The 54975-nt window shown below is 49.2% G+C and overlaps 1 protein-coding gene across 2 annotated transcripts; it reads left to right on the forward strand.

Moving 5' to 3' along the window:
• The first annotated feature begins 19493 nt into the window (after positions 1-19493).
• LOC149351295 (uncharacterized) lies at positions 19494-26795 on the forward strand. Of its 2 annotated transcripts, XM_089580605.1 has the most exons (3): positions 19494-19800; positions 23283-24134; positions 24904-26795. In XM_089580605.1, exons 1-3 carry the CDS (start codon positions 19798-19800, stop codon positions 24934-24936), a joined length of 888 nt encoding a protein of 295 aa, XP_089436731.1. In that variant the 5' UTR covers positions 19494-19797; the 3' UTR covers positions 24937-26795. The 2 variants fall into 2 exon arrangements, with proteins under 2 accessions (XP_089436731.1, XP_089436730.1); XM_089580604.1 differs by lacking the exon at positions 24904-26795 and having other exon boundaries at positions 23283-24428.
• The last annotated feature ends 28180 nt before the right edge of the window (positions 26796-54975 follow it).

The following is a 54975-nucleotide window of genomic DNA, read 5'->3' on the forward strand; positions in this document are numbered from 1 at the left end:
GCCGCGGTGGCTTAGTGGTCAAGGCGCTTGATTACTGAGCCGGGGAACCAGGGTTTGCTCCTAGCCTCGGCGGCCGCATTTCTATCTAGGCGGGCAGCATGACAGCCACGTACTTTGCAGTATCATTTCTCGTTGAAGAAACCCAGATGGTCGAAATGATCCGGAGCCCTCTGCTTCGGTGTATCTCACCGCCTGACTTCCCTTGGGCTCTTAAAGGCCCCTGCCCACCCCGTGGTCGCAAACACTCTCTACCTCACTTTGAGCGAGCCTCCTCTCCTTCCATTCCCTCCTCGAAATTTTTCTCTCCCGCTCCTCGTCGAGTAGGCTCGGCAAGGCAAAATCACCCCTTCCTTCTCCGATGTAAGCCGGAGGCGTGGTGTCTGTGGAGTGCGTCACAGGGGCTACGTCATGGCCCCGCCTTCAATAGAATTCTTTTCTTGGTTTTTGCTGCTGGGTCTGTTCGAGGGGAGGGGGGGGGGGGGGGGCGCTGCGGGCGCGCACACTGAACGATCGAGAGGCGCGATCGGCTCGACCACCTAGACTTGTTAGCGAGCGCATCTTTTCATACATCTGTTTGTCATTCCCAGTTAGCGAGCCACCTTTTCATTTTTTTTTAGGCCTCCCCACCGCTTCACGAGCGGAGGGGCGGTAGTCGGTTCTGTTTGAAACACACGCCGAAGTGCGGGCCCGGCAACCTCCCGTTTGCTTTTCTTCATGTGTGTTTGTGTCTTTTCTCCGCTCCGAAGCCCATGTCGTTCATTGGAGTCAAGGCGTACGCAAGATGCTCGAGATAAGCCGTGTGTGTGCGGAGCGGTCAAGTGGGCGAGCGAGGGAAAGGCTCTGCTGCACTACTAATTAAAACCTTGTTTTGGGGGGCTTGCATAGAAGAAAAAAAACTGAGAAGGGAGCGCGCACGCAGAGCGTCTCGTGACGTGATCACGGCGGGGGGAGGGGGGGGGGCGAACCAACTCACTCAGTTTTACTATTTTTTACTTTTTATGCAAAGCATACTACTTTAGCTACCACTTCAGCCCTTAACCGTGGTTATGCGCCTCCAAATCACGTGATACATGACGTCACACCACGTGACACGATGACGTCACGACAGTGGAGAAACGGGGGCCCACCTCGCGCCGTCGCTGTGGTTGTGCGCCTCCAAATTACGCGACACGATGATGCTTCGCATTCTCCAGGCTTAACCAAGTTAAGCCTCAGCCATTTTTTTTATGGCTAGGGTTCAAGGCTGTCGCCGTACGCTCCCTCCGCAGTTTTTTTTTTGTTGTTGTTCCTTCATACGCGTTTGTAGGCATGTGACAAAGCAGAAGGCGCTGCGGAAAGCGTTGTGCAGACGACGCGACGCCAAGGCTACGCCCAACCTACTCCCGTCAGTCAGAATGATGCACCAATGGAATGCCTTTAGCGAAAGTAATTCCCATGACGTCAAGGGGGTTCAGAGTAGTGGGGCGGGGACATTTTTGTTGAAGGAAAGAACGAGCGAGCTTTGATTTCAATTTTCGCAGCTTTTCGGGGCGCGCATGGCTCTAATATTTTGCAGAGGTTATCTTCGATGCCTCATCTATGCATCTTGAAAGCACGAGCTGATGGGCGAGTTGGTTGTACATGATATGATTTAAACAGCGCAAGGCCGAAGGCCAAAAAAGAGAGCAGAGGAAAGGAGGAAAAGGACAACACAGCGCTGAACTAGCAACTGACATTTATTTGGCACGCTGCGCGTATAAATACATTCAGGCACCAAAATAGAAAACCACGCATAGAGCAATTCATGCACCAGGATCCCTGCAAGCAAACACAAACTAAGAAGTGCGATTCAGGAAGCGAAGTTCTTTTTGTGATAAAGACACTGATGCAGCACTTACACATGTATCACCATACTTCTTGATATTCGAAGCCTCGATAATTTCCCGGCAAAGCTGGTCTTTGTTCCTAGCAACAACTCGGCACAAATTAAACTGTGGGGTGCAATCACATTCACGGCAATGCATGTTAAGGTTACGAGACTCTTTGTTATCTACATTGTTGCGGTGCTGCCTGAGCCTATCATTTAAGCACTGTCCAGTCTGGCCAATATAAAACCTATTACAAGTGAGAGGAATGGAATACACGACATTTTTTTGACACTTCACAAATTTGCATTCATGGTTTTTGGGGCAATCGGGGACGTAACTCATGAAGTTCCTGCTGAGGACACAATTAGATTTCTAGACTTGAGCCTGAAGTTTTCACCTTGCAGTGTGTGCTGGTCCTTCGAGCCTAGGGCCAATAAACCGTTGCTACCTTACAGTTCCGCGCACTCGAAGCTTATTAAAAGAGGAATTGTCATGTTAAGCTTCAGGAGTGCACTTACAAAATCCTGTCTACATCTAACCGAACGCAGCTTTAGTAACCAGGTAGAGAGGCTTACTGCTAGTGGCTATCCGCTTCACGTGCTTTCTTCTGTGGCCGAAGTTTTGTTGAAGAAACTGAAATGCTCCGCCAGTTCTGAACGTCAAACAAGTAAGCGAGTAGCAGCCATTCCCTATATCCACAAGATATCACATAATTTGAAAAGTGTTGGTAAAAGAGTCGGCGTGGATGTTGTTTTTTCGGCCCCCGTTAAGTTATCTAGCTTGTGTACGCGTGTCAACAACCCAGGGGAAATCTTCCCCCGATTGCCCCAAAAACCATGAATGCGAATTTGTGAAGTGTCAAAAAAATGTCGTGTATTCCATTCCTCTCACTTGTAATAGGTTTTATATTGGCCAGACTGGACAGTGCTTAAATGATAGGCTCAGGCAGCACCGCAACAATGTAGATAACAAAGAGTCTCGTAACCTTAGCATGCATTTCCGTGAATGTGATTGCACCCCACAGTTTAATTTGTGCCGAGTTGTTGCTAGGAACAAAGACCAGCTTTGCCGGGAAATTATCGAGGCTTCGAATATCAAGAAGTATGGTGATACATGTGTAAGTGCTGCATCAGTGTCTTTATCACAAAAAGAACTTCGCTTCCTGAATCGCACTTCTTAGTTTGTGTTTGCTTGCAGGGATCCTGGTGCATGAATTGCTCTATGCGTGGTTTTCTATTTTGGTGCCTGAATGTATTTATACGCGCAGCGTGCCAAATAAATGTCAGTTGCTAGTTCAGCGCTGTGTTGTCCTTTTCCTCCTTTCCTCTGCTCTCTTTTTTGGCCTTCGGCCTTGCGCTGTTTCAATCATATCATCTATGCAGTGGGCTTGTTTTTCAAAAATGTCCGGACCCTGGTCAGTGGCCCTTTAAGGCAGATATAATGTCGTGGGTACGTCTCCAGCTTTTCCACGAAAAAAGGTTGGTAAATGTAAGGGATCGGTAGTGTACGCGGGGTCATCGGGACCGGTAATTCTCCCTCACGACCCCGCCAGCTGCCGTCTTCAATGGACGCCACTGGCTGAGGGGGGCGGCCAGGGCGCTCAAAGCGAAGCGTCTCCTTTCTCGGAATGCGGACGCTCGCGAATGCGCCGGGAAGTACGGGTGTCCCTCGTCCCGCGTGTATTTTTGTGCGAAGGAAAGGATGTTACCTCGCACGTGCGGGCACGACTGGGTGTTTGCACTTGCTTTTCTTTTCTTTTTTTTTGCGAGGAAGAGAATGTTTTACCTCGCACGTGCTGGCACGTCTGCGCGTGTGTGTTGTTTTTACTTGTATTTTGTGGTGGAGAAGGTGATTTACCCTACGGAAGCTGGAGGGGTAGCCATACTCTCGATGAACCAATCATATGTTAGGAGTATAGGCAACGGGCGAACGTAACTCCGGCGCCGACGGACGCGCCTCTCGCGGCGAGCAGCGCACCGGAGACAGGATACGCTCGCCGTCGCACACAGTCAGCTCCGCATGCAATCTGATCGCTGCGGCTGGGCTGCGTACTCTTTTTGCGAAGAATGCCGGGGTCAAATACGAATGAATCTCCTGCTGTTGTCAATCTGAAATAACAATGAGAGATGCGAGCCAGAAAAATACAAGCGATGAACAGACGTAGCTTACCTCGATCTCCACGCTCTTCGGCGGCGCGTTGATTATACCTGTGCTACACGGGTACTTTCGAATGACATCTGAGTCGAATGGCAGTCGAGACTTGGAATGGCATTCGAACTCGACCGACTCCCGCGGTGCTACACGGCACTTTCCAAACGCATTCGAAATTCTCAGCTCGTTTTCAGTGTACAACGACGACTACGGTCACGCTAGTCCGACAACGGCACTATCACGGTGAACAGCAGCATATGATTATAGTGAACTATCTAGTTTATTATAATATTGTGACGAAGACGAAGCTGGCAGTGGCGCGGGACGGAGCGCCCGCGCTAGGCCAGCGGCCATTAAATCATCTCATAGCCATGGTTCACCACGTCTCATTCTTCGGCTGGCCGCCACGTAACATTTGGTGTGAGGTGCTGGGGTCCCTTCATTGCCATCCTGGTCGCGGAGCTTCGGCGTCCTGGGCCTGCCGTGGACGTCGGCCGTGAGTACCTGGTCACCGCCGCACAGCCGTGCCCCAGCCCGCCCGACCTGAACCGACCTCGCCGCTCACCCCAGCCCCGTCCTCCGCCCAGACCACACGAAACGACGACCCAAGACCCGACGGACCCAAGACCCCACCGACCCAAGACCCCACCGACCCAAGACCTCACCGACCCAAGACCCCACTGACCCAAGACACAAACATGAAGACACCGCCCCCCTGCCCCCGCCGTTCGGTGCGTCCAGAGACCTCGGCCGTCAGCTCCTGGCACCCTACGGCGCGGATGCTTCGTGGACCGGGACTCATTCTCTCATCTTTCTCATCGTGGCGGCCAGCACTGCACCATCTTCTACATATTGTTCGATCCTTCGCTCAAGACCATCGCCATTTCGCCGTCTGTTCGTCACCGATCGGGACGATCGCTCGGAGGCCCCGGGTAGTGTGACGAAGACGAAGCTGGCAGTGGCGCGGGACGGAGCGCCCGCGCTAGGCCAGCGGCCATTAAATCATCTCATAGCCATGGTTCACCACGTCTCATTCTTCGGCTGGCCGCCACGTAACAATATTATTGTAGTGGCACAAGTTTTTTGGTTAAACGACACCGACGAGTCCGATCAGCGGACGGTCAGCTTTCATGCCCTCGGGAGTTCGGCGGCTGAGCGAAAACGCGCTGATGAGGTGACGGTGCGAATACATGCGCGCTTATACATTATGCGGATTGGAAATAATCGAAACGAGCGCCTATATTTCACATGTGCACACATGGACACTCACTAGCGATAACCACTTGCCAAATTAATTTCAGTCGACGACGACTCCGTTCCCTTCATCGACGACTGGGCCTAGCGAGCCAGCAGGGTTGGATCGGTGATTGTGAAGAACGAATTCACAAGTTTTAGCGAATGCAAATGGTCAACGAGTGTAGTTTTGACAAGAGTGACATGAAATCAACTATTGCTTACATCGCAGGACGCGCATACGATGAACGGGAAGCGGTGGTGTGACTCGGGCTGCCGAGCAGTGCTTTACGGCCAGCAGCAGTCGTCGCCGTCGCTAGCTTGTGGGTATCAAGTTAAGGCATTTCAGTTAACGCGAACGGTCACCAAACATATTTCTGGATAAAGTAGTTTAAAATAAAGTACGGGGCATGTCGGAGGAATCCGGGAAAATTAGCGAGAAGCGCCGGTCCTACGCAATGTCAACAACCCGGCTGTCAAGTGTTTCTCAGGCGAGCGATCGTGTCGGCGCTTCCCACAGATTATCGCACTGCGTAAACAGGCACGGGTACAACCGGTACAGAAGAGAAGAGATTATTTAATAGAACTAAAGCGCATATTTCGTTTTATGCCTTGCAAACCAGTACCAGCTGTTCATACGCAGCGATGTAAACATGTAGCAGCATGAGTACAGTCGTCCTCATCGGCGCACTCCTGGGGAAATTTCATGCACACGCGGTAAATGTTCGTTGGTGTACTATTATCTGCAAGCACTCACTTAGACGGAACACGAACTATTTGCTAAACAAACAGCAGAAAAAAGCGAGTAGCGTGTATCGAAATGAACAGCCACAGAGCCGAAAGCAGTCGCGCGGCTGTGGACGGGGCGAAGCAACGGCGGCAGCGACGGCTACTGGTCGCTTCGGGCTGTGTTCGCGTTTCGAAGGCATTCCAAGATCTGGAATGTCTCCGCGGAGCTCCGTCGACTCGAATGTCATCTGAACCGAATGCCGTTGAAAAACTTCGTGCAGCAGCGTTAGTTCGGCAGTCGAGTCGAATGACATTCGAAACGCCCGTGTAGCAGGGGTCTGCGCCATGCATTTCCCCCTTATTTCGGAGCCGCTTGAAACCACGAGCTCTTTCACGCTGTGCACGTGACCGGCTTCAAGCAAAAGCTGGCCCTTTTTTAAGTTCGCTCCTCGGAAGAAGGAATTCAAATCGTCCAAATCGCGAAATGCCGCTGATATAACTATCGGCACGCTTTCCACCGCCATTCTACCAGCCTCGCGCAAGGCTGCCATGCCCACGGAGATAGCCATGCCGTCTGCTACTGCGGAGCAATCCTGCGATATGTTCCCCGCCTGCCCGCTAGATGGCGCTGGTTGTTCAGCGATCGTGGCGGCTCCTGACGACTGCCCGTTGCCTATAACATGATTGGGTGCTACTAAAGGAGGGCCGGGCCGCGTATTTGCCCATCCTAGTCGATACAACCATAGCCTCGCTCCAGGGTGGAGTGCGCTTATCACGACACATTCGTTTTGAGCTTTCTATCGCAAGCGTATGTTTTATTATAATAAAATAAGGCAAAACACATTTATTAATTGCGTGTATTAACTACAAGGCAAAGTCTTAAAATAAATGGTCACGTTTCCCATGACGACGCTCGCGCTTATGAACGCTAGAAAATGAAAATGGCGGCGTCCAGAGAGTGCCGTCTTGGCAGCTGCGATAAAGTGAGATTTAGCTGCGACGCATACTGTTTACGCCGCATCCTGTTTACGCCCTGTTCAGTTGTGCTAGTTACCCGCGTGCTACTGACTACAAGCACGAAAAGGTGAGCACTTGCAAGAATGACAGTACGAGAATTCGACTGTCTAGCTCGCGAGCCTGACGTTGCCGCAAGACTGCCTACATAACAGCCAGCGTACTGCTGTGCTAGTTTTTGATGCATGGAAGGCATGTAATGTCTGCATTTTCGCTAATCCAGTGCACGTATGTATGTTCGACAGTCCGTGTACTTTTCGCCTTGGTATCAATAAAGAGCGAGCATGTATTCTGTGTGCTGCTGTCGTTTCGAGAAGTGGCCTCGGGCTAACGAATGATAGGTAGTACCTTTTCAAGGACTGAGCCCCTTAATTCATCTGGATCGCCGTTTACTTTGTCTAGTAAACACCCCTCTCCTAAAGTATGACGTTTACAACACAGAGTTAATATACTGACGCTTACAAGAATGACAGTACGAAAGTTTGACTTATTGCGCCAAGGAAACTCCCGGTTTCGGGCCTGACGTTGACACATCCTGCATAACAGCAAGGACACTACTGTGCTCGGCTTTAATGCATAGAAAGCATTTAATGCTTTCATTTCGCTTGCGCAGTGCGCGTAATGTTAGTCAGTTGGGCGGACGGACTGTTCACCTGGAAAGAGCACAGAATATTACTGACGCGCACACCGGCCGAACGCCGTTCGACCACTGTGGCGAGTGTAAAGTCGCTGCCTACATGGTTATTGATATGATAAGGGTGGGGCTGGATGAAAAAAGGAAAGGCGTACTAAACAAAAAGCGAGCCCCTAAGAGAGCCAATAAAAGTGTTTACTGACAGTGTTTGGCGTGTTTGCATGTTGTGCGTGGCAACACAGCACAACACACTGGACTGTACTGCTTGTATATCCACCATCAGGGCGTCAAGTCCTTCAAGGCAGCGCAATGCTCCCAGCTTTTCCCCTAATGTAATTCATACAATGTACTTACGTGTTCTTTACACTCTTCCATTAATATTTTCGACCAAGTATAATACACATACCAGGGGTTCTGTGTGGAACTGCCCAATATGGTGCTTGCTACATATGTCACTCTGTTAGTCAACAGAGTCATTTAGTGTCATGTTTCCAACAAGAAGTATCCACACCATCTGTGAATATGACATTCGAAGTTGTGATGCCTTACTGCTGTACCTGCTAGGACACCTCTGCAGCTCAAGGATCATTTGCTTGTTAGATAGCCGTTGGGACAATTGTTGTCAATGCCAGTTCATTATGCTGGCTGAAAAGTGCTGTCAGAGCTCCCACATCACTGAATAGCCTTTTGTGATAGTGAGTGACTTCCTATCATTTCAGCTTCCAAGCACTCTATGCAAGCAGAGTGAAAAATTCAGTGGGCACGTCACTGCAGACTGAAAAAAAAATTATCACTGCAGCATTGTGCTATTTTAGATTACCTTTTGTAGGTTTATTGCTAGTGGAGGTACAACCATATCTACATGCAGAATTACTAAGGATGTAGAAATATTTAGCATGATCTAAAAGATACATTAGAATATGAAGCAATAAAGTACCACAAAACAAACACATCTATTTCACAGTCTACCGACAAACTAGGCAACAGTGCAAGAAAAGAATATTGCAAAAGATGGGCACAGTGCCAGCAAACATTTAGGTTCCTCAGCATTTGGTTGGGACCTAAGGTGCAACTTCATTATGATGGACTAGGAGTTTATTCTCCAGGTACATGTCCACATCACGGCTCAATACGCTCAAAGACTGCATCCTGGATAATTTCACACTGGTGCAAATTGCACAACCAATGGCTATGGCCTACAGCAATTTGACAAGATGCAAGCATTATACTGTGCTGCACGACTGCTGCAGCCGAGCAGCATACAATTACCCCCAAGTAATGGGTACTTACTCTTGCCGCAGCTGGTCTCATCTGCCTTCAGCGCACTGCCTAATTTGTGGGAAGGTGCAGATTTTTCATAATGCAGCTTAACTGTCAGCATGGCGACAACATGGCTATGTTCACTGCCACACCTGCAGCAGCACGGCTAATGCTGTCTGCTTTTCCCAGATCCTATGTAACCACAACTCAATAACGCTGCATAAAGAGATGAATCGTCCTCCTTCATGTCATGCGCTGAAGTGTCTATCTATGGTGTCTTGAGCACTTCAAGTGCCACTACAGAACTAGCAAGAAGGATCTAGTGCATGTTCAATTGTTGCCACTGCTGCTGCCTGTGAAGTTACGATTCTTGCAAAGCCATGGCAAAAGCCTGCATTTCAGAATGTTTGATTGTATATTCACTGTTTAGATGTATCGTTCTTGGCAAAAGTAACGAAGCAATGAGTTTTATTTCTGAGCCTATAGCGGAGCACTTATGGCACCCCCTAAGCTAATCCTCAACAAAGTAAGCAGAACCCCTTTGTTCAGCTCACCTTTCGAGCCTATTTCATCTTCAGCAGTGCCGCAAGGGCTCCATTATATGGCTGAGAAGCAAACCCTTCTGTCTACTTTTCACAGAGGCGGTGGTACACCTGTAGAGGAACTAGTGTTTAATAGCCTTGAAAGGGAACAGTAGTCTACGATAGGCAGCGAGGTGTTGGAAGCATAGGTCAGCAGACTCACATTCAGATCATGATCCGAGTCATCAGTCTGGGCTCAGGATCAGATCATGTTCCTATTTTTTTTTCCCTCCTCGTTTGCTAATTTATGTTTACTTGCTGCCACAGCCAAGGATGCTTGAAGGTGAGGAGGCTTGGTGACATCTGATGGCTACCGAAGAAGAGGATTTCACGGAAGCGAGGCAGACAGCGTTTTTACTAGTTTACGCGGCTGCAGGTGTGGTGATGAACCACGCGAGGATGTGTCGGAAGCTTCCATCAAGTTCCACACTGTCGCTGCATGGGAGTCTCTTGTCATGCGTCTTGGTCGGCTCAGGGGCATGCCACCTGTGATGAGTGAGACCAGGTTTGTCTTGAGTCGAAATCAGTGAATGAGCCCAAATGAGTCATGAGTCAATATGAGTGAGTTCAGATGAGTCATGGGACGAAATAAGTGTGTGATTTCGGATGAGTTGCGAGTCTAAACTGAGCACAAATATAGCGAGAGTCAGTGAGTCATGAGTTGCAATGAGTGGCTGTTCAGGCGAGTCAGAAGTTGAGGTGTAAATGAGTTTGAGTTCATGAGTTAGAGAGAGCCCAGGCCTATGCTTGTGTGAATCAGAGTAAGCCCATAGGTTGACCAAACTCTTGTGAGTGAGCCTGAGTGAGCAGTTGTGATTTTGCCGAGGTATGGTTGGAAGCGGCAAGGAAATACATCCACTTGGGGCAGGTAGTGACTGCATATCCAGATCATGAGAGTGAAATAACTACGAGAACAAGAATGATGTCATGTACATTTGGCAGGTACTCTCAAAATCATGAATGACAATTTACGAATATCCCTCGAGAGAAACATACATAACAGCCGCATCTGGAGGATAACAAAAAAAGGTCCAACTTAAATTGACGACAATGCAGTGAGCTGTGGAAAGGAAAATGATAGTTGCAATGTTAAGAGACAGGAAGAGAGCAAAGTGGATCAGGAAACAAAGCAAGTTCATGACATCCTAGTCAAAACCAAGAAAAACAAATGGATGTGGGCCGGGCATATAATGTGAAGGAACGATAATCAGTGGACATTAAGAGTAACAGGCTGGATTCCAAGAGAAGCTAAATGTAACAGGAAGTGGCAGAAAGGTAGGTGGGTAGATGAGATTAGGAAGTTTGTCTGGATGGGATGGCTGCAGCTAGCATAGAACAGAACTGGGATATTTGGAGAGGTATAAGAAAGGCCTTTGTCCTGCAATGGGCATAGTCAAGCTGATGACGACGCTGACAACATATCTCCACACAGTACTCATTAATGTTGCATTTCACTTACCTTTCGCCGTAGCACAGATGCAGTTTGAAGGTGCTCTCACTGCGCAGTTCCCAAAAGGTATCTTTTGTGACAACTCTCCAGCAGCAAGAGCAATGCACATACAAAGGACTGCTTTGAGTCAGCATCGGCTCTTTTCAAATTCAACTTTTATTAGAGAATTTTTTTCTCTATGCATTTCACACAAACTTCTGCATTGTCAGTCAGGCGAACAACTGTAACAGTATAGCATAAAGGCACGTGGAAAGTTCAGGTTGACAAAAAGAGGTGCCTGCATTCAGTAAGGCAGCAAGGTCAGTGAATGTTCCTAAATGTAAACCTGCCACTAGCACAACAGCATGGGAGGCAGCATAAGAAACCCCTGTGCAACTGACAGTTTCTTCAGCATGGTCAGCAATGTCACCAAAAATCAGCAAGAGATTACACAATGGAATTGCAGGGGGCTCTCTATAAAGTTGGGGAAATTAAACCAAAGTTATTATAAGGCCAGCTGCATTCCCGATGCAAGAACAGAATCGACTCGTACTATCGCGGGATATAATAGGTACCAGTGCCCTTCCATTCATGATAAACAAGCAAAAGCAGAGACAGAAATACCAGGAAAAGCTGCTGTATACACTAAGGCCAACATTCCCCGAACACTGCTTGACTTGAACAAGTGGTGCAATAATCAGCAAGAAGTAGTTGCGGTACTCATGCGGCCAAGCAAATCATCACTGATATTAAAGCCCCTTCAAACTCGACCCACAAACACTGTGACCAGTCTTGGATGGGTCAAAGGCATTGGTCATTCATGTCCTGGAGCACCAATACTACCAGGTGGAGACATTAATACTCTGTACACTGCTTGGGGATATAATTATGACTCAAAAAGAGATGATGAAATTTACACTGTTCTCACAAAGCTGTAGTTTACAATGCAGAATCACCCCACAAACACATGCACCAGATCTGATGTGGTCGAAGGGTCACGGTACAGTGCACTTGGAGGCAGAATTGGATGCATGGGGTAGTGACACCACTCATGCTAGAATAGGTTCTAATTTGGCACAAATGAGGACGATTTGAAGGAAAGTTTCTGTAGTGCATTGGGATGGTGTGCGGCAAGATATTCGAACCCACACCATATACTCTTGCGGCCACCTTACGAACGGTTCTCAAGAAACACACCCTTCATAACGACAGTGAACGGAGATCAGACAACTCATGATTTTCACTTGCTACAACTTTGGACACGTTGAAAACAGGCGGAGATACACACTGGTCGGCATCCTGAGGGCATGCAAAGAAAGACAGCCATCAACCAAGTGTTGGATCAGGCAATGGCATAGTGAAAACGCAACTGGCTTATAAGAGGTGCAGCAATGGTTTCTATCGTCTGGAACAGGAACGACCAACAGGACTTTCAAAGGCATGGAAAGGGGGCAGAAAATCAAAGAGGTCATGCTGCTGTGAGAATACTTGGCTCACCCTGCAGCTCACGTCAGAGGAGTTAACAGCTCATGCAGCAGTCCTTTTCTTCCCTAAGCTTGCACAGTCTCCAGAACTACCACCGACAAAGGACACGGTTGACAAGGTAGGGATAACATCAACATTTACGAAACCAGAGTTATTGGCTGCTACAGAAGGAGCAAGTGGGAGAACTACAGCAGGACATGTCTATTTTCCTTAATAAGTCCTTAAGAACTTAGGAGGAGACACTACTGATGGCCTTCTGGGTGTAATAAATGAGGTTTGTCAAAGAGACTAGACTGGAAACAATCAGCCGTGGTCCCAATACCAAAAGCTGCAAAATATCCCACAAGCACATAATAATTATGGCCTATCTTGCTGGCACAATATGTAAAATCCGTTTAAAGATGAATGCCATGTGCCTATCATGGTGGTTCCTATTAAGCCTAGGCATGGAAATTGGGTTGGCTATACTGGTTGAAGAGGTCATACTTGCATCGCCCTACAGCCAACTTGTACGCTCTGTGACAGCTACAAAAGTGGTGAAAACATATGACAACGTGTCACATGCTAAGATCCTGGAGACCATGAAAGATGTGGGTCTTCTCCTATCTTACAGGTCACCAAAGTAGTACATAACCTGCTTAAGGACAGGACATTCTCTATCAGGCTCAATGGAGAACAAATCGGTAATATACCTCAAATAGAGCTCAAAAAGCTTTTACTAAATAGAGGAGTGTCACAAGGTTCAGTTTTAAACCTCTTACTTTTGAATATCACGTTGAAAGGCTACAGGTGCAGTTCATGATTTGTGCAGACGATGTCACAGTTTGGTTCACTCATAACCATACACCATATACAATAGACCATATTCACGCTATCAATCAGGTGATATAAAAATGCGCAGAATATAACCAGCCCCTACATATAGCCTTTATTGATTACGAGAAACCGTTCGACTCAGTAGAAACCTCAGCAGTCATTGCGGAATCAGGGTGTAGAAGAGGGTTATGTGAAAATATTGGGAGATATAATTTATAACAATTGCACAGCTACCATAGTTCTCCATAAAGTCAGCAATAAAATTCCAATACGGAAAGGTGTCAGGCAGGGAGACACGATCTCGCCTATGCTATTCACTGCCTGTTTACAGCAGGTATTCTGGGGCCTAGAATGGGAACAGGTGGGGATAAGAGTTAATGCAGAATACCTGCGATTCGCTGATGACATTGCCTTGCTAAGTCAATCAGGACATGAACTGTGAAGCATGGTCAATGAATTAGACAGGCAGAGCAGAATAGTGGGGCTAAAAATTAACATGCAGAATACCAAAGTAATATTCAACAGTCTAGCAAGAGAACAGCAGTTCACAATTGGTGGCGAGGTGCTGAAAGTAGTAAGAGAATATGTCTATTTAGGGCAGGTACAGTATACAGCTGATCCGGATCATGAGAGGGAAATAACTCGAAGAATAAGAATGGGTTGGAGCACATATGGCAGGTTCTCTCAGATCATGAATGGCAGTTTACCAATATCCCTCAAGAGAAAAGTATACAACAGCTGTATCTTACCGGTACTCTGTTAAGGCGGAGGCTTGGGCAAGTTGGTACATCATATTGTCACGACCAGAGGAGCCGTGAAGGTAGACGTCGGGAAGAACCCAAGACCGGGAGCCTTCTTTTAATTATCGAGCCAGCTTCCACGACACAGAACAGAACAGCGCGCCACGAGAGCCCACCGCCGCTTCGTCGTCTTCGACTCAGCGCGGAGGCCGCGCGGCGCGTTGGGCGCGTGGCATTATTCCCCCCCCGCGAAAGCAAACATCGTCTCGATGTGGAATGGGGTATGTACAGTGAGGGGAGGAGGAACAAAAAAAAAAAAAAAGACTGGGGGTGAGGTGAACTATACAGCGCGCGCTAGATGAACATGCAGGGAAAGTCAAGTTCACACGTGGGGTAAGGGGAAAAGGTACGAAACAGCGTGAACACAGCGCTCAGTCACGCGAAAAGTACGGCTTTAAGCGCACTACATGCACGATTTCAGGCCGTTGACGCTGAGGGCCGGCGACCACAGTTCCATGGGGGACAACTTCGTAGTTGACGCTGTTCAGGCGGCGCAGGACTCTGTACGGGCCAAAATATCTATTTAAAAGCTTTTCGCACAATCCCTTGCGGCGCACTGGTGTCCACACCCACACGTGGTCGCCCGGCTCGTAGTGCACGTCCCTGTGCCGAAGGTTATAGTGTCGGGCATCGGCGGATTGCTGGACCTTGATGTGCAAGCGGGCCAGCTGACGGGCCTGCTCTGCTTGCTCCACGAAGTGGCCAGCTTCAGGGGGAAGCTCTGCGTCGCCGTACGGCAGCATGGCGTCTAGCATCATGCGGACCTCTCTGCCATACACGAGACGGAACGGGGTGAACTGGGTGGTTTCCTGCGTCGCGGTATTATATGCGAAGGTGACGTACGGCAAGACCTCATCCCAGGTTTTGTGTTCACCGTCGACGTACATCGAGATCATGTCCGCCAATGTTTTGTTGAGCCGTTCCGTTAGACCATTGGTTTGGGGATGATACGCTGTTGTTGGTCGATGAGCAGTATGGCTAAGCTCTAAGATGTCACGTAGGAGTCGGGCTGTAAACGCCTTGCCTCGGTCAGTAATGATGACCGATGGGGCGCCGTGTCTAAGCACGATGTCGTGCATAAAGAAGTGGGCAACTTCGGCGGCAGTACCTCGCGCAAGGGCCTTCGTTTCAGCGTAGCGGGTCAAGTAGTCTGTGGCGACTACGATCCACTTGTGGCCGGACGACGAGAGAGGAAATGGCCCCAGAAGGTCCATGCCGACTTTGTCGAATGGTATTTGTGGCGGCTCGATGCACTGAAGCAGTCCAGGAGGCTTGAGTGCGGGTTTTTTCCGCCGCTGGCATTGCCGGCATGTGCGGACATAATGCCTGACACTTGAAGTTAGGTTGGGCCAGTAATAGTTCTGGCGGATTCGGGATAAGGTGCGGGTAACTCCAAGGTGGCCGGAAGTCGGTTCATCATGGCAGGCAAGGAGGACTTCATCCCGCAGATCAGACGGTATGACGAGCAGGTAAGTTGTCGGACTTGAAGTAGAGTTCTTTTTATAAAGCACCCCTCTCCGCAGGCAGAACGACGATAGTCCACGAGCTAGGTTTCGTGGTATTTCAGGGCACCCACCTTCGAGATGTTCGATGAGCAGACGGAGCTTGGCGTCGGCACGCTGTCTGGAAACGAGCTCAGATGTGCTGACCGCTCCAAGGAAGCTATCATCGTCGGTGGTGTCTTGCGGAGGAGGTTCGACGGGAGCGCGTGACAAGGTATCAGCGTCGGTGTGTTTCCGGCCTGACTTGTAGGTGACGGTGAAATCGAATTCCTGCAGGCGTAATGCCCAACGTGCTAGGCGGCCGCAAGGGTCCTTTAAATTTTTCAGCCAGCACAGCGAGTGGTGGTCGGTGACGATACGAAACGGTCTGCCATAGAGGTATGGGCGGAACTTGGCGGCGGCCCAGACTACCGCTAAACATTCTTTTTCCGTGGTAGAGTAGTTCAACTCAGCACGCGACAGTGCGCGGCTGGCGTAGGCAATTACTTTGTCGACACCGTTTTGCCGCTGAACTAGAACGGCGCCAAGACCGACGTTGCTCGCATCCGTGTGCACCTCCGTATCGGCATCTTCGTCGAAATGTGCCAGGATGGGCGGTGATTGGAGTAGGCGTCGTAACTCGTCGAAGGCACTCTGTTGTTCGTTGCCCCAGGAAAATGACGTGTCATCACGGGTTAGGAGCGTCAGAGGGCTGGCGAGCTGGGCGAAGTTTCTAATGAAGCGGCGATAATAGGAGCACAGGCCCAGAAAACGTCGGACTGCTTTTTTGTGGGAGGGGACCGGAAAGGCAGCAACGGCAGCAAGCTTCTCTGGGTCAGCGCGGATTCCGTCAGCACTAATGACGTGCCCGAGGAACTTCATTTCGGTGAACGCAAAGTGGCATTTTTCTGGTTTGAGGGAGAGGTTGGCGGATCGAACGGCTTTGAGGACAGTCCTGAGGCGGTGCAGATGTTCCGTGAACGTTGCGGAAAAAATGATGACATCGTCAAGATAAACAAGACAGGTCTGCCACTTCAAACCGGTGAGAACGGTGTCCATCATTCTTTGGAACGTGGCAGGAGCACAGCAGAGCCCGAATGGGAGGACGCGAAATTCATACAGCCCGTCTGGTGTAATGAAGGCGGTTTTCTCACGGTCCCTCTCATCAACTTCTATCTGCCAATAACCACTTCTGAGGTCGACCGAAGAGAAGTACTTGGCTTGACGAAGTCGGTCGAGGGAGTCGTCGATACGCGGGAGCGGGTACACGTCTTTCTTGGTCACACTGTTCAGCTTCCTGTAGTCGACGCAGAACCGTAGTGTCCCGTCTTTCTTTTTCACGAGGACGACAGGAGACGACCACGGACTGCTTGACGGTTGGATGACGCCGTCTGTGAGCATCTCTTCGACCTGTGTTTGAATAGCATCTCGCTCACGAGGGGACACACGATAGGGCTGCTGATGGATTGGTCGGGCTCCTTCATGCGTGATAATGCGGTGTTTAACATGCCACGCGCCACGCGTTTACATGCCACGCGTTTAATAATGCCACGCGCCCAACGCGCCGCGCGGCCTCCGCGCTGAGTCGAAGACGACGAAGCGGCGGTGGGCTCTCGTGGCGCGCTGTTCTGTTCTGTGTCGTGGAAGCTGGCTCGATAATTAAAAGAAGGCTCCCGGTCTTGGGTTCTTCCCGACGTCTACCTTCACGGCTCCTCTGGTCGTGACAATATGTAAGTAAAACAGCGCTAGACAAGGGACGAAGCGCCTTGTGCTGTGTTGTTCTTCCTTCGTCCCGTGTCTAGCGCTGTTTTACTTACCGGTACTCACTTATGGGGCAGAAACGTGGAGGGTAACAAAGAGGGTCCAGCTTAAAGCTACGGAAGAAAAATGATAGGCGTAACGCTATGAGTTCGGAAGCGGGCGGAGTGGGCGAGAGAACAAACGCGGGTTAATGACATCCTAGTCGAAATCAAGAGGAAGAAATGAACTTGGGCAGGGCATTTAATGTGAAGGCAAGATAACCGGTGATCCTTAAGGGTAACGGAGTGGATTCCAAGAGAGGGCAAGCGTAGCAGGGGGCGGCAGAAAGTTAGGTGGGTGGATGAAATTAAGAAATTTGCGGGAATACGGTGGCTGCAACTGGCGAAGGACAGGGATAATTGGAGAGACATGGGAGAGGCCTTTTCTCTGCAGTTGGCGTAGTCAAGCTGATGATGATAATAACCAGCTTGAGAGACAAAACCTGCACGTACAAGAAGCCTTAAAGACACAGGAAGAGTATGCCTGCTAAGCAGGCCTGGAAGCCACCAGAAACAAAAGTCAAGCTACATTCATGCGGCTGACAAAAATTAAAGACAGCAATTGGCAACTAAAAGAGTTCGAAATGAGGCATCACAAGAGGCAGATGTGCTGAGAGTCCTTGGACTAGACAATCATAAGTATGGGAAAGGAAATCTAGCAGAACTTTTTGCTGGGCTAGTTGGTCCATTCTGATATCCTGTCACTTCCTCGTTTCGCCTTCGGGCTTCCTCTTTCGCGCTGTTTTCACCAATATCAGTATGGGAAAGGAACACAATGGTGCCATAACACGTAAATAGCAACAGCAACTTTAGTACACCTGATCAAACATATATAACCTTGGGGAGCAGGAGCCTGAACAGAGATGGCCAGATGTTTTGTACGGTCGGTGCTTCAACCCTGTCTACTATATCAGGCTCAGTTATAATGACTAAGGGGACAGTGGGTGGCATTGGAAACAATATGCAATGCAAGCTATCACGGCCTTGCCAAAACATCCAAATTCTTCAGAAACATGCAAGCCTTAACACATTGGCTGAACTAATTGAACAGCTAGAGGCAGCAAGAAATCTAAAGTGAAAGTATGTTATACCCATAGCGTCTCCGTAGAATGAGGAGACAGTTCAAACAGTGATGATGGCAGACGCCCCCTCCATGGGAATACATGACGATAACCACAAACAAGACAATTAAGTCTTGTCACAAAGAGAAGCCAACAACTCGAACCCTGGTCGGTGTATGTCCGGGAACATGCATAGCATATAAGGATGTGTTTGGTCAAAGAAGAGGGCGATAGAACAGCAGCTACCAGCCCGACACACAGAGCCAAACATACATCATAGATACATATCGGGCCACCGACCCACTTGTCATGGAGCCATACACAGCATGCGATGCTATGGAGGCCATAAATGACATAGTGTGTATAACAGAAGCTCATATTTACACAGACTCCTAGTGGCCTTAAAACAACTAAAAAGAGTGACAAGGGCACTAAGTGTAACTTGGGCGATACAATGCTCTCAATAAGCAAACAAAAAACGCATCCGGATACAGTGGACAAAAGAAGGCATCGTGGGTGGGTACAGCTGAAGGTGCTGAGAATGTTGACAGAGGACAGCAGACACAATCATACACCAAGTCCGGAACACTAATGGATCCCCTGCCTGCCAAAATCAGGCGGCGGCATTGCAAGTGAAAAACCCCCGGAGAAGCAGCCTGTGTGGGCCACCTAGATCACATGACTTCGTGGTGTCATCACAACTGGCCCACTCAATTGTGAGCACACACTGCAGGTGGCAGTTGCTTGGGTGGAATGACTAGTTGCTTGGGAAGAGCAGCCTGGGTCGCCCAAGCACCACCGGCGACAGCACGTGCCATTGCAGGGCTGTTTGCCGTGTCTCGAGTGTTTTCTTCCCTATGTGGTTGCCTTTTTTTGTGCTGCAGTTATGTCCAAGCTAAGCAACCAATTTTCCCAAAAGCTCGTTTTACTAAACCACCAGGAGTGGTATAGGACCCCCAGGAATCTATGAATGTAAAGTAGGGAATGATCAACTGCACATATATTAGCGTTAACCCATTAATGCAATTGCATCATACCCTTAAGGTGCAATTTTTTTATGCGCGCTCAGCTATTCCCATCTTAACATCTCTTTTAAGAAAAAACACAGGATTCCTCATGTACTTTCTCCCTCTCTCACATACATCATCGGACAAGTGCCCCTCAGAAGGATAAGGGCCGCACTTCCCCTGTCAGCGACATGCCGATGGAGTTCTGAAGACAACACAGGACCCAGCACTAGCCCAAAGTGTTCCATGCCACCCGCAGAGGTGGATATTAGCCACCTGCTGTAGACCTGTGCAAGGACAAGGGCTTCAAGGACATGTACATTACAGGAAGTGCAACTTACAGCCAGAAAGGAGGAAGAGCTCTTCAAGTGGCTGACCGACGATAATAACAGCTGGAGCCTGCTCAGGTTGCTGAATGAAAATAGCCTATATGGCTTTTTATAGTACAAAGCCTGCCAAAATTATGCATTATGGTAAGTGTTCGAATTAAAGGAACTTCAACAGTGACATGACATTCTTCAGTTCCCCATCAATGCTGTCTTTCCAACACTGTCAATTTTTCGAGTTTTGACTCCTCGTTTTGTGCCAAGTGGCGGAGGTAAAGTAAGCACTTATGATTACAGTGATTAAGCGTCAATAAGTCGAAGCTTTTCGTAATTTCCATCATGGTTTCATACACCTTATAGTCATTGATCAGCATGTTTTGCATGCCTAGTAATCCTACTGGGCCAAGAATCAATCGATTAGATGATAGCCTGCGGCAATGCCAATAGCTTTTTTTTTAATATAATACCCTCAGGGTGAAAGTAAACAGCAGAGTGAGGGGGCTGCTAATTATTAGTACACATCTCGAATAACATCGAACGATGGGACTGCCTTCAATCGGGTTAGTATTTAGAAATCGCACTGGGTGTGGTCATTATAAGCTATTAAGATTATTTCTACCAAGGCAAGTCCTGGAGAGGCAGATGCCTTTCCATACAAACCGGCAGTTCGTTTGCGTTTGTTACTGATCGTCAATCGCACCGTCACACAACACTACGGTGCTTAGGAGATCGCGTTGCTCTTTAAAGTTGTTTATTTGCTCGCTGTGAACTACAATCTCCGCAGCTACAGAAAATGCATCGCATACGAAGCGTCTTATTTTTTAGCAGCTGTACGCTATACTCACCTTGGCAGTGGGATGCACTCCGTTTTCCGTCCGCACACATCGCAATAGGCGTCAGTGCCCTAACTTCACGATTACATTCATGGTATACGTCGACTGACCGCACTTACGTTGACTCCAATCAGCTTTACCTCGACAAGAGTTACAAACCGTAAGAGAATATCCTTCAACATTGTCATTCGTCTGCCACGGACACTGTATGTACGCGTACTTTTACAACGGCTGCAGTGCAAGCCGCCATTCCCTTGCGAAACGTCGAAAACATTCTAGCTTCTGCATAGCTAGCCTCGTTTATCATGGCACTTCTAAAAAAAAAGGCAGCGCTGTTAACGTGTCGAAAACAAGCACACAGCGCCCATCGAAACACCAGCACACACAAACGAAACAGACACGCTCAAATGTAAACAAACATGGGTCATGGGTGCTGATGATGATGGTAGCCCAAAGCGCTTCCGGTATCATAGGCGCGGCGTTTGAAAAAATTCGCGCCGGTGCAGACGACGCCGACGACGCGTGTCGCACTGGTTTTGATAAGACAGCGCGGCAAGCGAAGCATTCCGCGCAGTGCTCGATAAGGCACCGGTGCAGGTGACTCGGCAGATTTTTTCCTCAACATTTAGTTCAACTCTAGTTATTCCCTTTCTTTAAAGAGCTTATTCCCATTAAGCCATGCAGTCTGTTTGGCAAATAATGTATACTTGGAGGTGGACTTTTCAATTTAAACAAGAAAAATAAAAGATAAAAGTATACCAATCTCAGTTTTCGAAATCCGGATTTAACTGAAAGAAGTCGGTATTTCTGGTATGCAAGCCATGGCTTGTTGAATGTGGGTTACGCTCAGTAAAAGTTAAGAATAACTAACTAGGGAAGCCAGGGGAATGACGAGAAATGGCAGTGCTGAATAAGCAGCGCAGTTTTGAAATTTGAGTTATTGCTCCTCTAGCTTACATGCCTCTGCAGACCAGGAAGCAGCACCTCCCCACCACCTTCTGGCTAAGCACTCTTTGTTCGCTATCATCACCTGCCCAGAGAAGTCAGTTAGGTAGCGAACCAACTGTATGTCGAACACTAACATGAAACTGTGCATGGGCTTCATGGAAAGGTGGCTACTGTGACGACTGAACGACAGTTCCGTAGCTGCCATCAACACACAGACCACATGATGCCCTGCCCTAGCGCTCACAGCTGCGCAACAGCCAAACGATAACACAACACCTAGTTCGTAGAATTAAACTTCCACCCCCGTTTTTGTCTGCCGGCAATCTCGTTTAACTTGAGTTACTCTCTTAATGATGGGAGCAATTTTTTCTACAAGTTTCTATAAGTAACTTTTGATCACGCAGAATTGCTACAATAAGCCACCGAAGAAAGTCAGTATTTTATTCGTCGGAAATTATACTTGCCAAAGAAATAAAAGAATTTTCCATTCTGAAATAACAGCTGAAAAAGGTCCGCCGAATTTATAAAAAATAAAAGCTGAAAAGTCCAACCCCCTATGTATACGCCAGCAACACAAAAGATGACCGACAGTTTCATATGTGATTGCACCACTGCTTACAGTCTGAGGCATGGTAGGTTACCTTATTTCTCTCAACGTCACATTTTACAGCGCTAGCTGTGCAAGAGTCTGTTTCTGCAATTTTCAACATGCTGATAGGTCACTTGTGCACACTGGATTAGCGCACATGCATAATACAGTAACGTTGCAGTTTGGGCATGTTGGTATGACATGACATGGAAGTTTCAGCACACAACCAGACAAGGATGGTGAAGACAGAAGCACATGAGCACTCGCATTTTCCTGTCTTTCTTCATAGTTCTCGTCTGGTTGTGCGCTGACGCTTTCATATCGTGCATTATACAAGCAGATTGACCCTTGCACATCCCCCATAACTCACAACACTGGTCTAGCACCATGACAGCACTCTGCATAATACCCCCCCCCCTTCTGCCACAGCTTACCATTTCATTAGAAGCCAGTCCATAAAAATGTTTTCACAAAGTCCAGTAAATGTCATTTTTTTTCTTTTACTTTCTTTCTTTAACTTCCTACACTACTGTACGTACCATATTAAAAGCGCAATGATGAGTACATACTTCATTATGTTTTGTATAGCAGGTATGATAGTTTGACCACTTCAAGAAGCGTGGAGAACGCAAGCAATTTCTAAGAAATACCGTGTTCCACACCTTATCCTTACTGGCATTGCAGCGGGCTTACAAAGATTTCCAAATTTAACAGACTATCTACCCGCACTGGGCGGTCAACAGTTAACATAGTAAAGGTACTTTGAGGGTATCTTCTTAGGACATGTTCTGAGAAAGCACACCCTTAGTGATTGCAGAGTAGTAATCTATCACTTTAAGGTAACTTCAAAGTGTCCTCAGTGTCCATTTGAAATGCACTTAGGCGATGAAGTGTGGATACCATGTGGGCCAAAAATTACTTTTCACAGCCAGTCTTTTCACAGCTGTGAGTACATCCTGACTATACAGAACAAACATGCACACTAACAAGGAGCCACACAGCACCTGTTCTCATGGGATGTACAGTGATGGTGTGCTGCAGTAAGATTCAATTGGCACTTGCATAGTATATAGATATACAGACTTTATATCCATGTTCGCAGGGGTAGGGTTGCCGTAGCTGGCACAGGACAGGGCTAATAGGAGAAATATGGAAGAGGCCTTTGTCATGCAGTGGCCATAGTCAGGCTGATGATGATGATGATGCAAAGTTGACCTCTTCAACATGGCAAGTTATAATTATTCGCAATTCGATTTCAGGTTCTCTATGCAGTCAGCAAGGATGAACTGGAGGCAGCCAAAGAAGCACTTCTGACCATTTGCCACCAGGGCTACATCAAGCGAGTGTACAAGTTCCTTGACCAGGAGGAGGAGTGGGTGCTTTTCCATCGGCAGGGCATTGTCACAAGAGGGCACAATACGAACAATTACTCGGAGGCCTCTAGTAGGATACTTAAAGACATAGTCCTCAGCAGGACCAAGGCATACAATGCTGTGGCCCTTGTTGAAAGTATAACGACAACATGGGAAAAATACTTTGAGATGAAACTTCTCCGGCATGCCCATCAAAGGGCAGGAAAACACCCAACCAGTTGTGAGCAGCTGCTAAAAACCATGCCAGAAGTACCAAAAGAAGACATCACTCCAAAAGGAGAGAATGTCTTCTCTGTTCCAAGTTCTTCTGGAACGCACCACTATGAAGTGCGCACTAATGTTGGTCTTTGCAGCTGTTGGGCAGGCAACCAAGGTGCCTTCTGCAAGCATCAAGCAGTTGTGCAGAAGGCCTTTGGTGGCCTTTTTCCAAACAGCCCACAGCTGACAACTGCAGACTGCATTCTTCTAGCACAGCTAGCACTTGGGGACAGATGCCCTCCACGAGCCTTCTTTGAACCCCTCCAACCAACCCAGCAAGCAGAAATGCCCCCTCCTCCTCTCACAGCAACAGATGACCACACCTACAGCCAGAGAAGCCAAGTGTGCGCCTCCAGTGGCCAACTTCTGATGGAGGTCGAGCAAGACCCCTACGAGGCACCAGAAGCACCACAAGATAAAGCTGGTGTTGCCAGTGGCCAGCTTTTATCAGGAGTGGCTTCATGCAGCACAACTTATGAGGTATATTGGGGTACTTTTTTACATCTCATTCAATGCTTGCATCAAATATGGCAAGTGAGACATGAGAAATGCTATGATGGGAAGGCTTGCATGCTTGAAAATGATACTGGAGTAGTGGCCTAGTGGTTTGAGCATCTGCCTCACATGCGAGAGGTGCGCGGTTCAAACCCCAGTGCCATCAGGTAGTCACTAATGATACAGTGCGTACAAGCTTCCCCCTGGCCTGGTGCCCGGCTTCTTCGGTTTGGTTTCGGTGTGGTTTTAAGGGGTTTAACGTCCCAAAGCGACTCAGGCTATGAGGGAAGCCATAGTGAAGGGCTTCTTTAGGGTGAAATGCTTGAAAAATGGGTCTTTGACCCCACTTTGACAAGATGAAAACAGCTTATGCCTTGGCGTTCTTTGGCCACAGATGCCCTTGTGCCGCAAAAATTCACCATCAGCATTTTTAAAATGCTAGGTGCATTCTATACAGATATATAGGTGCTTCACAAAGGCAGCACTTTGTGGTAATGTCCCTTGTTGGTACAGGTAAAAATGTAAGCACTGAGTGAGTATTCACTTCTATTCAAATATCATGCAGGAACGTGAAGAAGCATGTGAGGCCCTGGAGCAGGCCATACGCAAGGTCCACGCTTTAGCTGACAACTCATTTCCTTGACGCTCTTTTTCCTTTTTTCCCCTTTGTTCCCCTCCCCAAGTGTAGGGTAGCCAACTGGGCATCGCCTGGTTAACCTCCCTGCCTTTCCGTCCTTTTCTCTCTCTCTCTTAGCCGACTGGAGCCCTTCTTATTTGTCACTCGTGAGACTTAGCTGCTGGAGTGAGAAGCGTCAGTACCAGCAGCGGGGCCTATGCACTGATGCTTCGGCTCAAGGCAGCAGCGAGAGTGGACAGGCGAAGTGGCAGAAGGATAAAGGTTCAGCCAACGAGCCTGGCACGCCGGCGACCTGCACTCACAAGAGGTTCAAGGCGTGTCCCTGCTGGTCGGCCACCCAAAACAGCAACAAGCAAGAAGGCGAAACGTGGCCACACGTTAATCAAAAATGTGCACGACAATGTGCCGAGTGCAAGGCTGCATTAAATGTATACTTCAGCAAGTGACGCACTGCATAATTTGTCGCATTGACAAAAGACACATGCAGCATGATAACAGACAATGCACACTGTGCATTTTTCATTTTAACTTTGTTAAGTGGTGCAATGCTTAATTTTTATGTTGAGGAAGACAGGCACGGAAAGAAAATGGATGGCACACACACATTTTTGTGCTAAGTGTGCAATTCTTTTACTTTATTTTAGTTCGTGTTCTGCTGGCATAAAAATTCAGCAGTAAACCATTTACCAAAGTTAAGGTGAAGAATACACAATGTGTGTTGTCTGTTATCATGCTGTATGTGTCGTTCTTTGTCACTGCAACAAATTATGCTGCACACCATTTACTGACGTCAAGATTGTAGCGCCACCGCTTCTGCTTGCGCTACAAAGAAGAGCTTGGCGAGCATGAGCAGAACAGAACAGGTTACGCACCCGGCTCAAATGGCAGCCATCATCTTCAGCTTTTCAAGGCTTGCACAAACTGCCTTCATCCATAGAACGGCATCACCAAGAATAAACGTGGCCGCACCGCATCTGGTACCACTGTGTGCCACATAGTTGGTGACCCAGGACAGCCTGAACGCCCTCTCAACCAGCGCACTGCAGCTGTACCTCCGAGTTCCTGCCTCGCCACGGGCCTACCACAAGATGAGTGGCACCCGATCCTGCCCCGCGACCTGTCCTGAGTGCAGCTGTGGCCACTCTGCCTGCACAGCCCCGTTGTATGCTTCGCACAAGTGGAGACCCAGCTATACGTGAACGGTGTGTCGTCCCAGATTTGGCGGTTCCTCCTCGTCGAGTGGAAGCTACCCGCCAACATCTTTGACCAGCTCAACCTTCCACCGTCGGACGGCCACCTGTTCAATGGACTGAAGGAAGCATTTTTCCGTTTATACGGTGTTCCACTCCACCACCTTGCTGCCAGCACTCCGCCGCATAGTGTGGCAACAGACGCAAATAAGGCTGCAAGCATCTGTCCGACAGCAGCTCCAGTTCAGCCTTCCTCGCACACTCCTGTGAGTACTCACGCTACTGCCGGCTGAGGTACCACTCACCGAGCGCCCCATCTCTTTGACTGGCTCTTCGACCTGTGGATCCCCATCGCCTTCCCCACGCAGTTCATTGGCAGCTCCGTCCCTGCCTTCCGGCGCAGCCCCCTCTGCCTCCTGCCGCCAGCCACACGCACCCTCAACGCTGCCCAGTTGCGCCAACAACCTGCTTAAATCGCGCCACACCACTGGCTATACATCGGACGCTGCAAACAATGCCTGTGCCACCATGACAGCCGAGACAACCACAGTAGCTCCTGTTCTCCGCGAGGCATCGAGACACCACCGTGCGTCTCATCCACAGCAGCCGGCGGCGGCTGCAGCATCTCTTCCAGCCAATTGTGGCCATGCCGTCTCAGACTCCGACTTTGCTTTCACTGACTATGCTGCGGCCGGTGCAGCGTCAGCTCTCATCACTGCGGCCGGCCTTGATAAGTCGCTTACCCCAGCACCATCTCCGCTGCTTGCTACACTTCAGTGCCTGAGAGCCAAAATGGAATAAAGTGAGCTGTTTCCTGTACTGCCGTATTGTACGCAACAGTCACGTATGGGAGGATCTCGTCCCAAGTTTTATGCTGGACGTCTAGGTACATTGCGAGCATATCTGTTATAGTTTTGTAGAGTCGCTTGGTGAGCTCATTTGACTGTGGGTGGTAGGCAGTAGTCTTGCGATGGCTCATGACTCAACTTGAACACCTCGTGCATGAGCGGCACTGTGAAAGCCGTTCCTCGATTGGTGATTACGTAGGACGGGGTGCCGTGTCATAAAACAATGCAGTGCATGAAGAACTGTGCTACTTCAGACGATGTGCCACATGGCACCGCCTTGGTTTCCGCATAGCGTGTCAGGTAGTCTGTCGCGACAATTATCCACTTATTGCTGGCCGATGATACAGGGAATGGGCCCAGAAGATCCATGCCGACTTGGTCAATATGCTTGCCATCTCCAAGTTTTCACTGATGGTTCTGTGGAAAAGGTCACCGCATGAATACTGCCTGGTCTGTCCGTCTAACTCGAGCCATATCCTCCACTGTGGCTGAAAATGTTGCCACTGAGGTGACCTTATGGAAGCTAATGTCTTCTCCATCTCAGCATGTTGTCATGCTTACAGATCCAAAATCTGCTATTCAAGTAGAACTGCTTGCGGGCTACCACTGTTTTCTATCGCATCTTTGTTTGGCTTCGGGCACCCTCATTTGCAGTGCTGTACTTAAGTCAAAATCTGGCATTCAAAGGTTAGAGCATGGGTTTTCCTTGTAATCATGCAGCGTGCAATACAAGTGGAGGGCACTTTCTTGGCACAATGCAACAAGTAGCCCAATAATGCACTTCACAGAAACCCAGGACCCTACTCTTTAGCAGGGCAGAACTTTAAAAAACAGCACTTGGTAACACTGGTCAAGGTCGGCGGCATCCTGAATTGTTCTGCTGACCAATTTCAACATGAGAACAAAATCAGGTGTTCAATGCTTGACTGTATTAAACTAGCCAGAGACATTACAACTGTTGAGTGTGTACTTTCATCAATGGTCACCTTTTAGTCAAGGAGGAATTCTGCTTGGTGGAGCTGAATGTGGGCAGAGCTGTGCTGTGATACTTGAGTTGTTTCCAACTATAGAAACTTCTCTTATTCATTTTGAAAACATGATCTTTATGATAAATATAACAAAAAATCCTTTCTAAGTTCCTACCTGCCATTCAAACTAGGCAGGTATAGGACAGTTACCGCAGGTGCGGAGGGTTTTCCAGTTATCTTTTAAAAAGTGCAGCATACTCACAGTGAAAGCCACAAACTAGGCAGGCGGTTACGAACCTCCTGCCTAGTTTGTGGCTGATATCTAGCCCATGTTGCTGACAACATGAATGCTTACCTTCCTTCGCTGGAAAGCATTCGCTGGCAAATGTCTTCAACATGGCCTCTCTCAGCAGCAGTACTATTCACCTGTTATATCACCTATTACATCAATACAGCAGAATGATTTCAGTATGCAAAATGTGCTGTGCAATTCTAGAGTGCTTTCTGGCAACACTTGCTGCTGTAGCATTTCTGTTCCCTTTTGTGCCCCCTTTTTTTCGCATTGTAACAAATGAATCTGCCAGTGTTTACTTTGACTTTTACTCTTCCAGTCGCAGAGTGCTCCATGCGGTCTTTGATCTGTTTGCGGGCTCACAAATAAATCGGAGAAATGGGGTGCTTCTTTTGACTCACAATTATGCGGCCTTTTGTAGTGTACAATGAAAAAGACATATAAACAGTTTTCAGAGCACTGCTGGTGGTTGCATTTCATTGCTCTCGTATTTGGACACACATGTGGAATACAGCGCACAGCTAGCCATACGCTAAATAGCTCGCTCTGGCCTTGCACTGCACTCGAGCTACCTGTGCAGAAAGCAGTCATGCTAAGTTCTTACAAAGTGACCTGCCTTGCCATTGTAAGCACATGTAACTGACATTATTTACAACTTCCTGTATGTATGGCAACTAAACAAAAAAAAAATGATCGAAAACATTTCACCTTCCCATTGAGCTGTCTGTTTAAAGGAAGCATCTGACGGGTGGCCTAATATGCCTTGTTACCTACAACCAGTACTTTGCACTTTAAAGTTTCAAATGAATTTTTATTTGTATATTCTTATTTAGAGTAAGTTAGAGGGGTGTGTTTACGACTACGAGAGGGGTGACTACGAGAGAGACTTCACGAGAGGGGTGTTTACTAGACAAAGTAAACGGCGATCCAGATGAATTAAGGGGCTCAGTCCTTGAAAAGGTACTACCTATCATTCGTTAGCCCGAGGCCACTTCTCGAAACGACAGCAGCACACAGAATACATGCTCGCTCTTTATTGATACCAAGGCGAAAAGTACACGGACTGTCGAACATACATACGTGCACTGGATTAGCGAAAATGCAGACATTACATGCCTTCCATGCATCAAAAACTAGCACAGCAGTACGCTGGCTGTTATGTAGGCAGTCTTGCGGCAACGTCAGGCTCGCGAGCGAGACAGTCGAATTCTCGTACTGTCATTCTTGCAAGTGCTCACCTTTTCGTGCTTGTAGTCAGTAGCACGCGGGTAACTAGCACAACTGAACAGGGCGTAAACAGGATGCGGCGTAAACAGTATGCGTCGCAGCTAAATCTCACTTTATCGCAGCTGCCAAGACGGCACTCTCTGGACGCCGCCATTTTCATTTTCTAGCGTTCATAAGCGCGAGCGTCGTCATGGGAAACGTGACCATTTATTTTAAGACTTTGCCTTGTAGTTAATACACGCAATTAATAAATGTGTTTTGCCTTATTTTATTATAATAAATCGTGCGCTTGCGATAAAAAGCTCAAAACGAATGTGTCGTGATAAGCGCACTCCACCCTGGAGCGAGGCTATGGTTGTATCGACTAGGATGGGCAAATACGCGGCCGGGCCTCTTGGTCTTTAAAACCGGGCCCCGGAGCCGGAATAAGCGTTCTGCGCTAAGGTCAGATGCTATGCATTTTCGGCTATGCAGAGTAGGGGTCTCTCCTAGTGTTAGCCAGATCCACTTTTTGGTTGTTTTGTATATTTGTTGCTTAATTTCTCTTTTTGCCGCTAAATTTGTCTCCAGTGCCTAAATTTGTATGTGATGTAAATATCTGTATATAAATCTTCAAGTATTCCCTTTTTTATCTCTGCGTCCCAACTCATCGTAAGACCGTCTCTGACGGCGCACCCCTGGTGCGAAGATAACGATTCAGTCTTCTAGTCTACAAACCATCTCTGGTGGGGCCTCTGGTGCAAGGAAGAAGAAGAACCTGAACTTTACTGTAAATAACACGTCTCAGAGATTATGCCTCGGTACGTAGACGTTTAGACTTAATCTGGACATCTCTGGGAGGTTTGAGGTTTGCTGGGTTGTACTGGGTCTGGGACATTCCATCTTTTTTGGGCGCACATGGGGAGGTACGTTGCTTGCTGGGTATTGCTTAGACCGGGCCGGGCCTGGGAGGCTGCCCTAGTTCAGGACCGCTGTGGCTTCCGCGGCGGCCTGGGCTCTTGTCACCATGTTGGAGGGGAGGAATAACCGCTAGCTTGACAGGACTGAAGAACGAGAAGAGGAAAGGACGAGCGGTAACTAGCAACTGAAGTTTATTGAAAAAAGACATGTAGCAGCAAAGGTTGCATCTGCGCATAGCGTACGAGAACGGAGATAGTGACACGTGGCACACGAGATAGTTAATGAAATACATCGAAAGGAACAAAAAGCAACAAAAAACAATGAAACGCCCGTCACAGGTTTAACAGAAACCGGGTCTCTTTATCTAAAAGCGCCACGGAAGGCTCACTCACACACATATCAAGCCCAAGATTGCGCATGTGTGCCGCTTCTAAAATCTCTTTCAAGCCTCGACCTGCCCCTTCCGATGATGGTGGCTTTGTTGAACTGTGGGAAGCAGCCATCGCATTCCCTGCAGTGTCTCGGCAGATTAGCGCCATTATCAGGTTTCAAGGACCGGAAGTGCTGTCGTAGCCTATCGTTTAGACATTGACCCGTCTGGCCAACGTATACTCTGCCGCATCGCAACGGGAACTGGTATACCACATCAGTGGCACAGTTGACATACCTGTGTTCATGTTTCGCCGTGCACGCGACCCTGCGCCTACCTTCCGCCACGCGCCCGCAGAGCTGCGATAGCTTGCAAGGGGCTGAAAAAACAATCTGAATGCCTTGCCTACCTGCCACCCTCTTGAGGTTATGGACCATCTTGTGCACATAGGGCACAACTTCAAGCGGCCTTTTGTCCAGAGGGATCGCCTCCTCTTGGCCACGCACCTTGTTCCGCAGTTTCCACAACAGAGATTCCGCCACTGCTTGGAGAACGGGTGGTGGAAAGCCTGACTGCAGCAACTTATCCACTTGGCCCTGAAAACTACCTGCAGATTTGTGCTGGCAAGAATATTTTTTGTGTCACTCTCCGTCCAGCAGCAAGTGTGGTTTCTGTGCTATAGCCTTATCGCTTCAACTGAGTGCCCAGCAAGAACCTATGGCTATTTCCTTCGTGCTTCTATCTGCCCCCCGGACATCGAGAAAGCGTTCGGGGCTTTTCCCCCTTCAATTGGGCACTGGAGAAGAATCACCAAAATTTTGAAAGCGGAATGCTGGCGTCAGGTGCGACTTCTTCAAGAGGGGTTGAAACTACTCTGCTTCGAGTGGTGCGGTCGCGGGAGCCAGGGACAGAGGACCCTGTCCGACTATCAGAAAGCGGCCCGCTCGTCCGTGGACTTCCTTTGGAATCACCAGCGGTTGAGCCTCCCGAGGAAACGCAGACAGGTGGCTGCTGAAAAGGTACCTGTTTTCTGCTTGTCTGGAGCTTCCCTCACAAAAGAGGCACACGCTTTACTCGAGCGGGGGCCTAAATATTGTTTGGATGCGCCAGTCAGCAAGCACGGCATGCTCGCACTCGTGCGGCGGATAGCGGACAAGGCACCCAAGGAAGAACGTCAGCGCTGCCATTTAGACGGTGTGGATGTAGTAATGAGGTGTTTTCCTCATAAATCGCACAGCCAGGTTCTCCTGGGTAGAGTCGCTGAAGATTTGCGCAGGGGTGAGCTTACATTGCTCCTATCCGATAAGGAAGGCGGCTTCACAGTCCTCCCACAAAGTGTGTTCCGCGAGAAGGCCCAGCAGGCAGTGACCAAAAATTTCAACGTGACGGGACTAAAACCCTCTAAGGTCAAGCAAGCTGCACTGAATTTGCTCGAGGAGATGGACCTTCAAGCCCTACACAACCAAGTGAAAGGTATTAAGGCTAAGAGTGTCATCTATTCAATACCCCATAAACAGCAAAGTGTATTCCTTTCTTCAGGTCTGCCTTCCTTTGACATTGTGTTCAAACAAATCACTGTACTCAGATATTTCTGGAACTCTGAATTTCGGTTCCACAACGTTAAACCAATCCCATTAAGAAAAGTTTCTCGATATATTGTCCCTGCAGTGCGAACTCATTTCGGTATGTCTATGAGGTCATATTATATCCCATGTATATTCAATGAGATGCCTGATAATGTTTTCCAACTTGAACACTCGCAGACAGTTACGGGATGCTATTGCCGAGCTTGAACAGCTCTAGTGCATATGTTTTAATGTACACAAAACAAAGAATTGATTTGGTAACAGAGGTTGTTGCTGCTGCCGGACGGCGCCCTACAAGCCCAATTGAGGCTTTGGCGCGTCCGCGTCTTGTATTGCTTCTTTGGTGTGAATAAAGTATTTATTATTTATTATGCCCTGTCTGTGTTCTTTTCTGCAAAGACGCATAAAGACTCGTGCCCTCTACGAACCATCGTCACCGAGAAAGGCAGCTGGCAGGGTATCCTAAGCAGGTACCTCATGAAGCACCTCAACAACCTCAGTCCTGAAGATCCGTTCAAGGTTGCGAGCTCGGCTAGCGTGACAGCCGTGCTGCAGGAGTGTGTCATCGGAGCGAATTTCAGCATTTCAATTGACATTGAAGAGCTCTTTTATTCCATTCCGCACGACGAACTTTTTTCCGCGGTCAGCGAGCTTATTGATCTTTCAGGTGCTGTATCTTTCCAAAACGATTGTGGTGTCTCCAGAGACGGGTTTTTAGAGTTACTAAGGTACTACCTTTGCGCAACCCTTGTTAAATTTGAAGGGAACCAGTACACCCAGAAACGGGGCATCTGCATTGGATCCTGCGTTGCGCCGGTGCTCTGTGAAATTTTCCTTGCTAAGTTTGACCGCAAGCTTCAGCTTCAGCTTGACGCTGCCAACCTTGGTGTTGAAAAAGTTTTCAGATATGTGGATGATTTCTTACTCCTTTTAAATGTTGACCACGAAGCCCGTCATGACACAGTCGTGGGGGACGTACTTGCGGTTTTCACGCATTGTTCCCATTCCTTAAACTTCACCCTTGAAAAACAGCAAGAACAGTGCCTTCAGTTTTTAGACTTGCAGCTTTCTTTTAGCGCCAATGACCACGTGTGATGGGCCTACAGGCCGCGTTCAAAAAAGGCTGTGTTACCCTTCTCTTCCTGCCACTCCAAACTAATTGCGAGAGGCATAGCCATGACCTGTATGAGGTCAGCTCTCTTGAAGTCTTGCCAGCACAAAGCTGCAGGCAGTTTTCAGGGCCAAGTGGATAAGTTGCTGCAGTCAGGCTTTCCACCACCCGTTCTCCAAGCAGTGGCGGAATCTCTGTTGTGGAAACTGCGGAACAAGGTGCGTGGCCAAGAGGAGGCGATCCCTCTGGACAAAAGGCCGCTTGAAGTTGTGCCCCATGTGCACAAGATGGCTCATAACCTCAAGAGGGTGGCAGGTAGGCAAGGCATTCAGATTGTTTTTTCAGCCCCTTGCAAGCTATCGCAGCTCTGTGGGCGCGTGGCGGAAGGTAGGCGCAGGGTCGCGTGCACGGCGAAACATGAACACAGATATGTCAACTGTGCCACTGATGTGGTATACCAGTTCCCGTTGCGATGCGGCAGAGTATACGTTGGCCAGACGGGTCAATGTCTAAACGATAGGCTACGACAGCACTTCCGGTCCTTGAAACCTGATAATGGCGCTAATCTGCCGAGACACTGCAGGGAATGAGATGGCTGCTACCCACAGTTCAACAAAGCCACCATCATCGGAAGGGGCAGGTCGAGGCTTGAAAGAGAGATTTTAGAAGCGGCACACATGCGCAATCTTGGGCTTGATATGTGTGTGAGTGAGCCTTCCGTGGCGCTTTTAGATAAAGAGACCCGGTTTCTGTTAAACCTGTGACGGGCGTTTCATTGTTTTTTGTTCGTTTTTTGTTGCTTTTTGTTCCTTTCGATGTATTTCATTAACTATCTCGTGTGCCACGTGTCACTATCTCCGTTCTCGTACGCTATGCGCAGATGCAACCTTTGCTGCTACATGTCTTTTTTTCAATAAACTTCAGTTGCTAGTTACCGCTCGTCCTGTCCTCTTCTCGTTCTTCAGTCCTGTCAAGCTAGCGGTTATTCCTCCCCTCCAACATGTCAGACCAACTGGCCCAAAGCTTCCCCTTGTTGTCACCAGGGTTCGTTAGTACTGGACAGTTGATCGAGCAGCCGAGCAGGGCAGTCTCCCAGTCCTCTCAAGTTGGGTCCTCTCAAGTCCTCTCAAGGATTGGCAGGGCATGCCCACACCATGTGATACGTGTCCGCAAACAATTCCCCACAGTGTGGACACTTGTCCGAAAGGCCGAATTCGAAATGTTCAAGCACTTCCGGGCACAGTACCATGTTGGTGTAGATGCGAAGAAGCAAGCGCTCCTCCGCCTTCTTGAGGCCTTTACAGGATGTTGAGTATCGGCAGTGAGAGGTTTGATACAGGAGAGAGATCTCCCGAAAAGTAGTAGCCGGATTGAATTCAGGAGCCGCATCAGGCAGCGGGAGAGGCGATTCCCGATGGTTAAGCGGGCGGGTGGTAGCGTCCGCTACCTCATTTCCCTCTATTCCCGCATGTGCTGGGGCCCAGATGATGGTGCGCCGGGTTGGGAAACCCCGGTACTCACATCTATGTAAAATTTGGAAGGCACGATATGGAATTTGTCTCTGTTCAAAATTGCGGCAAGTTGCCATTCAGTCGGTGATAATGACTCGGAACGCTGGATCCGCGGCTGCAAGTGCGATAGCAACTTCCTCCGCAAATGTAATGTGGGGGCACGGAAGGCGAGGCCCTGAGTTGGGGTGTTTTGGTGGACGACGGCCGCCGTGTACCAACCCCCATGGTGTGGGCCGGCCGCGTCCGTGTAAATATACCCCTGGTCGTGCACCATACTGCTCGGAAATGGCCTTCGCTCGCGCGAGGCGGCGGCTATCATGGGCATTCTTTGTCATGTTATTCGGGAGGGGGCGAGCCTGCAGGGCGAAGCGCCAGGCCTCGGGCAGGGATACCCGCTTCTTCTGTTGGGTCGTGTAAGTGATGTGGAGGCGGTTATTTTGCACGTATTTGGCTTAACCGCAAGTATTGGTTGTTGAGATGAGCCTTGCGCAGCTCCCCGAAAGCTCCGCAAGGCTGAGAGGTCCATGGTGGGTCGTATGGTTAGGTTCACCGGGTATCAAACAAACGGGAATGTTGCGATGCAAAGCCAATGCATTCGTAACCATCCAAATCCTGTATTCGGCACCGTACCTCCACCTGCGCAAATGCGATGAGAACTCTCTCGAAGTGATTCTTCGCAAAGTCTATAAGAGAGCTCTCCATATCCTCACTGCCATGTCCAACCAACGTCTGGGGATGACAATTGTTACCGGCATGTCTTCAGCCTTTCATACCACCATGTTATGTGGCACCAAAATGTACAGCGGGTGGAAACTGGCCACGAGATAGCCGACCGAAATTAATTGCTCCGTACAGGGAACGCTGAGCACCCGGACCAGCTGCATAAGAGAACAAACCTTAGCGCTATGAATGCCGATGAATACGGAGCTTGCAATTAAGTGATAAAGCGCATCCAAGTTTGATATTGGAAGAAGGGCATATGTTCCTTGATCAGCTTACACGCATGATGTACTCCAGCCACCTGTGCGCAGTTCCTTTCGAACGCTCCATATGGATCGGCGTCGTTTTGTTTTTCACAGGCCGTCACTGAGGGCAGTGCGGCAGCATAGGATGAGGACCGCTTGCTTGCCTGCTTGGCACACGTGGCTGCAGACTGCCGTTTTCTAAGAAGCTTTCTTCAACTTGCCTGTTTTGCCAGATATTTGGGACACCCGGTAAAAATACTGGGCACAGCATCCGCCACTAGCACCGGTTTCTTCGGTGACTTTATAAGTGTCTTGCCATGGAACTCGGCTTAGTACGATTTTATGTCGTACGCTCGGGAATGTGCTTCGCTCAGATGTGGTCGCTCGGTTGCAATATCCTATCTGCTTTGGGGATTGCCTGCAGCCAAAGTTCTAGGCGAGCAGGCTCCGACGGAGCTTTAACACTTGGTCCGCACAACATGGTAAGCCGATCTGCAGTTGTGCACGAAGCACTTCTTACCCATAATCGCGTCTAGTCGGCTTCTGGACCCTGCTGGACCCCTCAGGTGTGCCACAGCAACAACCAATACATCACGGCCACCATGTACATAGGCCGCAACGACCGTCCAAGGCGTCGCCCCGCGCCATCACATGCGTTTGCACAACGATCACTGTTGCTGGTCCCAAACTGCGACACAAAAAGCTAGCCCAAGGAAACTTTGTTCGTGCACGGTGCTTACCACAATGCGGAAGCCGAGAACCTAACGTCCACACCTTGTGATGCACTCTGGCAGCGCAAAACAGCGACAAACACAGCCTAAAAAACGGCACAGAAAGCCATGAAAACCGCTTAGCCACGTCCGCAGCTCCGCAAGCGAATGGCTACTGATGACTACTAGGGTGCCTCGATAGGCGCGCGGACATCAAGGCACCCTAATGGCCACAATAGTTACTGTATATTTGGTAGCATATACAGTAACTCTACAGTCCACTGTAGTCCAGCGCTGCTACAGTAGCGCTGCGCCGTCGGCCAGACTCCCAGTACTCTTTGCGAAAGCGTGTGACTTCCGCCACACCTTTGGCCTGCTGCTCGGATAGCAAGGGTAGGATAGGGCCTCTCCTGAGCTTTCCTGCCTCCATGACTATAGCCATACTGCGGCCCAGTGTTCGTGATTAACTGCTTTTTTTTTTTAAAGTTGTACCGACTGTTGCGTAAATAAGAGAAAATCGGAAAAAAATTCTCTCGGCCTAACCGCACGTTTGTTAGGGCTCAAATTTCGCATAGATGTTGCATTTGATGGTCAGTTTTGTTTTATACTACATTTACGTGGGGTACTTGCCTGATTCGGTTAGAATTATTTGAAAATCCCCATCGTCTGCAGCGACGGCGAACCACAATCGAAAGGCTTCGTAGCAATACCCGTGGCGACATCTCGCACGCACTAGGGTCGATCGGTGATGCGCTAGGCATGCCACCTGCAGAAACGGAGTGTGGCTTCACTGCATAACTTCGGTTGCTTGTCAGGCAAGATGACGGACCTACGCACAACTCTGCGTGGATGGATGGATGGATGGATAGGAGCGCCCTCTTTGACATGGGGTGGTGGCAATTGCCACCATGCTCAGCTTTTCTTTCTTTATTTTATTGCGTTAACAATATTACGACAGGTTTCAGCCCTTCACGTCGGGGCGGCCGCGAGGCACGTTTGACCTTGAAGGGCGGCGCGAGGCGCGGCGCACTACAGCTGTAGCCGCGTCGCTGCCGAGTGGAGGCGCTGCCCTCGCCGCGCTCTCGCCAGCTGCGAAGTGTGGAGAGGATGCTGGAGAACGGGGAGGGGGGGGGGGGGGGGGTGTATAAAATGCGTTCGCTCGCTGCTTATCTGTTTTTTCCAGCAGCGTCCGCTCCGGCGGACGCAGTTGTTGCTGCGACGCGCGTCTTTTCTTGCCTTTTTCTCTTTCCTCTGATCTCTTACCTCTCCTCTATCTGCACGTTGGCAGCGGTGGTGGCTTGGCTAGAGCCAGTAGCAGGCCCGTGCAATTTCCTTTTCATCCTTCTCTCAGTCACAACAACAACAACAACAGTCACAAGCCCGTGCCCTTTCCTCTTTCCTATTCTCTACAGCCTCTAACAACAACAACGGCTCCGTCGTTATGCCGCCTGATAAACAGAAAGGGAGGCTACGTCGGCTTGACGAAGCCAGGAAACGACAACGGGCTTCGGAGACAGATGAAGAACGCGAACAGCGCCTTGCTAAGCGGCGCGCTCAAGACGCTGCTAGATGGGCGCACAGCGCCTCTATCGAAACCGAATCGTCTACAACCGGTGATGATCCCGAATGGAACGCTATGGATGCTTACGCAACCTGCCAGGTTTAACCGAAGCTAAACCCCAGCAAATGTTTGTTCAACTGTGTTGTTATTTCTCATTAAGATTCGCCATCGTCTTCCACTACGGTTTCCTACACTTCTAACCTTATGTAACATCTCTGCTTTTCAGCCACCAATCCTCCAATTGCTTTGTTATTGTTATCCATTGTTATCTTTAAAGCCATTGTTATCTTTAAACCCTAGGGCCTCAGGAAGAGTGACTGTGCCTGCATCGACGTCCTGGTCGATACCATCACATTTGAGTATGAGGTGTTCAATTGTTTCCACAGATCGACCGCACACTGCACATGTGTCATCTTCTTCGTTAAATTTCTTTTTGTAGCTACGCGTTCTAAGGCACCCTGACCTAGCTTCAAAAAGTAGGGCACTGCCTCTTGAGTTATCATAGAAAAATTCTTTCCTGATCTGCCTTTTCCAGTATCGATATAGTTCTACACTATGTTTCTTTTCCATTGAATTAATCGAATTTTTAACTTCCGCTTTTTTAATCGGTCGTCTAATGCTCTTTCTTCTCCGTCCTCATGACCGGCATACTTACTGGTTAGTTTTCTAGTTCTCTTCCGCCACTGGGAGTCAACGCCCTTTCCGTATAAGTATTTGAATACCTTAGCTGCCCACCTGTTATCGTCCAATTTCCTCACGCGTTCTTCATATAGTATTTTACTCTTAGATTCCCGTGGTTCGAACTATGCCCAGCCCATATTCCCTTGTACTGCCTCGTTTGTGGTTTTGCCATGGGCACCTAGTGCTAACCTTCCAACAGCTCTCTGATTTACGTCTAATCTCGACTGAACTTCTGCCTTTAAGCACAGAACCGCATTCGCGAAAGTAAGCCACGGCACCATTATTCCTTTCCAAATACCTCTCAGTACTTCATATTTGTTGTACCCCCCTAATGTCCTATGTTTCATTATCCCGGCGTCTGTTCGTCCTTTTGCCCTAAGAGACTGCTCATGCTTTTCCGTGTATATCTGCCCTTCGTTTAGCCATATCCCGAGGTATTTGTATTCGGCCACTTTGGGTATTTCGTGGCCTTGTATTGTAAGCACCTGATCAGTTGTACCGTTGAAAATCATCACACCTGACTTGGTTGCGCTAAAACTGAAACTTAGAGCGTCTCCTTCGTCTCCATAACAATTAACCAACGTTTGTAAATCTTCCTGGCTATCTGCTAACAGTACAATATCGTCCGCATACATTAAACACGGAAGCCGCTGCTCAACTGCATTTCCGCCTAATCTGTACGACAGATTATAACCTAGATTACTTCCTAGTAGCCTTCTTTCCATATTTATCACATAAAGTATGAACAGCAGCGGTGATAGAGGACAACCTTGCCTTAATCCTTTGTGTACCCCCCCCCCCCCCAACCCAGTTGTGGTACTTTTAACCCTTCCCACGTAATTTCAACTTTATTATCTCGGTAGATTTCCTGTAGAAAATCAATTACCTCATGACCGATACCTAAATCTTTTAATATGCTCCACAGGAGTTCCCTGTTCACGTTATCGTATGCACCGCTTATGTCCAGAAAGGCTAAATACAGAGGTCTGTTCTCCGCCTTAGCTATTTCTATGCATTGAGTAAGCACGAACAGGCTATCATCTAAGCGCCTACCCCTTCTGAACCCATTCTGAAGTTCCCCGAGTATCCGATTACCTTCTACCCATGACTGCATTTTTAATTTCACCGCCTGCATTGCCAGCCTGTACATAACAGATGTTATCGTAATCGGACGGAAGGATTTTATGTTCATCTTATCTCCTTTCCCTTCTGCTAGCTGCAGCGCCATCTGTGTGCCGTCATTGCAAATCATTTCCACTCCGCTGGCGCGTTCACGTAACGACACTATAGCGTTACAGTGAACTAGAATATTCTAGTTCACTGTACTAGCGTTACGGAGCTGTACTGGTGGATTGGACTGACCGCAAACTAACATCTATGATGATGCTGATAGCAAAATGCGCGGGAGTTTTGAATTTACGAATGGTTTCAATGGCAAGTTTAGCTAACAAAACGGAGGACAAATCGCACAACTCCACGAATATGTAGAAGTTTTCTAAATATAAAACTAGTAATTGAATTGCTGCAAAATTCTGCAACACCTGCTTCTCCCATTAAATTAATTTAGCTCGTTGGCGGCTCTTGCACTCAAGGTAGGAGGGGAATCGCACCATTTAGAAACGTCTTCGCGGCAAACCCTCCAACTGATGCAAATAATTTCTTGAAAGCAGATTTGCGGAATAAGTCTTTCGCGGCTAAAAAAGCAAACTAAAAAAAGCATGTAAAAAAGTTAAAAAGTGTGTACGTTAAAAAGCAGGTTAAAAAAGCATGTATACACATTATACATACATGAAAGGCGCTAAATATCTGTGGAAAAAAAAACGTCTACACTCATGGCCTGGGCAAATACTCTTCCTTACATCCTTCGGACGTACACCTCGTCTCTCATATGGATATAAAAAAGTGGACACAGTCCGTACCTTCGACGGACGTACGGAAAAGGATATCCGAAGCCGAATTGCGTTCGTATGCCCGACGGACGTCTGATCTCGGTGCAGGACGTCAGGATCTAGCTCGGACGTACGACCGATATCTGTGGTTGCTTGGGTTGGTCACGTCGTAAGCAAGGATGGAGGTCGCTCGGACCCTCAGAAGACAGCTGCGATCGCAGAGTTTCCACAGCCTAGTGACTATAAAGCTATACGCAGATTCCTTGGATTGTGCGCTTATTATCGGGGAACGATCGGTTGAGTTTCGGCTGGTTGGTTGAGGTTTTTTCTCCCTGAGCCTTTGTGCTTATCGTTTTGTGGCCATCAAGCACACGGTGAGGCCGTAAGCCCGGGGTATGTCTACCCAGTCTCCCGGCCAGGGGAGCTCCTCCTGGTCGGCTTCCCTATCCCCTGAAGTTTTGCCCTTGGAGGCTTTTTTGCGCAGTGGCGTCGGCAGCATCCCTATTGCGCTGGTGCCTAAGGATGGTGGCGCCATTAAGGTGACCAATCCTGGAGTTGTTCGGGCTGCGCTCCAGTCAGCCACTTCTCATTATGAAGCCATCAGCGAGGTCCGCCAGTTTGGACGCGGCGGTATTCTCTACAGATCCTCAGACCTCGCCTGCGTCAGAGATCTCCTAGCTTCCTCGTCTTTTGCATCTCTCTGGGTAAGCTCTTTTATCACGCCACATTTGGCTTGTACGAAGGGCATTGTTCGAGGCGTCGACTCTTCGTTGTCTCCAGCAGAGACCCTTGATCTGCTGTCCGCCGCAGGTGTCGTTGCTGTGCACCGCTGTAGCCGTGATGTTGGCAACATGCGGGTGCCCACAAAATCGGTATGGTGGCATAGAATCGGTGATTGCCACCTTTGCCGGCACGTCTTGCCCCAGTGAAATCAAGGCCTGGCCTCTAATTTTTCGGGTCGACCAGCTATCGTCTAGACCTCTGCAGTGCACCAACTGCTGGCGCTATGGCCATAGCGCCGGCGGTTGCAAATCCACCTTGCGCTGTTGTACCTGTGGAGAGAGTCATGACACGAGCACTTGCTCTGAGCAGAACGAGAAGTGCTGCCTTTGCGGTGGTGCCCACGCTGCTAATTCCTCCAACTGCCCCTCTCGTGCGCAGGAGATTCAGATCGTAGAGCTTATAGACAGGAAACGTTGTTCGCGCCGAGACGCTATATTGGAGATTAAGGAACGGGCCTACGGGTATGCAGGTGTGACCACTCGTCAGGGAGTGATATTAGATTCGTCGCTGACTCAGGCAATTGTGTCTGCTGTGGAAGCGTCCATGACAAAAATGGTAGAGAGAATTGCTGCAAGTGTTTCCGAATGCCTCACTAACGTCCCCGCTTCCCAGCTTACCAACGCTGTGCAGGCCAGTTTGGCTTCTCTGTCGAATGTAATTCCCCCTGCTCTTGTCCGTTCTTCACTAGCTGCAACATCTCAGCCCCAGGAACAAACTTCTGCCCCTAACTCTACTTGCTTCGGGTACTTCCAGTGACACTGGAATTATCTATGATTCCGAGATGATGGAGTCTGATGCGCGGGTCCCCGATATCTCCTTCATCTACTTCTCCGCGTTCACAGGCCAAAACAAAGAAGCAGCAGCTTCAAAACTTTGCCACAGGGCTAAGGTATCTTTTCAGCAAATGTCCCCTGACTGTGAGATTTTGGCATTAGACTTTGTTCTTCCTGGGTGCTCCCCATTTTCCTTAGTAAATGTTTATTTCCCCTATGGAGTCCAGGATACTAGAGCGCTAGATTCGCTTCTCGCTAGCTGTGGAAACCCAGTTCTCATGGCTGGCGATTTCAATTCACACCATGTGTCTTGGGGCTACCGCACAAATCTATGTGGGAAGTGCCTTTGGGACTGGGTTTCTGATAACAGCCTTATGTGTTCAAATTCTGGATCAGCCACTTACCTTCGCGCGCAGTCTAAATCTGTTTTAGATCTTACATTCACCAGTCCTGGAACTGGCATAATGAATTGGTCGACTGTTGATTGCGGCTCCTCCAGTGACCATATACCTATTCGTTTTGATATCATATGTCGTGTAACACCTGCGGCTCGTCTGTTGCGGACGCATGTAAATTATGGCAAATTTTAGACGATGTTGCGCTCTGCCCTCGCGTCTGTTTCTAACATCGCCGAGGACCACCAGTCAACAAGCATATGCCTGGCTATAGAGGAGTGCCGTAAAAAGTCGGAGTTCCTGGTGCGGCCCTCAAAAGGGAATTCCTCTAATCATTGGTGGAACGCGGACTGTACGAGGGATTACAGGTGGAGGAAGGCAGCATGGAAAAAGCTTCTTTATAACCAATGCCCAAATAACTGGAAAGATTATAAATTCATAGCAGCCACCTTTAAACGCACAGTTTCTCGTGCGAAAGAGAAATATGACTCTGAACATTGATTATCTTTCAAAGTCGGGCAACCGACGGGAATTATTTGGCTTTTTACGGTCCAGAAAACAGGTCCTAGCTTCTCGTAATTTACAGTCATTAGTTATGTCACCTAAGGAAGATATCGAGGCGGTTGAATCAATTGCCGCGGGCCAACATAAGCGGTTCTCGTCTCTATTTCCTTTACGTCCCATGTTGTTTGGGCCAGTGACGCCAAATAATTATTTCGCTAAAGTTACTCTATCGGAGCTTTCTCAAGTTGTTCAGAGATTACCAGCTTCTGCTCCCGGTCCTGATGGTGTCACTTCAAAGATGCTCAAGATTCTATTTGAGGAGTCTCCCGACTCCTTGTTACACCTGGCCAACTATTCTATCAAACACGCTTGGATCGCTTCTGAGTGGAAGCTGGCCAAGGTGATCCCTTTACTTAAAAACCAGGGTGGTGGCTATGAATTGGAAAATATTAGGCCTATTTCTCTAACACCAAACGTGGTAAAGTTAATAGAAGGGGTGTTACTTATTTGGGTTTCTGCCTTCGTGGACCGCAGAACTATTCTCAGCCCGTGTCAACTCGGCTTCCGGCCACGATGTTCGATATGGAATGCACATGTAGATCTTGAGAGTCGTATTCTCCTTGCTCGTCGTGAACGCCTGTATGCTGCTTTGGTTACGCTCGACGTCTCTAAAGCTTACGACAGTGCAGAGCATTCCATCCTAATACATAGGTTACAGTCCCTCCAGTTTCCAGAATATTTAGTTGCTTGGATATCTGCATTTCTCTATAACAGGGAATTCTTCTGCGTCCATAATGGGGTACAATCCGAGAGGTACAAACAGATGAGAGGTGTTCCGCAAGCCCTTTCGCCTGTGCATTTAATATTCTTCTGAGCTCCATTCCTCTCCACCTCCATGTTTGCACTTACGTCTATGTGGACAACATTGCATTTTTTTGCGGCTGCGCCTGATATACATTCCCTTTATGATCAATTGCAATCATATTTCAGTTCTCTTGAGCACTGGTTGAGCAGTTTACACCTCACATTAAATGTTAACAAGTGTGCCGTCCTTGTTTTTCCTCTACAGGATCCTGTTGTGGTCTCTCTTTCATGTAAATTTCAACCAATACCTCAGGTTAAATCCCTAAAATACCTAGGTGTCATTTATGACGACAAGCTCACCTGGCGGCCTCACATTGACCATGTTGCTGTGAAAGGGGCTCGTGCCGCAGGCATGTTGCGGAGGTTATGCAGTCACAGGTACGGTATGCGCTCCTAATGATTTACATATTGTTTGTCAGGCCAATTTTAGAATTTGGCTCTGTGCTGTTTTCAGGCTCGGCTTCATACAAACTTTGTCCTCTCATCCTTTTGGAGAGGGAGGTGCTTCGGATGTGCCTTGGCGTCCCCAAATTCGTGGCTACCAATGTGCTGTACCTTGAGGCCCGCATTCCCCCTCTCTTATCCCGATTTCACTTTCTAACTGTGCAGACTTTCCTCAAAATCTTTGAATCCCATTTTCACCGTTCGCAAAGCATTTTCTGTTGCCAGCCGACCTCCTTTTTTGGTGTCCACTGGCCTCGTTTTCATACCCCATAGGTTGTGCTCGTGCAAAGGCTGCTTGAGCCTTTAAACGTGCAGATTTACAACATCCTTCTAGCACTAAGCAGTGGGTCCTCTGTCCACATTGTTTTCGACAACATTTTTCCTCAAAACGCGAAACTTTTACCACCCCATATTTTAAATGGACTATTAGAAGATGATTTAAGGTCCCTACCTACAAAAATTGCAATAGCAACCGATGCCTCTCAGTGCAACGAAAAGGCAGGGGTGGGAATTTTCTGTCCGAGTTTAGACTGGTCCTTTTTGCTGCGCCTTCCGGATTTGACCCCTATTTTCCAAGCTGAGTTTCTGGCAGTAGTTCTTGCTCTGCGCAAGCTTGATCGTTCTATTTCTGCAGTGGCAGTCATTACCGATTCTTTATCTTTGTGCTCGTCCCTCGCATTGCATGTTGACTGTCCCACTTTAAGCACTTTTTTTATCGCTCCTTCCTTCGCATTTGGGCCTTGTTCACTTGATATGGGTACCCGGCCACAGCAGCGTGACTGTGAATGAGATTGCGGATAACCTCGCAAAGGCTTTCCTAGGCGGCCCCTTGTTGCCCATCATCCCGGGTACAGCGTATATCACAGCATCTAGGTTCCGGCGACGAGCGTTATTAAGCGCGCAAAACACAGCACTTTTAACATCGGCAGAATATCAGCATCTGAAATATTCCTGGAGCAAGAAAATATGTCAATCTCGGCATGCAGCTAGAAGTATCTCCGACGAGGTTGCGCTGCCGTATCCCCCCTCTAAATTTCTATCTGCACAGATCTGGTTTGGCGTTATCTCCCCTCTGTGCATTTTGCCGTGAGCCTGAATCTATCAATCATTTTTTGGCTCCATTGTCGTCGTTTCACCTCTTTGAGAAGAAGACTGCTGGAGTTGCTCTTACAGCATCTTGGCCTTAGCTTGAGCAGCCCACTCTTGCTATCATTTGACGCCACCACGCTTGGGTTCAGCCACAGGTCTGTTTGTGACACTGTTCAAAATTTCTTGCTGGAATCTCATCGACTGCCTTGCTAAAGCTTTCAGTATTTTCTTTTTTATGCTTCATTATTTTTCGAATTAATCTCTTTTTTTTTCTCTCTATCTCTCTCTCTCCAATCCAAACTCCTATATATATATATATATTAGGGGTGTGCGAGTATTCGAAATTTTCGAATACAATTCGAATATATTTTTAGTATTCGAATTCGATTCGAAATCCAAGTATTCGTGTTGTTTCGAATATTCGATCCGGAGCGAATATTCGGATTTGAACGATATTCTATTGCGAGCATCGGTGTTCATTTCAGCCCGCAAGTCTTATCTACATTGCTACATGGCGGCACCCAGGGCCAGAGCCATGCGTAACGTTGGGCCATGCCATAGCTGACTGTGCTAGTGAGCATCCTTGTGGCACGAAGCACCTCGCAATACCTGCCACTTCAGTGCCAAGCGAGAGGGCATTTTCTGTGGCTGGAGAAGTCGTTTCAGCTCGACGGGAACGACTTCGGCCTGCCCATATGGAGCAGCTGATTTTCCTTCACGACAACCTTTAACATTCATCCCAGCGACGTGCTTTTGTGCTTATGGGAATCTAGCCTTAATCAATGCTGTGTACTAGTCATTTTCTGTGATATTTCCACTCCCCTAAGTAATATGTTCTAGATTTTGATACTTTTTGTTCAGCCACACACACCTTTTGTGTTCATTTACTCATTTATAGTCGAACTGTGATGTTCTTGGATGCTCAAACAAATGTTTCGTAGTGGTTAAATGCGTCTGTCCTTGATTATTTGATATTCGGAACTAAGACTCCCCCGGTGTTGCTCTCCCGTGTGCTTTTCTTTTGCCTTTACTATGTACAGGTGAATAGCAACCTTTACCTCCCGATTCTTGGCCGATCCCCCAGTGTGGGTATGTGCCATTCTGTCAAAGGCTGCTACAACAACAACAACAGCAGCAGCAGCGCTAGGATTCTGAGTTGCAAAGCCTAGTTGATTACCTGAAAGGCAAGACCGCATCGCCTCTCCGAGAGTTCAAGCACCAACTGTCGTCCTTCGTCTTTCACAATTATGTCCTCCTGAAGAACTTTGCGCCCAACAGAACAGTGCATCTTCTTGTCGTGCCCAAAAATCTCAGGCAAGAAATTATGCAGGCGTGTCATGATGAGCCGACTGCAGGACATCTCGGGATTGCTCGCACGTCGCACCGCATCCAGGAGAAGTACTATTGGCCGCGACTAGCTGTCGATGTTTCCCATTCCGTGAAAACGTGCCGTGAGTGTCAGCGACGCAAAACGCCTCTGATTAGACCAGCCGGACTCCTGAACCCCATACCCCCTCCCTTTCAGCAACTAGGGATGGACCTCCTCGGCCCCTTTCCGACTTCATCATCAGGTAACAAGTGGATAATCGTGGCCACCGACGACATGATCCGCTACGCCGAAGCAAAAGCGTTGCCTAATGGCACCGCAACAGAAGTCGCAAAATTTTTCGTCGAACGAATTCTCCTGTGCCACGGCGCCCCCGAAGTGCTCATCACAGACAGAGGAACGGTGTTTACAGAGGAGCTGACGCAAGCCATTTTAAACTACAGTCAGAGGAGCCATCGGAGGACAACTGCCTAACATCCGCAAACCAACGGACTCACAGAGCGTCTGAACAAAACCATCGCAGACATGTTCTCCATGTACATCGACGCCGAACACAAGACGTGGGACACCACTCTGCCCTACGTGATCTTTGCCTATAACTACCCCATTCCAGCTTGTAAACGGCAGGAAGCCCACGACAACACTCGACGCGATGCTCCCGCACATTTCAGACGAAGACAACCTCGACGTCGCCGCCTACCTTCATCGCGCCGAGGAAGCCCGAAGGCTTGCGCGGCTTCGCATATTAAAGACCAGCAGCACACCAACGCCCGACGCTACAATCTGCACCGACGAGACACGCAATACAAGCCAGGTGATCGTGTTTGGATATGGACGCTAATTCGCCACCGTGGATTGAGTGAAAAGTTGCTGCGACGCTACTTTGGCCCTGTTAAGGTCGTGGTACACGGGCCTGGAAAGGCTACTTCCAGACGTGTGTCATTGGGAAGCAAGATGCGGTGTCAAGGTCGGAGAACACGAGTCTGGCAGAGATTACTACCAGACGTGGGTCGTCGTTAAGCAAAGACGCGGCGAAGGCTAGGCACCGGCGGAAGCAGCGGCGACTGCTGCGGCGTCCAGTGGCCGAGTCTACCAGGGGTCGCCGAACGCCGGAGCGGTGCTCACAAGATCATGCTGTTGCTGCTAATCGAAAGACGGCTGTGTCCGTCGACAGAGGCCTCGTGCTTCGGACATCCGGCGGGGGAATACGAGGACGGTCGTTCACCTGCTGGGAGGGAGCGAGCAGAGGACTTGCCGCAGTGATCAAGGCGACGCATCAGTGTTTGTTGATCTACCCCTTCCCATCCCCCGAGCTGCGAGAGAGCGAGAGAGCCCGGCACCGCCTCTGCCATGGGTGTTACCAGCAGCGTCATCAACTGCCCATCCGATTGGACAGCGTGCTTCAAACTTCTTTCCCCAGTCAGGGATCTGGGGAATGCGAACGTTATTTAACGGGATGTTTTTTGGTGACCACAGCACTCCCGGCACTCCCGTTTCGACTGTAAATATGTGAATAAATCTTCTGTACAGTTTCCTCCTCAATGGAGTTCGCCATCGTCCTTCCGAGTCGGGACCTGCGGCCCTGAACGACCCTCCGCAACTCAAGGGCTCCCTCCGTCCGCAACAACTGGTTGGCAGCGGTTGGATCGACCATGCTTCGTGGTGCTGCTTCTTTGGGCGAGTGCTCGGACTTTGCTTAAGATTTGCCAGGCTTCAAATGTTTGGGTTATAACTTTGAACTGCTGAGAATCGAGGGAAGTTGTTCGATGAGGCGTGTGTGTGTTAACCTCACGACAACAGCTGAACAGCAAAGCCGGGGCTAGGAGCAGCAAGCATGGATCTCATGACATGGCCGGAGGCGGATTTGCTAGCGCTGTGCGAGGAGTTGGCTGCGGCAGTGCAGGAAGAGATGGAAAAAGCGGATATTTGTAAATCGCTTTTAGAAACTGCCGACGAGGAAACAATTGAGTTTACTTGGGAACTCCTCAAACCCGAGCTAAAGAAAGCAGAAGATAAGCGAAAGAAGGAGGAAAATGAGCAGAAAAGAGCCGAAGAGCAATGGCTAAAGGCAGAGCAAGAGAAGCAGGAAATAGAGAAACAGGAGCGGAAAATAGAGGAACAGGAGAGGGAGTTGAAAAGGTTGCAGCTTAGGGTTGAGATGCTACGAGGCGCAGTCAAGAATGAAGGATGCGGAAATTCGACAAAAGCAGAGAGCGAAAAAGCAGAGTGCCAAGAACATGCACAAGAAGGTAGTCATGAACTGCGCAATAATGCTCAACAGGCAGAGCACAAGCGCATAATGGCAAAAGTCGACCAGAGCATTGGCGAGGGAAACTGGGATGTGACGCAATCTCAGCTGCGAGCTTTCAAGAGAGGCGAAAGCATTTCAAAATTTCTTGACAGTTTTGAAAGCATCTGTGAGAAGACTAAATTAGACAATTAGATTTGGAGCTACATGCTTGTGTCCCTTTTGCCTCCTCAGCCTGCTAATGTCGTACTGAGCCTGTCCGATGAGGAGATGGATGACTACAAAACAGTGAAGGCAGCTCTCTTCCATCACTTCGGAGTTAGGACAGAGTGCCTAAGCGGCCGGATGCGCTCCAATGCTAGAGTGAAGGAACCATTTAGGCGCGCTGCGGCTTCTGTCCAGAGAAAGCCTTATAAGCATCAGACTGTCGCGGAATGTAAAGATCTTAACGCTGCGAAAACGAAACAGACGCGTGATCGGCCCGAGTGGGAACCAAACGCGACAACTCCAGAGAAACGTTCCAAAGATGCCAGAGAGACCATTGCCGAGCAGGACCGACGCGACGCTAGGATAAAGGGTCCAATGCATACGTCTGGTCGGAACAGAGGTGTAGCAGGAAAAGGGGACAACCTGACACCAGAGTGTAAGAAAAAGGCACGCGAAACCGTTGCCGAGCCGGGTCACCGCGTTGACATGAAACGGGGGTCAGTGCAAGCGGGCGACCGGCTAAGAGGTAAAGCTGAAAAAAGGGAACACCCGACCCGACAGCTTAAGGAAAAGGCATGCCAGACCGTGGCCGAGTTGGACAAGCGCGACGCCACGAGAAAGAAGTTTGTTCGGGCGTCCAAGCGGCACGGGCGTGAGAAGGAAAAGGTAGAGGTGCCCAAATCTACAGGTTCCAAATGTGAAATCGAGGCTAGCCTTAAAAAGTGTGCACAAAACAGCGCAGAGTGGTGCCAAGATGTGTGACAGACATGAGCCAGGCGAGCTCGAAGGCAGTGAAGAAGACGCGCAAACGAAAGAGGACAATACTCAGGGGAATGAGTCGCCTAACCCAGAGGCAGTGAAACGTCCCGCGGTCGATTGCGTAGAGGTAGTGCGTAGCTGCGGCGCCAGCGAGATAGCTCGACAACCCGGCGAGAAGTGTACCCTTAGTGAGTGCGGGAAACCTAAAAAGATGGTTGTTGATCCCGAGGGGCACGCGGGAGGCTCGCAGCAAGGAGAAAAGAGCGCATCACTGCCGGAGCAGAAAGAAATTAAAGGCTCTTATCTAGAGTTAGCAGTGGCAACTGTCACTGATGTAAAGAAAGGTGGGGTGATTCCAAAGCCTAAAAAAAAGGAACCGCACTGTGTATCAGAGAGTAGGTTCTGATCGTGCGACGCGTGCGGAGAGGTCAAAGAACAAACCCCACAAAACTGCCAGGAAGTTGTCTGCTAAGGAAGAAAGAGGCGGTAAGCCCACAAAAAGGTCGCGACATGCAAAAGTGGCAGAGTCATGTTGTCTAAAGACAAGTGGGGTCAGCTCTCGAAAAAGGAGAGAAGTAAAAGAACTCTCGCTGCAGAAATATCCGACCACACGATTCCCTGAAAATGAGCGGCACGATCCCCAGGCGAAAAAAACGACATCGAAAGCTATCACGGCAAGTTTGTGGTGCCAGGCTACTGAAAAGGGCGCGGAAAACTTGTTTGCGTCTGCCGTGTCAACAGACGGGTAAGTAGTAGTAGTAGTAAAAGACTTTTAATCGACCGTAATTTACAGGCCGAGCATTTCGACCGCCTGGGCGACCAGAAGCCGCTGTTCTTCTTCCCCTTCAGCGCCAAGCCAGTCAAGCCAGGTGGTGATGGATAGAGAGGGTGGGGGGAAGGAACCCGACTGCTGAGCAGCCGGGCAATAGAAGAGGCAATGGGCCAGGTCCGCATAGATACAGGGGCAGTTGGGACAGGAAGGGTCCGATCGATAGCGATAGAGGAAGAGGCGGGACGGGGTGATAACTGCATTCATCTGAATGTGCGAAGAAGGCGAGACTCTGGCACCATGAGTGATGGATGAGGGGGAGGGTAAAGGCGTTTGTCGAGGCGGAGCTCAAGGTAGACCTCTTTTATGGTGCGGCGAAGGGTGAGTCTCCCACCGTCCTCCGAGGGCTTGGGCCAGGGGATCAACGGTGCCCGGAAAAGTGTGTCGCGGGCGAGCTGATGGGCCAGCTCATTGCCGTCAATCCCTGAATGCCCAGGGACCCAGCGGAGGAAAACGATGGAAGGCTGCAGTGCGGAGACCGCTCGTTCGACCTCCTGTTGGAGAGAAGGGGTCAGGGTGCGTTTGTGTGTGTGTGTAGGAGGGAAAATGACTGGAGGGCATGCGCAATGGCGAGGACCTCGAGGGACAATGCGTCTGGAGGGTGTAGATACGGCCAGCTGGTGTGGGTTTCAGGAGCAGGGAGGTGTGGATGGTACAGGGCGTAGCCGCAGGAACCTCGAGGAGCCACGAAGGAGGCATCCGTGTAAGCTACACCCTGGGTATCAAAGAGAGGGGAATGGTGCTGTGCGGCCGCATGACGACGTCCGGCGTGCAGGACGGGGGACATGTTGGTCGGGAGGGGAAGGACACGAAGATTGGGGGCGGGGGTGGGAATAGGAGAGGTAAACGGGGAGATTGGAATGGGCGAGATACCCGCTTGAGTCAATAACCACTGACCCTGACGGGTAAGGGAAAGCCGGGCAAGCTGCGAGTCACGATGGAGACTGAGAAGAGAACGAAGAGGATGGAAGAGGCCTGTGGCAAAGAGCTTAGTGGTAGAGGTAGTGATAGGGAGGTTGAGAGCTGCCTTGTAGAGGCCCACAAGGGCAGTCTCGAGAGCGTTGAGTTGAGTCTGAGTGAAGGAAGCATAGGGTGCAAAGTACAAGACCTTGTTGAGGGCCAGCGCGTGGGCAACTCGGCACGCGTGAGCCTCGTGGAGACCTGAGCGTCGAGTGACCACGCGCCGCAGGAGGTGAGTTACAGAGTGGCAGGTGGTGACAGCGCGGTGAAGGGATTGCACATTCTTAGCCGCATGCAAAGGGAAGCCAAGAACTTTGCACTGTGTGACGACAGGAATGGGAGAGCCAGAAAGGTGGAGAGACGAAGTGGTTGTGTGAGCGCTGGTAGGAGGAATGGTTGAGAAGGAGAAGCTCGGATTTCTCAGGAGCAGGAGAGAGGCCAGCGGTGGTGAGAAAGGAGTCGATGAGATCTAGGGTTGCAGGGTGTCCTGTACGTGACCGGGAGAGCCAGATGAACACCAGAGAGTGATGTCATCGGCGTAAAATATATGATGCAGGTCGGGAATTTCAGCTAGCTGGGAGGCGAGAGGGGCCATAGCGAGATTGAAAAGGGTAGGAGAGAGAACAGCACCTTGAGGAGTGCCACGGGTGAGGTGGTGTGGGTTAGACAAGTGGGTATCTACTCGAAAGCGAGCCACACGTTTAGAGAGGAATGAGCGGATATAGGAGTACATGCGGGAGCCACAATCCAAAGAGGCGAGTTGAGAAAGGATGTGATCGTGCAAACACCGTCAAAGGCCTTGCGAACATCGACGGTCACAAGTGCGTAAATTTGAGTAGGTGTAGGGGACAGGAACGTTTGCTGGAGAATCAGAAACATGTCCTGTGCACAGACGCGGCGTCGGAAGCCAATGAGAGAATGGGGGAAGAACTCCCATGCCTCAAGAAAATCAGAGAGGCGAGTCAGAGCCATTCGCTCAAGGGTCTTACCAACGCACGACGTCAGGGAGATTGGGCGGAGGTTAGAGAGAGAGGGAGGTTTGCCCGGTTTTGGAATCATAGAAATAATGGAGGATGTCCAGGAGCTCGGCAAGCAGCCGCTCTCCCAGGCCTCATTGTAGGTTTGAAGGAGGAATTCTTTGGCGCAGTCAGGAAGGTTGCGAAGTGTGGTGTATGTAATGGCATCCTCACCGGGAGCCGAGCGTGTAGAATTAGCAGCCAGAGCAGATTCGAGCTCCCGGAGAGTGAAGCATTGGTCCAGACAAGTGGGGTCAGCTCTCGAAAAAGGAGAGAAGTAAAAGAACTCTCACTGCAGAAATATCCGACCACATGATTCCCTGAAAATGAGCGGCACGATCCCCAGGCGAAAAAAACGACATCGAAAGCTATCACGGCAAGTTTGTGGTGCCAGGCTACTGAAAAGGGCGCGGAAAACTTGTTTGCGTCTGCCGTGTCAACAGACGGGTAAGAAGAGGGACAGTGCAGCCAGCTGAAACTGTGCAGGGGGGACAGGCCATTCTCTTGCTCGCAGACCATTGTGTAGTGCGGTTCCGCACTGCGCGCGCTGCCGAGGCTTTCGCAGTGTCAGGACGGGGCACACAGACAGAGACAGTGGTCAGGAAGTGACTAACGCGAGGGGCGACTTCATTCGTCACGCTTCCGCAGCTAGAGGGAAAGTCAGATGGACGTGACCCCGAAGGGCACGGCTGAAAGGTTAATCCCTGAACACAAAAGAGAGGGTACTTGCGCTTATCCTTCTTTTTTTTTGTGAGCTTTTTGAACAAGTTGGTTGTGTTGACTGCACACGCGATGACAGGCTCCAGCTCAGTGAAAGTTTCTGCTGGGTCCTGGACAGTAAATTGTTAGGACCAACGACGCTCTTTTTAGTTGTGTTTGCGATTTTCCCTTACGAGGAAAGGGAAACAAGAGTGAAATGTAAAGTTAGTTCATTTTGCCAAGAACTTAGATCACTCACATGTGTAAGTGAACTGTAATGCTAAGACAGAATGTGATGTTATGGCAAGTTAGGTAATAGAGAATAAACTGTGTCTGACGAGTGCATTTGAGGTGCGATTTTGCACAAGTTGTTTCTTTTTTAGAATTGTTAGCCGGCAGTATTCATAGACTTTGATGGAAAGAAGCCTAGACTCTGACGGAAAGAAGCCGGCAGAGCTTACTGTACAGGCACGTGGCTTGAATGACTTGAATGACAGGGCGCATAATTATATCTGCATGCTTCAATGTACTCTCAACTTCGAGATAGCAATCTTTTTGACAGTGTTTCCTCGGAGAGATCATGTAAGGATGAGCTGGGCAAAATTTTGAACTTGTTTTTGAAGATCCTTTTAGTTGACAGAGGGTATTGAGGTGGTTTAAGCTTTGCAGTTTCAATCGAAATTTTAGTTGTGGGTCAAAGCTTTGAGAGACCATGCCTAAATCGTGCTACGTGGCGGTTTGACTTCGGCCGTTATGAGGTTTTATGTAGTTTCGGTTTGTGGCCACGACTGTTGCTGTCAACTGCAAAATTTTGAGTTCAATTTTAGGCTTCTCGTTTGTATTGCTTAACAGCCTGGTGGATCTCGGGTGAATTTCCTTGCACTGCCTGGGGAGTGGCGCTATGTTGTGTGGTTGGTTTCGACTAATGCCTCCCTTGTGCAAGGATTAGGACTCTGCTGTGTGCTCGCAGAGAAAATCAAGACAGGCCTCCCACTCTACAACTCAAGCCCATCTCTCCTCGGCGAGTGATTGTGACCACTGGCCGGTCGAGATTCTCCTGACCGCGGAGGAGCTGTTAAGGTCGTGGTACACGGGCCTGGAAAGGCTACTTCCAGACGTGTGTCATCGGGAAGCAAGATGCGGTGTCAAGGTCGGAGAACACAAGTCTGGCAGAGATTACTACCAGACATGGGTCGTCGTTAAGCAAAGACGCGGCGAAGGCTAGGCACCGGCGGAAGCAGCGGCGACTGCTGCGGCGTCCAGTGGCCGAGTCTACCAGGGGTCGCCGAACGCCGGAGCGGTGCTCACAAGATCATGCTGTTGCTGCTAATCGAAAGACGGCTGTGTCCGTCGACAGAGGCCTCGTGCTTCGGACATCCGGCGGGGGAATACGAGGACGGTCGTTCACCTGCTGGGAGGGAGCGAGCAGAGGACTTGCCGCAGTGATCAAGGCGACGCATCAGTGTTTGTTGATCTACCCCTT

This window comes from Amblyomma mixtum, chromosome 3 (assembly GCF_055824585.1).
Source record: "Amblyomma mixtum isolate Tamu chromosome 3, ASM5582458v1, whole genome shotgun sequence".
In the NCBI taxonomy this organism is placed as follows: domain Eukaryota; kingdom Metazoa; phylum Arthropoda; class Arachnida; order Ixodida; family Ixodidae; genus Amblyomma; species Amblyomma mixtum.